We start from the raw sequence: 68,929 nt of genomic DNA on the forward strand, positions 1-68,929 counted from the left end.
GAGTTGAGGTCCTTGGATCGACATGTGTGCTTCTTATAATTAACTTATTTGTTGATGGCTTTTTAGTCATTTTAATGGAGTAGTTGATATTTTATTCCCACGTTAACTTTGTGGTTTGGTCAATTGCTTGGAGTGTCTCATACAGGACGGCATCTTAATATCAAGGGACCCACCATATTCTTGCACCCTAAACTATAATGAGCATGTTGTTGTTGATGCCCTGAACTATACCCGAAAAGTTGAGTTCACACTCAAACTAATCGGGTGACCTATTACCCTCTTAACCATCTAAAAAGTGAATTTAATAAATACCAACCTAAAAGCTGATGTGACCCTAAAAAAAGGTATGATTAAAAAATAGGCGAGTGAAGCAACAAAAATAACTTTTAAATTTTAATAAAATTGATTTTTTTCAACTCCTTCTCTATTTCACCACCACCGCCGCCGCCGCCACCTCCTCTCCTCCACCTTCACGCCACCTCCTCTCCTCCACCTTCACGCCACTGCCAAACCCTTCTTCTTCCTCTTCATTTCACCAGCACCATGCCCCCCCCCCCACCCCAAACCCCCATTCAAAACTTCTTCTCTTCTTCTTCTTCTTCTTCTTTCTTCTTCTTCTTCTTCTTCATTTAACCAGCACCACACCTCTTCTCCTCCACCCTCACGCCACCGAATGTTTTGGAAGTATGAATACATTTTGGAAGTATGAATGGTAAAATGAAGAAGAAGGAGGGTTGGGGCTGGAGGTGGGGGTAGGGGTGGCATGAGGGTCGAGGAGAAGAGGTGTGGTGCTGGTTAAAAGAAGAAGAAGAAGAAGAAGAAGAAGAAGAAGAAGAAGAAGAAGAAGAAGGAAGGGCTTGGGGGTAGCGTGAAGGTGGAGGAGAGGAGGGGGCGGTGGTGGTGAAATAGAAAGACGGAGTTGGAATAAAAATCAAATTTTATTAAAATTTAAAAGTTATTTTTATTGCTTCACTCACCTATTTTTTAATTATAATATTTTTTTGTGCCATAACAGCTTTCTAGGGTGGTATTAAATTCATTTTTTAGATGGTCGGAGGCAATAGATCGACTGATTAATTTGAGTGTGTAATCGACTTTTCAAGTATAGTTCGAAGGCGACAACAACAATATACACAGTATAGTTCGGGGGCATTTGATGTATTTTTTCAATAAATACAAAGTCATCTATAATGACTAATTTATTGTGCATGAAAATTGTGGGTCCCTTGATATTATGATGTTGTCCTGTATGAGACACTCCAAGCAATTGATCAAACCAAAAAGTTAACGTGGGAATAAAATATCAACTACTCCCTTAAAATGACTAAAATACAAATAACAAACAAGTTAATTATAAGAAGCACACATGCCGATCCAAGGACCTCAACTCACTCTTCTATAATAGTAAAAATAAAAATAATGAACAATAAAGGGTTATTTGTTTGGTGAGATTAAGGATAATAATCTCAAGATAAAATGTGGGATTAACTTATTCTGCGTTTGATATGGGTATCAGTTAGTCTTACAATTACTTTATCCCACCATTTGTGCTAAAATTGTGGAATATTTAGTTATTCCATATAGAAAATGAGATAGCTAATTCCATGAGATATCCTTATCTATCCCTATCCACCAACCAAAAGACCCCTCAAGGTCTGTTAGATTATAAATAGCTACCAAGAAAATTAAAAATACTCCTCCCGTCCCAACATAAGTGTCAGCTTAGCAAAAATAATTTTTCCCAGAAAAAGTGTCATCTTAGGAATTCAAGACAAATAATGACAAGTGTTTCCAACTGTGCTCTAAGAATTAAAGAGATAGTCCTCTTTAAGATTGTTCGATTCTCAAAAAAGACATCTAATAAATAGGGATGATTTAGTAAATTTCATATTGCATTTATTGATTTCTTAATGGACGTGATTTTTTCTAAATTGACACTTATAATGTTGGGACTGAGGGAGTAAAGAACAACAAAATAACTTTTATATCAGATAATGCAGCCTTTATCATTAAAAATTCTGTATTAACAGTGACTCAGCATTATGTTGACTCTATTGGTAATCTATGGTCAAATTGTCCTTTTGGATTTTACTTGAAAATGACCAAAAAACATTTATTAAAATAGAACTTTTTTAGATTCTGTTAGTCATGCTTCAGAAGATTACATTAATCTAATATTACGTGTAATAGTCAGTTTAAAATTTTTCTAGTATATAATATCTTCCTCATACTAGCAAAGGTGAGACATAGGTGTTCAGAAAACTTTAGCTCTCATACATCTAGTAAATCAAGTAAGTTCACCACTTAGTGCTTTCATGCTTTGTTAGCTAATTTCAATTAGAAATAAGTCTAATTTCAATTAGAAATAAGTTTGTTCTTTCATGTTGTGTAAATTAATTTTGTTGCTTAAGTGATGTTGTATTCACATTTATCCTGACATCTATGCCTATGAAATTAAATTGATGTATTTAGGCAATGTTGATGCATCAAAGAATTATTCGACAATCTTGGCTGATACTGTATTTGCTTATAAGTTATGACGGGGTTCAAGGAAAAACAATGCTATCTAAATTGGAGGACTTAGAGTTGGAGGAGCAACTTAAACTTCTCAACAAGCCATCAATCAAAACAATCAAGGTATATATTTTGGACAAAAAGTCATTATATTCATAAGTCTTGTGAGTGATTATGGCACTCATGTGCTAATATCACTTGTAATAGCAATAATTATCCTTGCATCCCATAATTTTTGTCCAAGAAGATCTTTAATAAATCTCACTATTTTTTTGTTAGTTGACTTTATCATTTTAAAAAAATTAATGTTGTAATTAAAAGTGATGAGCCTTCTCTCCATCTAGCACTTCTAATGTAATTAATGATATTTACCTTGAATAGTTAAGAAAAGCATAAGGATAAATTTGGTAAAAGTCTATATTTAATTTGACCTTTGAAACTTAAATTCCAATAAACTATGTAAAAGATTGGAATAGTGTTTAGTGACAATCTACATACTTTTCGTTTCCTTTTCCTTTTCGTAAACATTTTATGCATAACAAAAGTTACGTATTGGATAACCAGATAGTGTAACTAAGATTACTTATTTTATTAAGTTTTGATTTTCACATAAATCTCGAGATATATGCAATTTGGGAATTTAGAAAAGTGTTTTACAATCTACACACTTTTCGTTTTCTATTCCTTTTTTGTAGTCATTTTATGTATAACAAAAGTTACATATTGGATAACAAGATAGTGCAACCAAGATTACTTATTTCATATTGGTTCCCAGAGTAAATATGGAGATATATGCTTAAGAACTTATCTGTTAGATAATATTATGCATAGTCTCTAACCCTTTTTCTAATACTCGGAGATTAAAAATAAGATTAAAAATAAAACTATTGATTTAGTGACTTTTATTTATATTTTCATTACGTATAAATTCAAAAATCACCTTTAAGTTAGAACTGTCTCTCTTCTTCTTCTTTCAACAATATCTATTTTTCATTTAGCTAATAAAAATAATGCCAATAAATTGCATAGCAAGACACTTTATTTTTAACATTCACTCACAAAATAGACTTATAAATTTAAAAAGTTCAAACCGCGTCAATTTTTTTTATCATCCTCTTTGTCCAATAAAAATAATTTTGAAACATTCGTAATGAATTACAGTCTAACCTTTATTAATATAAATCTGATTTTAAGAATAATCTTTAGATATTTAAGAAAACATATTGTTTGTTGTAAACCATAGTATACATTTTTCGTTTTTATTAAGAAATTAGTGGGACAACCTCTTTAAAAAAACACCATAAAAAGATCTTGTAGCAAATTTTGAGGAAGTTAAGTCCTTTGTGGTTTTTTTCTACTGTATGCATATGCATAGGAAAATAATCACATATTTTTCATGTTGTCATTTGTTTGGGAAGCATGTAGAGATAATTATACTTTCTCAATTGTCGCTCTATCTTTTTTCTATTGCAAATGAAAAGATAACTTTGAATTTAGTACAATTAGCCCTAAAATTCAAATAGACATTTTAGGGTAACAAAAGGCAAAGTTACTAAATACGAATTAGCACTATACTTATTAAGTTTGGAACATGTGTAACAACACACATATATACCCCAACTTTTTTTTTTTTTCGAGCTCTTAAGGAGTGAATACCTTTCTCTCTGATGTTGTGTTATCAAAAACTCAAAATCATTTTAAAAGCAAACACAATAAAGAAAATGAAAGAGAATCTACAACAAGCTGCATCACGAAAACAAAATAAACTAATACATGAAAAAGCTCCTCAAAGTGGGTGTATATATATGCGTTGTTACTCTTTTCCTTTTTCTCGACGTGGGTGTTTTTTGCTGTACTCAATTTAATTTTCGACAATCGATCTTGTGGTGAGCTTTTTCATGTATTAGTTGATTTTGTTTTGAAAATACAAAAAATATGTACTCTTCTGAGGTGAACAAAAAATGATTTTAGGTGAACAAAAAATACGTAGGAGGGTAAATCATACGAGACAATGACATTTGGAACAAAAGAGTTAAATAGGAGTACGAAAAAGAAAATGACCGGCAAAAAAACACCCACGTTGAGAAAAAGGAAAAGAAAAGGATGGAACTTTCTGTGCAAAAATTTGGGAGGAGAAGCGGAATGCAAATGATAAATGAAAAGGAAGAGAAAAAATTGTGCAAATGAATTAGATATGTTTTGTATTTATAGTAGCCAATACAATTATAACTTATTACACTAATATTGAATGCATTATGATCGTGGTAATAAAATTAGTATATGGGGCACTAATTTTTGTACAAATAATCTAGGAAGAATGTTCCTTTTTTCAACGGAAATAATGGCTAATTAAAACAAAAATTAGAGAAAGTTTTTTAAAAAAAAGTAAAAAAAAGGAGAACTAACTGAAAAAGTAATATAATTAAGAAAAAAATAAGAAAAAAAGATCATTAACACTCCCAATGCAAGATGACTCTTTGCTAACACTCTTCATTGTCTTCCATTTATATTTTAATGGACATAACTTTTCATTTTCCTTCTCTATTACAACAATAATAACGAATAGAAGAGAAGAGAAGAGAATTAAGAGGTATAATTAAGAGAATTAAATAAGTAATGTTTTGCTAAAATAACATTAATTTTTAAATGAGAAAAAGATAAATGATTTTCGGGCCATCCTTGCATCCCATATATTTTTTATATTATATATAGATAGATATAGATTTCTTAATTGTTTATTTATGTGTCATCTCATTAATAACATAATTTTACTAAGTTAAATGTAATTAATTGTTGTTTGACTTTTAATAACCATCATTTTTTTTCAAAAAAATTAACTTGTTCCGTTCTATTTTTGTCCTTTTCTCACACTTAAAGTCCAGTGACATATAAACAGACGAGCCTTCTCTCTAACTCTAGCACTTCTAATGTAATTAGTGATATTTAATGTGGTACTGACGTGACACAAATTTGGAGGTGTCTAGATGATCATTTGGTAGTTAAATGTTTAAACAAAGTGGAGATAAATTGAGATAAATTTGGTAAAAGTCTATATGGCATGTTTAACTATTATGATTCCAAAAAAGAAAAATCTCTCTTTGTTCATTTGTAACTTCAATATTCTTCCTCCTAATTCTTTGGAGAATTCAAGTATGCTTTTTTTATTCATCAAGCAAAAGTTGGTAAACATAATATTTAAGTTTAACTTAAATAAGAAAATCTACAGAATACTTGATAGTATTTTTTTTGTTTTGTTTCCTTTTCCTATTTGCATTAGAATTATATTTTATGCGTAGGGCCTCATCAAGCGCTCCCCCTCGCTGAATTTTTCCATACCTGTTCTCTACAGGGTAACCAGATAGCCGCACCACATACTTTTGTTTGGTCGTTGATAATATTTCCTATCACTCTAAAATGAGAATTCACCCTTTTAATTTCTTTATATCTTCTTATTTAGTATCACCAATCGTTATTCTTCCCCATCTAAAGTTGTAGCACCAGAATCAAAGAACAAACATTAAATATAAAACGGTATAAAAATTTCGTTAAAAATGATAAAACATATAGAACGAAAACTAAAATCAGCAAGAAAAGCTTTTAAGGATAAAAAAGATTGAAATATAATAGTATATATATGAACAATTCAAAAAGGGTATTAATCAGTTTTCCGTTTACCTACTTCATTACACACTCATCATTCGAACAACTAAGTAGTGAAAATGGAAGGACAAAGGCCGAGTCTCTTCTTTCAATATAATATCGCATTAGAAACCAAAAGAAAGGGAAAATGGTCAAAACAGATTAAGAAGTAGATGAAATAGTTATACTTATATTTGCCGATGAGTAACTGATGCGGCTTTACGGTTTCGTAATTAACGTAGTTTGTGGCTGTTGAACTTTTAAGCACAGATTAGAATTGAAGTGAATGAAACATACGGGGTAAAAATGAAAAAAGAAACGACAAAAAACTGAAGCAGTAATCGTGATCCTAAAGTGATGCCATTTTAGCGCAATAAATTAATACGTCTGTTACATAATTTAATCAAACTCAATAAAGGCAGAATACAATTAATCCTTTAATTAGAAAATAAGAAAAAAATAGAGAAAAACTATAAAGGCAAATTGAGTGGATCAATTGTTTACAAACATATTATATATAGATTGTGTGGATTTCTACAAACAACCAACATTTGATCATCCCTTGTTAAAGAATCACAATTTTCATCCAAAGGCATGTGTCTACTTTCCCTCTCTACTTTACTTTCAACTTTGTAATAATTATATTATTTGTTAATACACAATTAAGTTTTTGATGGACAGATGAAACCTACTTTAGCTAGGCCAAAACAGAATTCAAGTACCTCTGAAACTAATTGGTCGTCGAGGATATGGTCCAAAGATGGTGGTTGTCCTTTTGGAACGGTTCCCATTAAAATAATTACTAAAGAAGATCTTGTTAGACAAAGAAATATGCCACCGCCAGAAGATGTTATAATTGACACTGAGTTGACGAATACTGTAAGATAATGCTACATTAATAGTCCACTTTGCCTTTAATAATATAATCATGATTTCATTTTGTAATATCTTATATGTTTAGCATCACTAAATATATAATTATAAAAAGAGGTCACATAAAAATTAATATTCATCCATCATTGCAACAAATCTCAAACATTTTATTGCTTCTACACAGATTAACAACAAAAGTGACTCGAAAGGAAGATACATATCTTCGCCAGCATACAAGGTATATAAATATAACAACTTTATCATCACTTTCATTTTCTAGTTTTGTATTATTATTTTTACTCAATGACCAAGCAAAAGGACCAGGGGTTCAAAAAAAGTAGTTTATAATTATTTTATGTTGTTTGAATAACGAATGCAAAATTTGTTATTCTTAAACCTAATAATGGACTTTTTAGGTATTGCATATCAAATTGTACTTCAATGTTCTCTACTTTTGCCTCTTTGCGCTTAGGTACATTATATAGAATTTGTTAAATAAATAGATATTGGAATTTGGAAGAAACTTTTTTGGCTGTTTATATCACTTCTCTTATACAATTATAAAATATGCAAGGATCAAATTCTATCTTGAGCTCTCCTTTTCCCACTATTTCTAATGTTCCTCTTTGTTGTTAATGAAAAAATGATAATTACTTTTTTAATAGGGTGTAAATAGGTTAATTTTGATATATCCAGTCACGATTTGACAAATATTTTTATTTTATATTCAGCTTGCAATAGTTCGAATTCTAGAAAATCGAAATAACAAGTTTGGGGGAGCTGGAATGGCTACTAGTTTATATAATCCTCATGTCAAAGGTCAGCAACATAGTGCATGTCGATTGAAAATTCAGAAAGGATCAGACATTTTACAAGTTGGTTGGAGAGTAAGTTATTACCTTGTTCAATGATAATTAAATTTATTTGAAGTTTAATTTTGAGATGGGTTAGAGAATTGAATATTACACCTCTAAGAAGCAAGTTATAATGAATATATATTGATGAAATTGTGATATACTATTAACCCTATTTATTTTGTTCATTACTAAAATGAATTGAATAGTTATTTCTTATTTCAGGTGGATCCAACTCTATATAGGGACAATAAGACTAGGCTTTTTATACATTTTCAAGTATGGTATCTTATTTACTCTATTGATTTTCATTTTGCTTTCATGAAATTAATATTTCTTTCAGTTAGTTATTTACGTCAATTGAGAAGAGTTCATGTTTACTTTACGTTTACTAGGCTGGCAATAAACATTGTTTCAACGTACTATGCCCGGGATTTGTACTAGTAAACAATGAGATACCTATTGATATGGCTTTCGATAAGATTTCACGCCGTGGAGAAAGGCGTACATGGGAGTTCAGAATGTTCATCGATCGGGTACATTTATTTCTTTATGTAAAATATTTTTCTAAAATTTTAAGTTATGAATACTAATGTGGACTTTTTTTGCTTCTGAATAAAAGGATCTAGTCAATGGAAACTGGTGGCTTTTACTTGCCAAAAGATATGTGAAAATTGGTTTTTGGCCCCAAAGGATCTTCACTAGCTTGGCAAGCTTTGCTAATAACATCGAGTGGGGAGGTGTTGCGTATAGCCCACCAGGTGTGCCTAAACCTCCAATGGGCTCAAGTTTTTTTCCTATTGCACAGAGCAATTATGATGCCTATTGTAGGGGGCTTAGCGTTTTAAATGATAAAGGTGCGACAATAAACGTCGATGAAACGACAATATATGTTGACGATCCTAAGTTGTATCAAGTATTGGATTACCCACATGCAGCACCTGGAAAGTTCCAACATTGGGTATTTTATGGGGGACCGGGAGAGAGTCATCAACTCTAAATGTGATGCTATTTACTTTCTATGTCAAAAATATATGAAGTATGTTTCAGAGCAAATATTACTTCTTATGATAAAGGGAGAAGTGTATAAATATTTGATTTTGGGTCAGTGTTTAAGTTGTAGTCGAAGTTAAAGTTCTTTTGCACATATACCACTTTGGAACAAATTCAGACATACGAGACTGAAATTATATAAAAAAAATAAAAAAAAACGTGTTTGAAGGCCAAACTTCGAACGTTTTTGTCTGAAGTTTGGTTTGACTTACCAAGGCCAACTTCAAATATTTTTTTGCTGAAGTTGTGACTTTGGCAAGGCCAAACTTCGAACATTTTTGCGTAAAGTTCAGAGATTGCGTAAAGTTCAGACATATATAAGGCTGAACTTCAGACATTTTGTCCATGAAGTTCAGGCACATATATGGGTGAACTTTAGACATTTCGGCATAAAGTTCATGTGAACAAATTTTGCTCATACAAAATACCTTGTTTTTTGAATTTCAACACTCAAATCTACTCCCAAATGAGTTCAAAGTGAATTTAATATCACCCTTTGAAACATAGTACCCTTTTTCTAGATACTAGATAACCTTCCTTATCATTCTGCAGAGTTTTCATTACATAAGAGGTCGACAAAACAAAAGATCTTGACAGTTATCATTTGCCTTTCTTGCTCCATGTTGAGCCAAAACATTAGCAACTTGATTTTCTTGCCTAAGACAGTGGCGGACCACTGGATTCCCCAGTCTCTTCAGCCAGAACCTGCAATTGTCAAGAATATTGTGAAATAAATGGGAAGGGGAGGTAGCATTATTAATGAGATTAATCACTTCTGTGCAGCCTGTTTCGATTTCCACATTGGTGTGACCATTTTCTGCATCTAGTTGTAAACCCCAAAGGAAAGCTTGAAGCTCCACATTTCAGTGTGGTTTATAGCTTTGACCTTCGCTGAGTATCCTATAATCCACTTGCCATGCGTATCGCGAAGAATACCACCTAATTCTTGATAATGTCCAAATCCACTCCTCAAAGAGAAAGTGTACACGGTCGTATGCAATATAATTAACTCAACTATGAATCGGGGTCGAATTCCACAGGGAACAATATACTAGACGATCAAGCAAGTAAAGAAATTATCACCAACTTAGCTAAGCCAAACACTTTTTCAATATTGGTTTTTTTGATTTAAAACTAACAAAGATAAAACTAACCTAGAAAGCAAGTAAAATGATCAATGGCCACAAGCATGGATACAAGAGAAATTACTCTCAAGCAACGATCCAATGTATTCTACGATTTTACAACTAAGAGCAAGTTTTTGTTAATAGGTAATGGTTTAAATCTCATTGAAAGTCTTCCAACCAAATCAATGAATTTCACTCTAAGCTCTTCCAAGCCCTAGAGTGTGTAGTTAAACACAATCAATTTAACCTCAAGTTAACTTTCCTAATCCTAACTCAAGTTATTAGATGGAGTTTAAAGCCCCAGATCCTTGTTAACTAATCTTTCCCAACCTCAATTTTCCTCTTCCGAGCTCAAATGGGTGAGTACTAGGGTTAGCTAATCTCTTAAGAAGCATTAAAGAACAAGATTAATTAAAGAAACAAAGACCCACTTCATTAGGAATAAAATTCATTCAATACATAAGCATAACAAGAGTTTATTCAATCCAAAACTTTAATAATGTATATTTCCATAAACAAGTTTCAAGCATTGGAATGAAATACTATACACTTAAATTGTCACACCCCGATCTCAAAGAAATGAGGCGCCCGACCCCGTAACAAAGTCGTGAACCGAGCGAACCCATCGACTCTTACAACACCCTAATTTTTTTTTAAGAATCTCTACGCTCCCAATAAGATTTTAAATAATCCTTTGTTGCTTTTAAATCAAGTAAAACATGTAATTGTCCATGTCTTGTATCATAGTTCAACAATTCTCCCGAAACCCACGATGACCAAAGTCTCTAACTTCGACTCGGACATCATAGCATAGCACGCTGACTCGGCGACACTCCGGAACAAATGGAGTTTGCCAGACTTCGCCGGAACATCTTCTATAGTGGCGTTTCGTCAATTGTACCGCGCGGCATGAAACGCGGTTTTCACTTGATTTCTTCAATGATCAGTATGTAAGGCATAAATGATAACATAATTAAATAGACGGGACATGGATAGCATATAATAAGAAGACACATGAAATAAGAGAAAATAATACAAAAATACAAGCCTCTCGAGGAGGAATTATGCACGCTCATTTTTACCTTAACACTTACATCCATGCCCTCAAACGTCACATAATATCATTAGCCCGCGTCCGGACAACATTAACCGATATGGGATTTGCCCAAAACATGCGGGATTTGCCTAAACAAAGCGGGATTTGCCTAAACCAATGCGGGATTTGCCTAAACCAAAATGCGGGATTTGCCTAAACCAATGTGGAATTTCATCTCATCATCGGGTTTGCCCCACCACCGGGTTTGCCCCACCATTGGGTTTGCCCCACCATTGGGTTGGCACCATTAATCCCTCACCTCGAAGGAACAATAATCATAAGGCGAGACTATCATCGGAAAATTAACATTAAAAGAAAACATAGACATTATAAACGAAAAGCACGGAGTAGGATCATAAGGCATTGTTTCATATACTTCTTCTCGTATCTAGCATTATATTTATCATCATAGAACCATAGTCGTTGTTTTAATCATTAGGACTTTCAAGATTGTAAAACTTGGTCTTTGAAGAAAAAGGGATTTTGTTTTTGAAAAACATTTGTAAACTTTTAGTAAGGGACATCATGCCTTGGGGTCAAGGGTTTAGTTAAAACAACTATTGTGTTATGGTTAATGATAACCAAGAACTTTCACTGACTATAGTACGGAAATAAGCCTAGTGGAACAATAGGAGGGAGTTCGGGAATAATGGGCCCACCTCGGGTCAAATGAGGTGGCGTACACAATTTACGTATAATACGTTTCATGACAATACTTATAGAGGTTTTAGGGTAATCGGGTCCTAATCATGCAAGTTCTAAGTGTTTGGACCTTTCTTTCAACCATTCATGAACATTTACTTCAATCTTTTGAATGAATAGTAACTAATTTCAATCTCGGATTCCTAGGAAAGGAATTATCCCAGGCCCGTGTTCAAGCCTACTACGTCTAAGACATGCCAAGGAAGAAAAGTGAAGTCTTACATACCTCTTTCCGCTCCTTCGCTATTCCAAATCCAAGTTGCAAATCCGAAAAATCTACAATTTGGTCATGTTTACCAAATGTTAACTTGAGCATCTAAAAGCAAGTTCTCGAAGTAACACTTGTCTACCAAATTTTTATTTTCCCCGTAAATGCGCCGTCCCGAGAATATAGCTCGGCCCAATTCATCCATTAACAACAATCCGATAATTCAACTCGGCACAATATCAACAACAAAACCAACAATAGCATGTCCAAACATATTCTAACATTAACAAGTCAACATATTTCGACAACCTTCCAATTATATACCTTCAAACTAACATCAATGCTCGCATATTGGGTATTAATCCGAGACCACTTAAACATGATTTAAGAACGTTTCAAGCAATCCTTATAATATTCAAAACATACCCAAACCATAGACTAACTTACCGAAATCCTTCAATACATTAGGACATCAACGATACATTTCTTTCTTTCAATTTCATAAACTATATTGATTGATTCCATACGTTAGCATTTCCATTTCCATCAACACAAGGAATCACAAATCACATAACGTTCCAAATATATATGAAACTACAACTTCCACTTGGATCATTAAACTTTTATTTTTCAACATAAAATCCACAACAAGCAACAACCAAAATATTAAGTAAATCTAATTCACCCCTTCCATACCAAGGCACCCCTCATTCGCCACCACACACATACACACAACTCCATGAATTTCATCCATTACAACATATTGCAACACGTCCAAACATGCATAAGACACAATCCATACATGCTAAATAAATTAATTCCTTACTTAATATAGCATCACACACACGGCCACACACAACACATGCATAACTTCATAGGTTTCATTCATTTCCATACTCCACCGCATCCACAAACCATGTATAACATATGAAAAAGAAGTTTGACCTTTTTTTTTCACTTCTCCCCTAGAGTTGGATTTTGCAAAACAAATGGTTTTCTTCTTCCAACAACTACTCCATATGATAGAGGACCTTCCATTTAGTAGGAAAACAAGAAGAAAATGATTCCCCATGATCAATTTTTCAAGAACCAATTGCCCATGCTTGGCCGAATTGGTCTCTCTCTCTTTTTTTTTTTTTTTTTTTTTTTCTTTCTTTTTTTTCTTTCTCTCCACTCCTCTAATTAAAAGATGACCAACTATATATATATATAATTCTCCCATCATCTTTCCATATTTATATCTTGGTCCCTCAAGTATGGGCTCATATTATTTTTCTCCTTCCTCTAGAATTTTCTTCTTTTTCGACTTTTCTCTCTTTTTCTTGAAAATTAATTAAGAAGACCAATTGTCTTCTTTACAAGCTTCACCCATGCACATGCACAATTACCCTTATTAATTAAAATGTGGCACACACCATACATATTACACGGCCACATGGCCTTTTCTTGAATTTTCTTGAACTTTGTGAAATTACCATTTTACCCTTAGTCCCCGCAATATTTTCCATGAACCCTCTTCCGAATTTCCTTTTACCCTTAACCTTTCTCATTATTTCCATACTACTAATGTCCATAAATAATACTCTCTACTTATGTGTTAAAATAATCTTGGAACATAGCCTCGTCCTTAACTTCTCACCATTATCTCGGACTATCCAAATGTGCAAAAATGCGAGGTGTAACATAAATATTCAATACAAAGCAAGGAATCAAAGAAATGAAATAAAGGTTCAAGAAATTGCTCAACCAAATCATCAAATCTTCAACACCCAAGTGTGGTGTAAGAACCCTAGCACCCAAAAGTCTTGTTAAAAATGGCCAAAGATAATAATATTTTCTCCCATGTCTTGTTTTATAGTTCAACAATTCTCCCCATCAAAATATGACCAAAACAGCCCCTATTTTCAGATTTTTCAGATTTGCAATTCTGATCACATTTTGCTCTTCTAGCCACTTTTGTCATTTTCTTCAATTTCACCTCTTTTGACTTGGTTTTCACTTGATTTCTTCACGATCACTTCTCAATCATATAAACCTATAAATTTGAAGTAAATCACAATAAATACACTATTTTTTAATCAAACATAACAAAAATACAAGCATAAGAAGAGATAAGTTGTTATTTTTTACCAACTTATCAAACGCCCAAACTTAAACCTTTGCTTGTCCTCAAGCAAATCAAAACATGCAATTTCTGTTAAAGGACTCAATTCAAAAGTGCACCAAAACCATATCAAGTCAAAAAGTGTACTTTAAGCACAAACATATGACTTTGATTGGTATCAACAATTAATCCAAAACCAATAGGTAGCGTTATAAGACAAACATTTGGGCACAAATTCTTGCCCAAATATCTTTTTCTTTCGTACTTCTTGGTTCACATAACTAGTTAGGCCCAACCACCAAAACCAATAGGTAGCTTTATTGTGTGCACATAGCATTCAAACTCTTATAAAAGAAAGATTATCACTGTCAGTAAAAATATTTTATTTATTTTGCCAGCACTATTCAAAGTGGATGTGTTTAAAAAAAAAAAAAAACTCCTTTTTCTCATTCTCTTTTTAGGTCAAGAAATTGGCAATACCCCTAAAATTTAAGAGGAAAGTCCAGCTCACGGCACAGTTAAAAGAGGTTAAGTAAATTTGTCCAAATTTTTCATAAAGAGCTATCCGTGGTCAAATATATATTCTTTTTGGATATTATCTAGATGTGAACAATCAATCTTCATTAATAGAAACTCTTTGTAGATTCAGTTAGTCCTGATGAAATTTATGAGCAGATTGTTATTTTGGAATTACTTAGAAATGAGTAATCATCATTTATTAAAGAAAATCTTTATAGATTCTATTAGTCAACCTTCCGAAGATTACATAATTTAATTTTGTATAATCGGAGGCGATCCAATTTAAAATTTAGGGGTTCAACCTTTTAACATTCTTACACCATTTATTTAAAAGTTAGGGGTTCATGTCTACTATTATTGCAATTTTGATAGACACATATAAATTTATACTCCGTGTCAAAAGTTTGGGGTTCAATTGAACCCCCACTCAATGTGCTACATACGCCTCTGTGTATAATAACCAAATTAGTGCTCTTCTACACCTCTATATAACATCTTCCTCATAGTAGCAAAGGTCTCGTCAGAAAATTTTTACTAAATATGTATGAATAGTTGAAAGCCAGAAAAAAAAAATGATAAAGAGAATAAAATGACACTGCTCATCATAAATTGTGGTGCAGCTCACTTGGTTAGGCGCCTCAATTTTTTTTTCTAAAGGTCTTGACTCTTGAGTTAGAAACTGCTTCATTTGGTTGGTTTAAAATTTTTTTTAAAAAAAATTCGCCTCATATATAAAAGGATACTTTTATTTTGGAGAGAATTTGAGATTCTGTACAAAATCGAAGTATTTGGGAGTTAAAATTCGTACTAATAAACATAATCTAATAGAAATCAATCCATTTTAATTCACCTTGACGATTGTGACGGAAGAGGTTTGGGGTGAAAACACCCCTATTGGAGTGGTGTCCTAGTTTTCAAAATGAGAAATGGCCCTGTACTGATGTTTATTAATATAAGTGTTATCTTTATGACCAAAAAAAAAAAAAAATGAAAAAGAGAAATTTGTAGACTCTTAACTTGGTCTGAAAAACTCCAAATGACAAATTTGGGGGGTTGGAACCTCAAGTGCTATACTTTTCATTTGGAGACTTTAGGCAAATTCCAGTACTACCACAAAAAGAACAAGAAAAATTAGCGACGGTCAACTTTTATTGCTAAACAATAAAATTCGTCGATTATCTAATTTAACGATGGATTAACAAGGAATTATTAAAAAAAAAGAAAAACTGTTAGCTGCGGTCTATTTAGCATAAAATTTATGACCCCACATGTTTTTTTATCTATGTAAAATATGAATAGGTTGGTTTTATAAAACTTCAGGACAGTGTTCTTTGTCTTGAGCCTGAGGCTCAGGTACCATGGAGAAGATTTAAACTTGTACGAAAATAGTAGGTGGAGGAATATGTTTTTCTCCAAGTTCTTTATGTGGCTGAAGTAGTGTATTTATACTTCTAGGTTGATCACAAGTTTTCCTTCTATATATATAATGGTTGGTCTAGTCAAAATACACTAACCTACAAGATTAGTGCAGCCGGATTTTCAGTCATATTCAATCCTGAAATCTCATTTGTCATACTTTATATACAAGGGATACAAAGTCTTGTTTTCTGTATCTATCTAGCTATTTAATTAGAACATCTGATATGAACTGGGACATGACATCCTGATGAATTTGATGAAGCGTCCTGTTCTGGTATCTGCCTCGTCTTCATTTAATGATGTCAGAAAGGAAGTTCTCCGTTTGTAAAGACTCTAACTCGAGCATATAAAGACATAATAGATGGTGATCTTTCTAATAGTTAGAGAAGGTGTTTCCTACTATCATGCTAGAAACTAGTATAAAATTGAGTAAGGCTGTGACTATCTAACGTGCCAGTTGCAGCAAGAGAAAAAAACACTTCCTGTGCTCGAAAAAAGAGTAGTAGACCATAACTTAGTCGTAACAGTTGACAGTGTAATTGCCTCGAGGGAAAGCAATACATTTTGGATGGTCAGATTGAATATTATGCGCAAGGGAAATTCAGTCCTCAACATGCCTGATTGTAAAAGGCATTATGTTATTCTGTACGTGCACCTTGTTGATTTCTGTGCCTCATCCTTATGCTTATCATTTTCAGAAACTTCTCTTTTTAGCATCTAGAAATACTTGTGATCTCGTGATGATATTCTAAAAGTGTCTTGTCATAACTAAGAGTTTTCTCGTGCATCTCTGTCGACTTATTTCTCTTTTGGCTAGTATGTTAGCATTTCATCTGGCCTTTATAGCAGAAGAGGGATATGCTTGATGGTGGGTCGTGTGGTTTCTCTGGGAATGTATTCCTCCTTTTGATGTCCGCTTCATAGGTCATTTATGTAAAAACAATTCAGAAGTTACCGAAAGTGGTTGCAATTTTTTGTTTGTATATATGTTAGAGCAGTGGCAGAGCCAGAATTTTCACTAAGGGGTGTCAAAATATAAAGAAGTAAATTCACGAAGAAGCCAAGGAGTGTTAATATGTAGTATATATACATAAAATAAAAAATTTACCCAGCTACACGGTGTAATTTTCCGACGAAGGGTTGACACCCCTCAACTATATGTGGCTCCGCCACTGTGTTAGAGCACATCCTTTGACCATTCCATTTCTCAAACAATTGTTGATCGATCTACTACTGTACCTAAAAAATTGTTAGCGACTATTTCAAAAATTTCCACTTTTTTTCTGCTGTTCTGTTCTAAAAGATCTTGAACATATGTGGTTGGCACAGACGAGGCAACAACGTGTGTAGGCTGTATTTTGTGTTTCACAGTAGTTTATACCGTTGATTATCACAGAACAATGGAGGGAAATCTTAGTGGTTCAAGTCCAACAATCTTAAGGGTGGAGGTACAAATCATCAATAAAGTGGGAAAGGACCGTCACTATTCGGCTCCTGGGTAGGGGAGTTTGCCATATCAGGAAAACATATAGGCTTTATCTTTATTATAGAGTCGTTACAGTTCAACATTCCAAGTTGCAATACCGCTTCTGAGCTACTAGATAAATCATGACACCAACTTGTGTGACTTTTCAGAAGTTGTGAGTACTTAATTCTTTTAAAGAAGCAAATTTTTTCATGTTCTTGCCATCTAATGGAAGTTGTTCTGTAGTTAAATCTCCTTTATATTACCTATCGTAAAGCGATCTCCAAAATGAGAACCACCTGAACTTCTTACTAACCGATATCAAGAATGGAAGAGTTTGACCTAATTTAGTTGCAAATATTTGCTTTCTTAGATGGAAACTGCCACTGGATCTACTGTCCCAGCAAACTTTGACGCAACAACAAGATGTCCCGACAAAGTTGTTAGGAGAATACGAGTCACTGCATCTTTTGAGGACCCTAGTTGGGATTGAAGATTATATGATACTCAGACTGACCAATTTGTGATTGCTCCATGCAATTGGTAAAACTGCTAGGGTTATATATGAAAACAAGGAAAATCAAATTTTATTACTTCCTATGTTCCATTTTAATTGGCCAGGTCCGAAGTACAAAGATCAAACTACTTAATTTTCGATGAGGATTCAAGCATAAAATCTTGAAATTTTTTAAATACACTTCACGTTATTAGAAGTTACATAAAAGTAGTATAAGTTCATTCAAAAATATATTTGGAAAATTGTAGTAAAAAATCCACTTTGACGTCCCACATACTATATAGTAGAGCCACATAAAGGGGAACAAAAGGAATACTAAATACTCCTATTCAACATGGTTAGGCGCTACCGATAGCTTAGTACGTATTAAATTACGATAAAATGGGATACAACAGGGGGTTGTTCTGAGCTCTTTTGTCATTTCTCAATTTTGAAGCCCCAGGACCCCGAGTAGCATCTTTTAGCCCACCTGTAGGTGTACCAATATTCGATCTGAGCTCCAGTACCATGGCACTGGCCTGCTTAGTTTGATCAAAAGGTTCCTTGGAGCTCAACATTTCTTTTTGTTAGTCTCCATTTCGTGCTCCTTCATAAAGAGCTTGACACCAGTAAGCCGACTTATCTGTTTTGAGTTCACACCATTCTTCCCTATGATGGTTCCAGCAAGAGATGCATCTATACTAACGGTGGTGGTTGCAGAGGATGCTCCAAAGTTTGTTGCAGATAGACCAGGTTGGGACACTTGGAGGGCCTTTGGCTTGGAAATCATCATAAGCCGGACACACTTAATTATCCATCTCCATCTCCCTATGAGCAAAGTTGCACTTATCACCAAACTGGCACCCTTCTGCTGCAGTGTTGAACTTGTTGCAAAACTTCGACTTCAAAGCTGGAGCAGGACCATCACTAAAAGAGGCAATGTTTCTTCCAACTGGAGGAACATAATGAAGAAAGTGACATCCCTCCCCAAATGAGCATCCAGGAGTGCTACACCACATCAAAATGATTGTTAGCATCGTATCAACTGAGCAAGAAAATGCAACCAAATGAAGCTGAGAACAGAGAACACACCGTTGTGAATATTAGCTCTGTCTTATTGTTTTGCAAGTTCATAACATTGTTCCAGCAAACACACCTACTACTACTACTTACATAGAGTGATTGCTATTAATATATCATGCCACTAAAAAGAAAATCTTAACATCAACTTACCAGCGATATTTTATTTAAAAATTAAAACTAATACATCAAGCACTACAGCCAAAAAAAAAAAAAAAAATTCTCTAAACAAAGACCATGAGAATACTAAATGAGCTAATTCCATAAATGTAAGGTGCGGCACACAAGAAACCAACACAAGAATCATTAATTTGTATACCGGGTAAAACTAGCTCATAGATCAACTGTTTTCTGAGTACTTGGAATTAGAAAAAGAAAGTACATGAGGACTTCAGTCTGAACTAAATTGATGAATTTACCAGGTTCGTTCATCCTTTACATGAAATTTGTGATGCTAAACAGCTCCATTTCAAAAAATAAATCTGATTTATTTACCAAACACTCGCAAAGGCGAGTTAAAATTACAACATTAAATGAAGAAGAGTCTAAAGTATAGCCTAAAATTAAAATGCTTCCAAGTTTGCATGATTGGCATATACATAACATTTAAGAAATGCTTGATGTTAGTTGTCATCTACCGGTACAACAGCAGCAGCAACAATGACGACGTCCAAAACATAACCCAAAGAAGTTAAAGGTCAGCTATATGAAACTTCTGTATTAATTCCATAGGAACAATTTTATTTCAATACTTAAGGTGAGCCTGCACGTACATTGTACTATTGTAGTTAAGGTGAGATTTTTCAATTGATTCTCATGGCTTATCTAACAAGTAAAACAAGACCCTACCTTGTCTTTTCTTATGAGCTTGCATCCCCAAGGGGACCGGTGCTCGACAAAACCTCTTGAAGAAGTGGTTCCGTGACTTGTGGGTAGATGTTTCCAACATACCCGTATTCAATCATGTCGAGAGCAAAAAGGTAATTAAAATTCAATAATATATCATTCCTCTTATAGGTATACAAAACAGCTTGCTTGAGAAATAAATTCATAGAAGATGAAAGAACAATTATTAACTTGTATAATTTGATAGGTTAAGTGGAAAAAGGCAAGTTATCTGCTTCTTTTTTGGGGGGATGATAAGTGGCAAGTAAATGTCACTCACTCTCTTGGTGTGTGCGCAGGGAAACCCTCATTCCCCCCCCCCCCCCCCGGCCATGTCTCTCCTTTACTTATTTTCTTTCTTCTAACAAGAGAAAACCTAGACTGGGAGCAGCTGATTGCCACCAAACAGCTTAAATACTCCTTTCAATTTGCTCCCCTCCCTTTAGCTGACCAGAGCCCTTATAGATGCTAGTTAGATGTTCCAAATCTGAACTGAAATTTTGTACTTAAGCAATAATGTTGATGATGTGTCATTGTTCAAACTATCACTCCTATAACTGCAAAAGAGTTGAAACCTGATATCATCTATAGGGCAACAAGCAACAATAGCAAAAGAAAAGTAAAACAAGATTGAGAACATGAGATGACCCCTAATATGATTAGCAACTTTTTGTTGGGTATCTCTTATTTGATAGCAGGTTCTGCCATTTTTGTTTTCTTGAAGTTTTTTTGCAAGGAAAAGGAAGGCTTAGCTAAACACTACAAACTTCAACAGAATATAAAGGGAAAAACAACGGATATGGGGTAAATGCGTAATTTAAGAAAAATAAACTTAAGGGGTTCGAATGTAAATAATGGAACTTGTGTGTGTTTTTCTGTATTTTAGTTTGGCCAAACTTCTAAAATCAATTTATTCTGAAAGTTTTTTTTTGTTTTTGTTTGCAAATTACTTTTGAGCCACAATTAACTAAGCCGACTAAACTTTTAAAAATATTTCTAAATTCTAATAGTGTGTCAGCCCAAGCTTTTGTGAGGCAAAAAATGCTTATTTGTTTCAAAAAATGCTTATTTTAAAAATTGAGGTGTTTAGCCAAGCTTAGCAGAAGCTGGTTTTTTTTTTTTTTTTTTTTTTTTTTTTGGAGAAGCTAAGGAAAAACATTTTCAAATAAAAAAAAATGAAAGCACTTTTAAAAAAATACACTTAAAAGCATATTTTAAAGGCTTAGTTAAACACTAATTGCTGCTTTAAAGTGTTTTTAAATTAATTGAATAAACACAAACTGTTTCTCAAAAAAATATTTTTCAGATAAACTGATTTTAGAAGGTATAAATATTTTAAATAAGCTTATAAATATTTTTTCAAATAAGCTATAAAAACCTAGTTACTCAAAATAACATTTAAGTTCAATATTTATCAAAGGTTGACTTGATTTTCTTTACAAAGGGTATACATTTGATCTCGAAATGAAAGCTTCTCACTCAATTTTCAAAGTTTAATCAGTTGATTTTGCCTTAAATACTTGGCAAAGTAATTATGAATGGCGGAAATGTGGGTATTGGAAAGATGATGTCGCATGGGAGCGGATAAAGGTTACGTAACCGAATTAGTATTTGAGGATAACGGCTTCCATTAAAAAAGCTAAAATGATGACTAATAGGTACTACTTTATGGAGTGTATAAATGAACGACATAATGTTGCTTGTCCACCAAAATGCAACTTCCATTTTTGTCTCAAAAAACGTTAATGGCTGGAAGATTCCTATTTAAAACCATAAGTTTACAATGGAAACTAAAGTTAAGAAAATATGGGGGTAAGAAAACGGGTTGAAATGGTAAAGAAATTGCAGTGCAGCAATTGGATTTCTTCTCCGCTAAGTGGGAGATGGTGGGATAAGAGTTGGATGAATAAAAGACAAAAAACCCATTTCTTCTCCTTCTCTTCTTCTTTGCTTATGGAGGTTGAAAGAGGGGCAGGGGAATTTTCTCAATTTTTGTATAATCGATTTGAACTTTTTTTTATTAAAAAAAAAAAAATTGTAGTTGTGAAATTAAAATAAGTAATCTTTTTAAGAAAAAATTATTTATTAAATTGATGGATTTAAATAGAACGGCACGTTGACTGAGTAATCATATATTTTTTCCTAATGTGTTTGGAATTGAAGTGTAATGTTTGAGTATATTCCAATTGAAATTATTTTCTTGAATTAAGTGGATTTTCTTAAAGGGCAAACGGTTTTGGGTATTTCCTCATTAATTTAGAGAGCACTTTTGTTTTGAACGAGGAAAAAACATTTGTCGCTAAATCTCTGGCAAACAAGGAAAAAACAATACTGTCGGTTTAAACATTTGTTTCGGAGTGGCGGATGTAGTTACATGAATCTTTTTTTCCAATTTCCCGTGTTTTTGTCTCACTTTAGGGAATTGATTTTTAGTTTTTGTTGTCTCATTTTCCATTGGATCAAAAGACTCTATTGTTCCTTTTCATGACACTATAGATTCTAATTTATATTGAGTAATCAGCTACAACGTGCAGCTTGGTACTCCCTCCGTTCCAATTTATATAAATGTTGACCACTTTAGAGAATCAAACAACTCTGTTTGTTACTACGATTTTCTCTAAGTCTTTGCATATATTGTGAATTATTAATTAAGCAGACTTATAATATTCTTTACTAATTTTCAAATGTATAAATTTTATTATAAAATACTCGAAGAATTTATATTTAAAACTGAGTTAAAGCTATTTGACTCTCCAAACCAATCAACCTTCGTATAAATTGTGACGGAGGAATTACGTAGAAAAAGGAAAGCAGAAGAAAAGGGAATTAAAAACAAGACGTCTATAAAACATGTTTCGTGTCCATCCATTAATTTGGTGGGATGTAACATAAGACAATCAATCAAGGACCAAAATAGCTATTCCCCTAAAAGAAAATTAAATATTCAATTTGACAAAGGAGGAAATCATAATTAAACGAAAAACTTACATTCTGATATTATAGACAAACTATTATTCCCAACTTATTACTTTAGACGTTTAAGCTATCAAGTACTTAAAGTGGAAGAGATGTGTTTTCTTGACAAATGACAGTTGCACTTAAATTAGTTATGATTATTGATTTTTTGCTTTTATTTATCCTAGTCCCCTCTATTGATGAACTGTTCCGGAAGTGAAAGTGATCTTCTTCTTCTTCTTCTTCTTTTTTTTTTTTTTGTAATTTAGTGTAGTGGAATTAGTTAGGGAACAAAATGAGGAAGGAATCCACTAGCTAGGTGCGATTGGTTTTTTTTTTTTTTTTTCATAAGCCGCACGTTTAGTTAGAAAACTCACAAAAAAATGATGCATTTTTTTTACCATTATCTCTAAAAAAAATCTTGAATTTTTCAATTAATTCCTTTAATTATTTACGTAGATTACCATTTTGGCACCATTTTTAAACAAAAAAAAAAAGAGTGTACACCACGCACCATCATATACTAGTCGAGACGTATTTCGATAAATAGTTGGTGATAATTCAGTAGGAAACACAAACACTTACAACAACAACAACAACAACAACAACAAGCCTCAAACATAATCCCACCACGGGTCCTGCAGTAGAGCCAGTACGCGGACCTAACCCCCACCTCGAAAGGTAGGGCGTCAGTTTCCGAAAGTTACCGCTCAAGAGAGTGAGAAGAGAGGAAGATAAGAGGAAAACAAGACAAAAAGGTCGATAGTGGCCAAGCATATCAAAAACAATATGATAACACGAATACCAAAAGCGAGAAAGTCTTATGAGATCACCGGAATAAAGGGCATTAACTACTATAAATAAAATAATCAAAGTACAACGGCCCAACAAATATAAGCAAGAATCGATGCATAAACCAAAGGTAATAAACAAATGAGCGAAACTACAACTACTATGGTGAAAGTGGTAAGCCACCTAGCCTTCTATCCTAATCCGAGTCCTCCACAACCTCCTATCTAAGTCATGTCCCCAAGGAAATGAAACCGTGCCATATCCCCGTCTAATCACCTCCCCCAATACTTCTTCGCCTCCCTTACCTCGCCCGAAACCATCCATAGCCAACCTCTCACACCTCCGCACCGAAAGATTCCCCCTCTCCTCTTCACATGCCCAAACCATCTCAAATTTCTCGCTTCCCGCATCTTGTCCTCCACCGATACCACTCCCATCTTGTCTTGATATCTTCATTCCTAATTCTATCTCTCCTAGTGTGTCCACACATCCACCGCAAAGCATTCGCATTTCTCGCGACTTTCATCTTCCGAACGTGGCATTTCTTAACCGGCCAACACCCGCTCCGTACAATAACGCTTCCGCCTAACCACCACTTTGTAGAACTTGCCTTTAAGTTTCGAGGCACTTTCATCACACAAAGACCGAGGCGAGTCTCCATTTCATCCACCTCGCACCAATACGATGTGAAACATCGTCGTCGATATCCCCATCTTCCCGTATAACAGACCCAAGGTACTTCGAAACTCTCTTCTTTTGAAACGGCTCGGGTACCAAGCCTCACTTCCTCATCCTCCCCGCGCGTACGCCACCGAACCCGCACTCAAGTATTCTCGTCTCGTCCTACTCAATTTAAATCCTTTAGACTCCAACGCCCGTTCCCTCCAAACTTATCGTTAACTCGTCATGCGAGTCTCGTCAATCGGGGACTATGTCATCGCGAACAACATACACCAAGGCACCTCGCCTTGTATTTGTCGCGTCAATTCATTCATCACCAAGGCGATGATAGAAACGGCAAGAGAGTCGATCCCCGACGCAACCCCATCGCAATGGTGGAAGTGCTCCGAGTCTCCTCCTACCGTCCTTACCTCGGTTTTAGCTCCATCATACATGTCCTTTATCGCTCTAATGTACACCACAGTACACCTTTAGCCTCCAAGCATCTCCATGATCTCTCGGAACCTTGTCGTAGCCTTTTGTGTCAATGAATACCATGTGCAAGTCCCTCTTCCGCTCCCTATACTCGCTCCACCAATCTCCTTACAATATGGATGGCTTCGTAGTCGAGCGCCCGGCATGAAACCAACCGGTTCTCTCGAAATAGACACACCTCTCCTCACCCTCATTTCCACCACCCTTTCCCACACTTTCATAGTGTGACTTAGCACCTGATACCTCTATAGTTGTCTCGCAGCTTTGAATGTCTCCCTTGTTCTTGTACACGGAATCATTGACCATCTCCATTCTTCCGCATCTTCGCCGCCTTGAAAATGACATTAAACAATCTAGTCGCCCACTCCAAGCCTACCCTCGCCGCATTCTTCCAAAATTCTCCAGAATCTCGCCTCGGTCCGATCGCTCTTCCCCCTCGCGCATCCTACGAATGTACCTCCCTTAACCTCCTCAACCTTTATACTCCTACAATAACCAAAGTCGCGATAACTTATGCATCTTTTTTATCATTTTCTCTAATTATCTAAACTACGTTTTCTAGGCTAGTCCTGTGTCGTAAGGACTCTTAATTAACTATTAATACTCCATAAATATCGTTATTGCCAAAAAGAAAAACATCTGAATTGGATGTCCCCGAAGGGACGTAACCTATATAACCATTATAGAGAAGAATATTGAGTGTTCATATACATCACTAAAAATGGTGCTTCAACAAAAGGAGTGCTCTTTAGTCTGTGCATGCACTGATGGCAAAGTACGTAAAGCACATGCATGGAGAAATAATACACATATGTACTCCCTCGGTTCACTTTTATTCGGTTCACTTTTACTTGTCTACTATGGACTTTGCACACCCCTTAAGAATTAATAATAAATGAAGTGTATATTTTATCGTAATACCCGTATTAATTGGTGTATGTAATGGATTTGAAAAATGATTTAAAATGAGTAATTAATGCTAAGGGTGAACACAGGAAAAATAAATTGTTTTTCCCTTGATTTTTTCCTCCAATTTAATCCCTTTTGATCGTCGCCATTGAGTTAATAAAGGGTCGTTTAGTAGCTGGTTTAGAGGTGAGTTATGCATGTATTAAATTCCGCATAAGTAATACCACGTTTGGTAATTGTTTATGAGGTAAATTATTCATGTATAAAATTAATACGGTGTTTGGTTCGCAATTAAAAATCCCCGTAAATAATGTATGAATAAGTTATGAGGAAATCTATATATTATTTTATACAGGATCGAAGATGGAATAACTAATACATAAATAACTAAATCCTGCATAACTAATCCTAGCTTAAAATAATACAAAATCTAACCAGCTACCAAATGACCCTCAGTGTCTAAAACCTCTCTATAAATGCAGATGTTCACTCACTTTTAGTTACTCGTTTTAAATATCAACCAATTTGCTTTCTTCATTTCCACCATAAAACTTCTCCCCTTTGAAGTAATCTTTTGAGTCTATCATCAATGGCTTCCTTGGAAATCTCGAAAGAGGTAGTAATTTGGGGCATTTAATTATTAGTCACTCTTTAGTTTTTTATTTTAGTATAGGTGACTCAAGTTTTAATTATTAGGTAGAGGTGATAATTTTCTATTAGTGATTAAGGGGTTTTGAAGTTGCCCAAAAGTTTCTATTTTGACACTTTAACCTCAACTTTATTTTTAACACTTTGCACTCAAGTTTTATTTTTAACACTTTGACCCACCCTCGCCTGCACCCCGCCCCCTACCCCATGCCCCCACCCCCTCCCCCCGCCCCCCGCCCCGCCCCCCGCCCCCACCCCACCCCACCCCGGCCCAATTTTTTTTTTTTATTTTCTTTATTTTTTTTCACGCCCCCCTCCCTCCCAACCCCCACCCCCCCCCCCCCCCCCCAAAAAAAAATTAAATTTTTTTTTTTATTTGTTTTTTCACCCCCCCTCCTCCTCCTCGCAACCCTCCCCCCCACCCCTCACCCCTCCCTCGCCCCCCCCCCCCCACCCCACCCCGCCCAATTTGTTTTTTATTTTCTTTATTTTTGTTTCGCCCCCCCCCTCCTCCCAACGGCCTAACCCCCACCCCGCCCCCCCCCCCCCCCCCAAAAAAATTAATTTTTTTTATTTTCTTTATTTATTTTTTCACCCCCCTCCTCCTCCTCCTCGCAACTCTCCCCCCACCCCCCACCACCCCCCAAAAAAAATTTAAAAAAAAGTTTTAATTTTTTTCTTACTCGCCCACCTCTTCCCATCCCTCCCCCCCCCCCCGCCCACCCCCCCCCCCCAAAACTATTAAAAAAATTTGATATTTTTTTTATTTTTTTCACCAAATTTCCCCCCCTCCTCCTACCACCCCTCACTACCCCCCCCCCCCCCCCAAATTGATTTTTTAAAAAAAGTTTTGAAAAGTTTTTTTTTTTTTTTTTTTGCACCACCCCCTCCCCCACTCAAAAAGAATATTGAAAATAAGTTTTGATTTTTTTTTTTGGGTTTAGAAAAAGTTTGGATAAAATTCAGGTTGTTGTTGTAGTGTGTTTGTAGTGAAATAGATGGTTTTTCTGTTATTGTCCTGGTATGGTTCAGGTTTAGAAAAGATATCCAATAGATGTTTTTTCTCTGTTTATTCCGGTATTTATCCGGTTATGTTTATGAATATATCCAACGTATTTATAGTTGTTAACAAGTTCTACACTTGTGGTAACAAGTAGATAATCCGTTGCAACAACTACAAATCTTGATATAGCTTTAGTTATTTGGTTCCGTTTGTAGAAAATATCCGCAGATTTGTAGTTGTTGTCCAAGCCGAAATGCTCCATAGTTGTTAATTGCACCGTGTTATAATAACGCTATTATTTGTTGGAACTTTATGACATTTTAATGTTATTCTTTTAGAATGTTAATTTACGTTTCTGGTGCTGTGAACTTGGTTTATATGATATGTTGATCGTGTTCAAATCACAAATGTGTGTTGTTAATAAATTGCTGAACAGTTTTCGGCAAGCTAATGAATTTAATCATTGCAGCCTCGAACTTGTTGGGTTTTATCCAACAAGTAACGGGGACTTGTTGCAACAACTAGTAACTTGTGTTTTATCCAATCGCTAAAAGATTTCAAGAACAGCAATGCATTGCAACAATATGAGCAGTCTTTGCCTTGTCAAGATTCACTAAGTTACATGTCAGTTTTTCGACAAGTGGAGCGGGGACTTGTTAGTTGAAGTAACTTGTTGTGTTTTATCCAACAAGAGTAAGGACTTGTTCAACAACTATGTCTTTTTCTTTACTACAAATTGTTGCAATGCAGATTTATTCTATCTATGGTAACAGAATGTCTGATTGTGCAGCGGATACTACACCCGATTACCCATATTTAGCGATCAACAAAGGGAATCAATGACATTTAGTGATAAACAAACAAAATCAATGATAAGTAGTAATCAATATATAATACTTAATCAATTTGATGTAGGGCATAAATATAAAATCGAAAATCAATCAACCGAGCTAACTTCAACAAATCGAACTCAACCAACTAGTTTGGTTCGTGTTTGGTGCCCATCGTCAAAACCAAACCGAAATAGCAACCGGAAGCTTTGATAAACCAACCAAAATCGAACGCGCACCGAAATTTAATACATTACCCAAAAAAATTAAAATAGTCCAAGCCATTGTTTAAAGCAAAAAAAAAACCCAATTGTAATAAGTCCTCTTTTTTGCATTTGTATCCCTAATTTTTCACTTCAATTGAAAAAATTAAATATCCTTAACAAAGAAAGGTAACTAGATGTCTCTTTAGGATTAATGTATGTCCTTTATGTGTTTCTTAATTATTCTTACTTTATGTATATAACACCTAGTAATCCTATGTCATGATTATAGTTTTCTCTGTTCTTGTATATCTCGTTTGTTTGATTTTGATTTCAATTTATCAGTTTTATGTTTTATTGCTTTTGAGAATATGAATTAGTGTCAATGGAATCGCTTAATATTATATTAAAAAAACCGAAAAAAATCGAAACCGAACCGAACCGAACTTTAAAAAATCGAAACCGAAAAAAAAAACCGAACCGGAACTAGTTGGGTTCGGTGTTTACGGGTGTCCACCTTCAAAAACCGAACCCGAAATAGCCAAACCGAAGTTTGATAAAACCGAACCGAAAAACCGAACGCCGCCCCTAATTTGATGGTAATTTTAGTCAGGAATATGCACTAAATCCAATGATCATTAGAGTGAATTGATGTGAACTACTTGATTCACCCATATTTAGTGATAAGCAAATGAAATCAACGATATTTAGTGATCAATATATAATACTTAATCAATTTGATAGTATTTTGAGTAAGGAAAGATGATCTACTAAGTCAGTATGCACTAAATCGAGTGATTATTATAGTGAATTGATGTGAACTACTTGATTCACTCATATTTAGTGATAAACAAATGAAATCAACGATATTTAGTAATCAATATATAATACTTAATCAATTTGATAGTATTTTGCGTCGTGAAAGATGATCTACTAAGTCGATGCACTAAAAGCAGTGATTATTAGAGTGAATTGATGTAATCGCTTGATTCACCCATATCTAGTGTTAAACAAATGAAGTCAACGATATTTAGTGATGAATATATATATATATATATCTACTAAAATCAATATATATATCTACTAAAATCATTAGTAATTTGTTGCAACTTCTTCCACAACCGTATGATCCGTCCGTTGCATTAGTAACTTGTTTAAACAGATTAGTTACTTGTTGGAACGGATTAGTAACTTGTTGAAACAGATATTAGTAATTTGTTGCAACTTCTTCCACAATCGTACTATCTGTTGCAACAGATTAATAACTTGTTTAAAAGTTAGTTACTTGTTGGAACGATTAGTAACTTGTTGAAGCAGTTAGTAATTTGTTGCAACTTCTTCAACAATTGTATGATCCGTCGTGATCATTTAGGCAATTTGTCTAAAGAGATTAGTAACTTATTTAAACAAAATTAGCAATATCGTGAATATGTTGCAATAATGGAGGAGTTGTTGCAACATATGAGATACCCGCCGCAACATATGAGTAAGTTGTTTGCAACATATGAGATACCTAACGCCGCAACATATGAGTAAGTTGTTGCAACATACGAGATACCCGCCGCAACATATGAGTAAGTTGTTGCAACATATGAGATACTGTTATGCAACATATGAGTAAGTTGTTGCAATAATTCAAACAAGGTGATTAATCATTTGCAACAATTAGTCAACTTGCTTAAACAATCGATCCATCCGTTGAAACAGTTAGTAACTTGTTGCAACTTCTTCAACAAGCGTATGATCTCGTTGCAACAATTAACTCATCTCATTGCGACATATTTTTTAGTTTTTTACAATAATTTAAGCAATTTTTTGATTTTTTTTTTCCAACAAGGTGAGTAATTTGTTGTAACAACTAAGCAACTAAGCAACCAAGCAATTCTACTATATGCATCTATTGCAACAATTAGTAAGCAAAATAAATAAGTTCATAAACAAGAATTGTTCAATGTGACCACCTTGGCTCCAAATACCACAACTAATCAAAATAAATAAGTTCATAAACATCATTCACAAATAACATAAAGGACAAAATATTTATAATTATTTATGAAAAACTACTATTATACATATAAATAATTATAAAATTTATGTATATAATTTATTGGTTTGGTCCGTTATTTATTCGGTTATTTTAATAGAACCATAACCAAACTAAAATATTATCGGTTTTAAAATTTAAAACCAAACCAAACCAAATGTCTGTTTTTTTATTTGGTTTAGTTAAATTTTCATTATTTTTTGGTTTAACTAAAACCGTGAACAACCCTAGTTGCAACAACTAAAAATACAAGTTGGATATTTTCTACAAATGTAACCAAATAATCAAGTTATGTCCAACAGATTTGTAGTTGTTGCAATGATTGTCTACTTGTTGCAACAAGTGTATAACTTGTTGCAACAACTACAAATCATTGGATATCTTCTACAAACAGAACCAAATAATCAAGCTATGTCCAACAGATTGTTGCAACTAAATAGATTGTCTACTTGTTGCAACAAGTGTAGAGTTTGTTGCAAACAACTACAAATCATTGGATATCTTCTACAAGCAGAAACAAATAAGCTCAAGCTATGTCCAAAGTTAGTAGTTGTTGCAACAGCATTGTCTACTTGTTACAACAAGTGTAGAACTTATTGCAACAACTAAAAATGTTGGATATTTTCTACAACAGAACCAAATAATCAAGTTATGTCAATGATTTGTAGTTGTTGCAACAGATTGTCTACTTGTTGCCACAAGTGTAGAACTTGTTGCAACAACTACAAATCATTGGATATCTTCATAGACAAAACCGTATAAATACCGTGACAAGAACAAAAAAAACCATATGTTGGATATCTTTTCCTAAACCCCGAACCATACTCAGACAACAACGGGAAAAACTTTCTATTTCACTACAAACACACAACAACAACAACTGAATTTTATCCAAATTTTTCCTAAACCCAAAACAAAAAAAAAAAATTCATAACTTCCTTTCAAGATTTTTTTTTGGGGGGGGGGGGGGGGGGGGGCGGATTTTTTTTTTTTAAAAAAAACAAAATTAATTTTTCGGATGGGTGGGGGAAGTAAGAAACCAAAAAAAAAAAAAATTCAAAACTTCTTTTCAAGAAAAATCATTTATTTTTAGGGAGGGGAGGGGGGAGGGTGGTGCAAAAAAAAAAATTTTTTGAAAAACTTCCTTTTTTGGAAGGGTGGGGGGTGCAAAAAAACAAAAAGAAAAACTTTTTAAAATTTTTTTTTTGGGCGGGGGGGGGGGGGGGGGGGGGGCGGGGAGGAGAAAGGGGGTGAAAAAATAAATAAAGAAAATCAAAAAACAAAATTTAAAAATTTGGTGGGGAGGGTGGAAATTTGGTAAAAAAAAATCAAATTTGTTTTTTAATTTTTTTTGAAGGGGGGGGGGTGAAAAAACAAATAAAGAAAATTAAAATTAAAAAAAAAATTGGGGGGGTGGGGGGTGAAAAAGCAAATAAAAAAATTAAAACTTTTTAAAAAAAAAAATTTTTTTGGGGGGGAAGGAGGGCGGGCGAGGGGGGCTGTGAAAAAGCAAATAAAAAAAAATAAAACTTTAAAAAAAAAAAATTGGGGGGAGGGGGGCTAGTGAAAAAGCAAATAAAAAATATCAAAACTTTTTTTAAAAAAAAAAAATTAGGGGGGTGGGGTGTGGGGTGGGGGAGGGGTGGGAGGAGGAGGGGGACTGGTGACAAAACAAATAAAAAATATCAAAACTTTTTTTAAAAAAAAAATTGGGGGGGGGGGGGGTGGGGGGAGTGGGAGGAGGGGTGGGAGGATGAGAAGGGGGGCTAGTGAATTTTTTGGATGAAATTGGGATCTTTTTGTATTTTATAAAAGATTAAGAAGTTTTAAAAAATACACTTTAAACCTCAATTATCTTAATCCCATATTTAAATGGGTTTTGAGATGAAATGGTCCCCACAAGTCACCTATACTAATTTCATAACTAAAAAGTCACCTTTAGTTAATTCTTCCTAGTAATTTGTACTCTCCATCTACTCCCCTTCTTTCTTGTGATCATCAAGAGAGTTAATTAGTTATAAAAATCAAGAATCAGCATTAATTAATTAGCTCTCTTCCTCATTCCTAGTGCCAACCATTCACCTATATTTGGTTCTAGAGAAGATCACAAATTAAATTAGCAAGAAATTGTTTTTCTTTATATATAATTGAGAGTTACAAAAATTAAGTAGATTTCAAAAAGATTATCAAGATAGAAATTATTTTTTTATATATAATTGAGAGTTACAAAAATTAAGAGACCATTGTTTCCACTACTTCAACTTCATTAAGTGGAGTTTTTTCATCTACAAGATGTATGTCAGTAGAAATTTTGAGTTGTCAAGAAGCAGAATCGCTATATTATGCTACATCTATAGAAAATCTAAGGTTTTGTCCATCACATTGGAAGAAAATATCTTTTAGAAGTAATTCATGCATTATTTAGTGGAATAGTTACAAAATAGAGCAGTCATAATTATTTTCTTTTCTTCTTTTTTTCCCACAGATTTTGTTACTTATTCTATGCTGCTGCACTGGCTATATTGGCGCAAAAGATGAAGACTATCTTGGTATAATCTTTAAACCAAGTAGAAAATCTTATGTTATGGGGGGCTTGGTTGTAGTTATAGTTTTTTTTTTTAATTATAATATATTTGGAGGCACGTCATAGGATTAGACAGTATGCCTCCATGAAACCAATTAGGCGCGTAGTGAATTCATTCCCTCGGGTACAATACTCGGTACAAGAGGGAATCAACTTTACGGACGGTACTTGCCACATCTGTTTGAGTGAATTCAAACGGAACGCGTACGTACGAGTCCTCTCGTGTAGCCATGTGTATCACCAAGGCTGTCTAGTCAAATGGATGACTAGGAACGTGACGTGCCCAGAATACCGTCGTGATTATAGTCATCACTTAGATCAAGCTTAAGAAGTATGTGTATTGAATACTGTAATGGATAAATATTTGTTAATAAAAATTTAAGTTCAGCATTATGTTAATAAATTTGCTTTAGCTGCCATTATAGAGAGGTTTGACTGTATTAGGAAAATTGAGTATCAAGAGGCAAAGATATAAATTGTAAACATATTTATCCGCAATTAATCGTAGTGAATACTCTAATTTACTGTTCATTATTTATTTTATATTATTTAGAAGCCAACAGGGCTGTACGAACATAGCATCTATTAATTGTACTAAAAGTAGTAGGATTGTACGTTAATCTGGCCTTCTTTTGCTGGTAAATGGACACGTGTACTGCAGACTTCTCTTTTATCAAGAAGCCACGTACTCTTTTAAAAGTAGTAGGAATTGTACAGTAAATCTGGCCTCCAATTCTCTCTCCTTCGGTGCTCTCTACAATCCTTCAGCTTTCTTGGGGAAAATTATAGACCAACAATTTGAGCGACAAAAATTAAATTGAAGGTAATCCGCACAAAAGAATGAAGCTGAATCGAAATTACTTCTGTTTTCGAAAATTGGGTTCAGACAGTTTGGGCCTATCATATTGGGCCTTCTTGTACTGAAAAAATGACTCGTTGTATCAACAATCCGACATTAGAACATTTAAAACACAAGTCAGCTTTTTAGGTATTCCTAATGATTACCCCACTATTTTATGATCAATCCTTTCAAAATAATGTTAAGAAACTCAAAACTTTTATGTGCATGCATAAACTGCACCATCGGTCATTACAATAAACCATATTTAAATGATGAAAAGCTAAATGACAAAGTAGACACATAAATCAATGGATCTGAAATCCAATATGTTTGTAGCCCAAAACATCCTTTTTTTAAAATTTGATTTTTTCGGTGCCGAAAACTGAATTATCGAAACCAAAAATCAAATTTATAAAAAATGTAAACCGTGAACCAACTGATTAACCAAATTGAAAAATCAAAAAATTTGATTTGATCGATTTTTTTCTTCCGAATTCATACCCACTCTTAACTTATAGAGAGTTAATTTCTCGTATAGTCGTTAAGTTGTAGATAAGAAAGTTATTTTATAAACATTGAGGGAGAGAATTGAAATTTTTAGTTTGTTTTACTTTTTAGGAGATATGGAAATAGTTTGGTCACTTTTTTGTCACAAAAACTTTACAGTGACTTTATTTAAGTTATTTTTACAACTTAAGTTACCACTTGAGGAAATAACTCACATATAAACCGAAAGATTGAGAAATGTTACTCAATAGAGATCCAAGGTATTAACAATAGTGGAGCAAAGTTGGGAATAAGAGTTTTTCTATAATGTCAAAACGTAAGTTTTGCCATTTTATTTATGATTTCCTCTTTTGTCAAATTGGACTTTTTAATTTTCTTTTTAAAATGTCTATCTTCATAAAAATTAATGAAAATATTAATAATATACTCATGTATTTCATAATTAAACAATTACTTGCACTTTTCTGCGCCTCTTGTTTTAAATATTACTAAGAAAAGCAAAAGTTTACACATGGACCCTCCACATCCCCTCTCCCTCAATTATCTTAAACATTCGTCGGTTTCAATATTTATTTAATTGCTTTCGTCAAAAGATTTTTCTTTTTGTTTTGAACGTTATAAAATAAATTCTACTTAAAGTAAAGTAGTTTCCTTTAGTGATTGTTATAATCAAGAAATTATCACAGCATTCATCACCTTTCCAATAATTGTTTCTAGCAAAAGAGGAAAAAAAAATAGAAAAAGGAGAACTAGTACTTGGTTGTTAATTGTAGGCTTCGTAACTATTTGTATTTGCACTTTGGTCTTCATTTATTCATAGTTTCATACAGCTCATGAGGAAATTAAAGAAATGTTGAGGTAATGACACCTAAAGGTTTGACCTAATACTAGTCAATTAAATGGGAGGAAAACCATGGAATATCAGGTTCAAATTTCATTGGAGACAAAAAATAGGTGATTTCTTTCCATCCACCTAAGTTTAATTTGATAGGCAGAGTTCCCAATACTCGTGTCAGTAGATTTAGCAAATATTATGAAATAGTCGAGGTCCACATAAATTGGCTTGATATATGCGACCACAATAAAAAGGAAGATGAGGTAATAGGCAATTATGATCATAATAACGTGATGTTGTCTGTTTAAAAGTAGAGACTAATTGTCTTGCAAGTAATTTTTACATAATATGTGTAAAATAAAAACCAATGCCATAGAAAGTAAAACAAATTGCATAACACAAGCTCCGCCTTCCACTTTCATTTTGGTTAGGCATGAGAAAAATATGGAAAGAATTGCTAGGAATACTTAAAAGTCATACTTAAACAGCTATTAGAATTACTAATTTCAACCACGTCTTTAAATTAGGTATGGCTGACTTGCTACTTTAACCCCTCAAGTATATAGGGTGTGGTAAATTTGCCACTTGAAGATAATGAAACCCCCCGTCTACAAAAAGAGAAAAAAGTTACGTACCTCTTCATTTATTTGGCCAATTAATGAACTTTTCATTTGAAAAAAAAAATTAAAAATCGAAAAGACCATTTTATCTCTAATTTGTTATTTGCAAAGAAAAAAAAAATTGTACACACCCGAAAAAAAGGCTGTTCCCACTGGAGGGAAATATATTGGTGTTAGGGTTGCTTGAATGCCTAAAATCACAATAAATTGTATACCTAGATCCAGTTTACAACTACTTGAAAAGAACTAACAGAGCTTAAAGATTAATATAATTTTTCAATACTCTACTTATCCTTATTTTAATTTATTTTTTTCATAAACGACAATTTTTATTGGCATTTCATACTTATTTTATTTTATCAACTTATGCTTTCAGTATTAGTTGGTTTTTTAATCGTTTATACTTCTTTGGAAAAACAACTTCATTTTTTATTCCACTTATAAATGCCACCCACCCCCCAAAAAGACAAATATTTTTTAGGCGGCTCTCCATTGCATTATTTTACTGTCCATCCTAAACATCTGCGGCTGTATATTATTTTTCGTGGGAACAATAAATATTCACTCATGATGACATAATCCAAATACAATTTTTTCAAAGTCATAAAAAGGGCCCAACACGTGCACTTAATTTTCTAATGAAGAGAGAATCCACCAATTGAAATCGCTTTCATTTATTTAACGATATTGTCAATTAATTTGACCTTTATCTTCATTTTAGCTTAAACATACTTAGGTTTCTAGAAATGCAGTTATTTTTAGTCTAAGAATGAACGCTAGTCGAATACTTATGACATCAAATCAATTTACTATTATTAAGAGAAGAAGAAGAAGAAAAAAAAAAAGAATTTTATTTACAACCAAGACAATTACACGTGCAATTTGTTAGGAGTCATGGTGTAGGTTTATGGACTGAAACTAGCAATTGGAGTTAATAAGATCGTGTTATTACCTTCTGTAATATAAAAATGTGAATTGAGATGTGGTGGTCGAAAATTTTGTTTTAACATTTATCAGATTATGATCCTTAATCAAAGTGATTTCCTGTGATTATACTTTTAATGATAGCCATAAATAAAATCAAAGTCGAAGAAATTTTACAAGGCTTATAATTTAATGGTATTTTGAGAAGTTTCCTGCACAATAAGTGTGGGTTCATTTCACATAATCCTCCTACGAATAAAAAGATTCGAGGAATTATTTTTTCAAGATAAAAATGAGAAAATTTATGTTGGGAAATAATGATAAAGTTTGTTTTAAAATAATCTTAAATGCTGATGTTAAAATAAAACTAATTAAAGGCCATTTGTATTACTAAAAGAAAAAAAGAATAAACATGGGCTTGAAAAAGATAAAAAACCAACAACATTATTGACCTTAAAATTCGTTTTAGGACTATATACTTAAAATATATTTTGTATTTACACTTAATACGCGTTCCTTTAGCACAAAATTCATCTACCTTATGTCATATGTCAAAGTCAAATAAAATCAAAGACTGATATTCAAACTCATAAAACTTGTATAGACTTTCTTTTAATTTTTCTTTTATATGCAAGACTTCAAGATACGTACCAAAAAGTAAATGCAAGCATTTTTATAGTTACATTTCGTCACAAATATCTTCAAAGATTTTATAGGAGAAATATTTTAATATTGGATAGTAATAAAACCAGGATATTATATGAGAGATAAATCAAATTGTATGATGAAAACAAAAATTCCCACTTTTTTTTTTTTTTTGAGTAATTCCGCTAACACGTATAGAGGATGTCATTGTCACAATTGATGATTTGATTTCTCACCAACCTACAAGCCACAGTTTGATTATCATTATTTCTTTGATGATGATAAACTTAAGTTGAGAACGGCATTCCACTAATTAATGTCTTCTAGTCGTAAGCTGTAGCAAGATATATTATCATTATTCTTTAATGATGATATAAACTTGCAATCAATATTAATTGTTTATACTTTGATTGTCATTATCATTTATCTATATAGGTTGGTAACATGAGGAAGAGAGTTATCAATTCATACATCATTAATGTAATCTAAAGTTACTTCCAAAAAATCGGGTTTTTTTTTTTTAAAAAATAATTATGAAACTAGAATTGCTAAGGTGGCGAAATAAACAATATTCACTAAAAAATGTTTATCTTCAATAGTTTTCAATTTCTCTAACTGCCAAATTGACATTTTAACAATTGTGTGATAAATGATAAAGTTGTTACCTCGTGTTTCATAGGTGCACAATTCAATTCACACCAATTTTTTCTCCTTTCTCCATTTCCCTAACCCCAAAATTGATCACATTTGCTGACATGTGCAATGTGGCTGTATTTTCGGTTTCATTTGGCAAGGATACAAAAACAGACAATTTTTGTTTTGAATAAAGTTAGAAAATAAAAGGAGAAAAGAAAAAAGAAAACAATGAACAATAGGACAATTCCATTGCTCCCCATTCCAATTCAAGTGATCGTACTTGATTATGCACAAGTTTAAGAATGAAAAAGATTGAAACTTATGATCCAGAATAAATCATAGATATTAGTGTAGCTATAAATCATCTCATTAAGGATAAAATAACAAAAATGAAATTATTGCTAAAAACAAAAGGGAATTTTATTTTTTAGACGGACTAAAAAAGAGAGAGTTTCACATAGATTGAGACAGAGGAAGTAATTGGCTTTTCTTATTAGCCATTTATCCATCATAAATTTGTAATTGTCTGGAAATGGAATTGCTTATTTAAGTAAGGATCTTGTAGCTCAGTTGGTTGACTAACTGAACTTTCACCTTGTTGGTGAGGTCAAATCCCCACATTATAATCTCCTCCCCCATTTCCCCTTCCCCTACCCCTATATAATTAAAAAAAAAAAGAAAAAAAAAGAAAGAAAAGCAATTGCTTCTTTAACTCCTTTCATTTGTTTGTTTTTTCTAAATACTTTTTGTGGTCATTATTTTTTCTAAATATCTTGATGTGTAGTCAATTGCAGTCTGAAAAGGGACAAACAGAGTCTTTTGATTCAATGGAAAAATGTGACGAACCAAAAGCATAATATCAATGACTCAAAATGAGACAAAAACAAAGGAAATTGGAAAAAACACCATCTAGAAACTCTTGACTTTCTTTTATCTGTTTCAATTTTTTATTTCCATTTTCACGGTACATAATGCGTCATTGCATCCGATCCCAAATATTTTGCCCAATATATTTTGAAAACAATTGACGTTTTAAAAAAAGGAATTTATTATTATTATTATTATTATTATTTTCTAATCTATTCTTAAATTAGTAAACTATTAATTAAGTTAGACATTAGAGGAAAGATAAACTTTAAATTAGACAATTATTTTTTAAATTAAAGCTTTTAAATGTTTTTCTAAAGATGTGAGCAGAAACCCTTAAAGAGTATATTTGTTATGATGAAAAATATTTTTCGTGGTTTTCTTACTTACTTTCTTGTATTTGATAAACGAGAAAATATTATCTAAAAATATTTTTATATAATCTAGTCGAATAGTAGGGTAGGGCCGAAGAGAATGAGGTCGGTGCATTGGAGAGTGGAGAAGAGACAATCAATACAGAATGCTACTTATAAGACTTGTTTCCCTTCCAACAAGAAAGTCATTTTCTCATTTAAGAAATTTAATTTCCCAAAATATTTTACAAAATGTTTAACAAATCAAACATGATTTTTTTTAGAAAAAGTATATTTTTCTCCATATCAAACGCACGACTGATAATAAATATAGAAAAAAATAAGATTTATATTTGGATTCGCAAAGATTCTATATAAAACTTAATTATTTGTCCTTTTTCTTTTCCTATATGTGCCTAACATACAAAAAGCAAGGCACAATATTAAAAACAACATTGTCATTATTGAAAAGCAAGTTAGTAACGGACCCAAAACAAATAAATACATTTATGACAATGTCACCAACCCTTCCCCTCTTCTTCATAGACGCATCACACCACAAAAAATTTCCTCATTCTCCTATCTTTACCATAACCCCCCGCCCCCCAACCCCACCCTAAAATATCCTCTTGCTTAATCTAACAACCATGTTTGATTCAAGAAACCAAAAACCCAATGATCATATACCAATTCTTGATCCAGTTACAACCTCAGATTACACTTATAACACTTACCAACTTCCTAATTTAGCCACCAAACATAGGCCTAAACATGATGTTGAAAGTGTCCAATTTAGAGTTCAAGAAAATTCACAACATGTTGATTATGGTGATGAATCTGGTGTTTCTTCACCACCTTTATGGAAAAATAGTCCACCAAGAAGCCATGCTCATCCCCTCCAAAATTCGACGAATTATCGGTCAATTTCATCTACCTCTAGAGCTCTGGCAATAGCTAAAGGTCAATGGGAACTCATGGAAATGGTCAAGAACATGCCTGAATCTTGCTATGAGTTGTCCCTTAAGGATCTTGTTGAAAAAAATGAAGTCTTGGAATCTGATCAAGAAAAATGTTTGATCAATAAAGAGGAGGAAAATATTACTAGTACTACTAATGATCAAGAACCACAAGTTGTGCAGCAAAGAGTGAAAAGCATAAAAAGACAAGAGAGTACTAGTAATAGTAGTAGTAAAAATAAGAGGGGGAAAATGATTAGAAGTGAGAGTTTTGAAGATAGGAGGCTATTTTTAAAGATGTTTTGCCCAATTTCTTTGGAATCAAAGAAGAAACAGATGAAGAATTCACCAAAAACAACTAGAAAAGTTTCACCTAAGCCAGTAGAAAGTACAAATAAATCTTCAAAAAGTGTGGAGAAAGAGTGGTGGAAGAGGAAATTTTCTTGTTCAAGTGAGAGTGATAGTAGCAAAACAGGTAGCAGTAATAGTGAAAGCACTGGCAGAAGTGGTAGCAGTGGTAGCAATGATAGCAAGAATACTGATAGCAGAAGAAATACTAACAGGTATCTTCAAATTCTTGATTTCTCAGCTCAATAAATTATTGATCTTGTTACTTTGAGCATTCTAAAAAGGAGTTTTGGAGCAACGTGTAAAGTTGTTTCCATGTGACAGGTTTGAGCCGTGGAATCAGCCACTGATGCTTGCATTGGGTTAGGCTGATTACATTACACTCCCTTGGGTTGCGACCCTTCCCGGTACCTTGTGCGGAATACTTTGTGCACCGAGCCATTTTTTTTTTTTTAAATAATTGCAATTTTTTATGAGCAAACACAATTGAGGGTACTTTAAAAATGAGATCTTTACACAACTAGCTGGACGGATTTACTTTGTACTTTTCCTACCCGCTATACATAGATTGTACATTGATTATATGCATATTATACATAGATGATATATATATTTTATACACGTGCCGGCTATTTTTCATTGAAGGGGTTGGTTGGACGGTTATTTATGTTAATTCTTCTTTAAAGTTTGATTTTGGAATCTATCTATGAATGATGAAAGCAAAGATTGATTTAGATTGGTTAAGTATGAATCCTTTTATCTTCTCTTTGTTGTTTTATACTTTGTGTATTCAAGTTTGCAAAAAATTGAACTAGACTTTTGACTAGTGTGATTTTGGCAAATGTGTTTTCATATTAGGACAAACAGAACAGAACAAAGAATAGATTTTTCTGTTTTTTTTGGGATTCAACGGAAAGCCATTGAATAGGGTTAATGTTTTTACTTATGTTTAGATGTCATTAGACCTATGTAGGAAGCCTTATAAAGTTACAGAATGCAGTTATGGAAAAATAACTTAATTAGAGAGATATTACTTTGTCAGATTCTGATTTTATGCATTTCAAGTTTATTTGGAAATCAAAGAATATATAAACCCTTGAATTAGAACAATAAAGTGGAGATTTACGTATAATTTTCTTGGTTAAAAACTTTGATAAGTACTCATAAGATTGATATTGCAAATTTCCGTTCTGCTTCCTATGCATATTTAACTCTTCAAAGTACATAAAATTTAGCATATTATATGTTTTCTCCAAGCTAAAAATTGTATTCTGTTCTTCTTTAATGCAGGAAAAAGAAAGGATTTTTATCCAAAGTCTGGTCAAGATCATGCTTTAGTAAAAGCAAATCAGCAGAGTGAAGACAACTAAATATGCCTCTCAGCCTCTCTTGTTTGGTTATGAGACCTGTAAATCATTTATACTTACAAGACTTACAGATGTGAAAAATCCTGTAAAGATCCTTGATAAATAATCTTGTTTTTTTTTTTTTTTTTTTTTTTTTTTTGTATTAGTAGATTCACTGCAGAAGAGTTTTGCAATGTATCATTGTATAATTCTTGGTTCTGGCTGCAACAAGAATAGGACATTCCAAAATATTTCTTTTCTGAAAGAATTCGAATTAATTGTCTCGTAGATTAAAGTAATGTAGAATTCTTCGAATATGAGTGCCACGTAGGATTAGATGTCCACGTAGAATTCTTCGATATGAGTGCCACGTAGGGTTAGATGTCCACGTAGAATTCTTCGATATGAGGCCATGTAGGGTTAGATGTCGATTGGACAACCTTGAGATAGATATTTGAACCAATAGTATAACGGCAGGGGTATATTTGAACCCAAAGTATAACGAAGGGTATATTTGGCCCTTTTTCGATGGTACAGGGGTATATTTGGCCCTTTTCCGTATAATATATCAACGTCCGAGGTGATTCTCGAGTTCAGTTGCTTTTGGTTTCATATGGTATCAATAGCGCTCATCATTCTTTTAGTTTGTTGAAGTTGTTGCGTCCAGTATGTCTCCCCATATTCCCGGAACACTATGGTATCCAGACGTTGGTCGTATTACAGCGTAACAACAGCCCTGTTCGAATCTGATCTATATACTCAGCAATTCATCTGCACACTGTTTTTTCGTTTTTTTTCTTTTTCTTGTTTGGCAATTTATACATATGGATGCATTTGTTAGAAGAATGTTGAAGTTTGAAATTGTGTACATTGCAGTACTTCAGATATTGCTGGAAGAACATATGTCAAAACAGGCAATCTATTTTGACAACATACTTGGTGATATATAACACAATATATGGTGTAGCATAAAGCCAGGGCAATCATAGAAGTCAGTCGATCAATTATCTTTTTTTTCTACTTCTCTTGAAGGGATAATTGTCAAAGTCCTGAGATGACTCCTACAAAAGATACGCCATAATCTTCACGATTAGTATGGCGAAACTGAGAATGTGGTGAGATCATTGAAATTCCTATACTTTTAATCAGAGATCTCAGCTTGGCCCAATAGACTCTGAATATCTGATGGTTTAACCATAACAAGAAAGAGTTCCACTCAAATGAGAGCTTATTCCAACTCCAGGAGACCATTTACTCTATAGATGTAATTTTCATGGTAAATCATTTATGATATCATTAATAAAGGCAACTGGTCTAAATCCTTAACAAAAGGCAAATCAAATACTTAACATGAGAGGGTGAAAATCTGCCTTGATTGGTTAGAATACATGGAAAAGAAGTTTACATTGACTGGCCAAAATTGTTAAAAGTTGCAACTTTACGCGGCGACAGAATATTAACCGTGAAAACTGTTCATCTTTGCAGCACCCTTCACTCTGCTTTCTATAAATTAAAACTTCTAAAACCTAAGAACTTCAACATCCTTTCTACACAACTTAAACCTCAAAACAAAACTTTCTTTTACATTACAGCTGACAGATTACCTATACTTCTTTGCCTTGGCCAACTTTTTCTTCTTCTTCTTGACAGCTTTTGGTACTTTATGTTTCCTTGCCTCCCTTCTCTCTTCTTTAACTTTCTTCTTGTTCTCTTTCCTAGCTGCTTTCTTATCAGCACTTGTTGGTTTCTCACCATCAGATGAATAGCCCTCACTACAATCACTTTCATCATCGTCATCATCTGAATCGGTCTCTGATTCACCATCAGATGGTTTGTCGATTTCAGCTGCAGCAGTAGCCTCTCGTCCCCGTTCACCATTTTGTTGGTGCTGCTGATTTTCTACAGAATTCAGACCTGTAATAGTTTTATAGTACATGTCTCCTGTGTCCTCGCCACTAATAATTCGTTGAACATCTGCTTCAGCATCTTTCACATGATCAAGAGTCTTGGGAATAAATGACTGCAATACGAAGCAATAATGAGAGGATTACCCAGACTAATAGCATGTTTGACCAAACTTCCAAACTCTGCTTATATTGGAAAGTGCTTTTTGGAAAATTACTTTTCGGGAGTAGCAGTTCGTGCATGGTTAATCAATTTGAAAAACACTTTTTTTCCTTTTTGAGGTGGTAACATCATCGGAAACAGCCTCTCTACCCCATAAAGGTAGAGGTAAGGTCTACGTACATCTTATCCTGTTGAGATGGTAACATCAATTTGAAAAACACTTTTGCCAATATTAAGAGTAACTTGTGCTTGGTTAAGGTTCATAAGTGCTTTCGGGAAAAACTGTTTTTTTAGCTTCAGAAACAGCTTCTGCTGCTACTCAAAAGCACTTATTTTTTTCTCTAAAAGCTTGACCAAACATTTCAACTTTTTAAAATAAGCACTTTTGGCTTCCTAAAAGCTTTGCCAAACAGGCTATAAGACATCCTAGGGAAACGGGTCTCTTTAGAGACACAAAGATGAAAGAAAATCGAGGTAATTAAAACAATTTATCAAAACATGCCACATCCACAGACGAATTTGTGCAAACACACTGTCACCAATATGACAGCAGTTCCTGAAGAATGACCAATTTTTCCCCACTTTATTTGGAAATGAGAAAACACGACACTGTTTTTTTCAACATTCCTATCCGTACATCCCTTCCTGTTTTAGGGACTCGATAAAAATTGCAAGCACAAATCTGACCACGTGTCGGAATGTTTGCCTTAAATTGCTATGACGGAAACAAAGAATAAGTTCAAATAATTAGCAGAAATCATACCTGAATAAATACAGAGTCAGCAATTTCTTCTTCTGCAGTCATCTCACCTCTAGCCAAAATTCTCTCTTGAACCTAATATATTGTGAGGAACATCAATATTAGCAATCTCAAGTGATTTTGAACGTAAAAGAATTTTGAATCGTCATTTTGGAATGCATTCAACCATCCGATGCATGTGTGAGCCTTACCTTCTCCAAATAGCTATCTACTGAATCATCATTAATAGACGGATCAACTATAAAATCAAACAACTCTCGAATTGTCATAACAGCCACCCCATGCTTTTTGAAGAAGTCCTGTATGCCATCACCACCAGCCCTAATTAAAATACTCGAATAGCTATTGTGTTGAGCTGTAAATTAGTTTTAATCTGAAATTGACATACAAGCTTTAAAATGAGAACTCACAGAAACATGTACACAATCCTCTCGGAGGAAATCAAGTGCGTGAGGATGGTCAAGATCAACTGATTGTGAAACATCAATAACATACAAGTGACCCTGTTAAGTGTGAAACAATTACAAGTTAGTGCCTACAGCTATAAGTATAAATATAAATATAGGGACAAAGGCTTACCTCGAAATATAGGATATTATACTCGCTTAAGTCACCATGCACTAGCTTGCATTTCTGATATAGAGTTCTCATTGCCATAATGATCTGGCATATAGAAAGTAGATAATTTATCAAAGTTAGGTAGAATCACATCGAACAGTGCCCATTCTAAGAGCTTTGCCGCATGTTAAAATGCATCTAACATCATTAAACAGTTGCATTTGCAGTATGTATAAAGTTCCTTAATCATGCCAACATGAATACAATATGGTCCATAACTCATATCTAAAAATAGAAGTCCAAATCATACAAGTACTTTTGGCTCAGTCTATCTTTTCTTCTCCCTCCAATATTTTTTACAAATGGACCACCACATCAAAAGAAACTACTTCGAACTCCATCGTCTAAACAAACCACTAATAACTCAACATTGTAAAATTTTCTACAAGGTGATCAATATAATATGTTGAAGATCGCTCTCGTGAAACTGATCAAGTGATCTTAGCAAGATTACAAGATGTCTGGGCCCATGTTCTATCTACTTACATGTAGAATTATTAGTGGCTGTCGTATGTTTCTAAGGTATAAAAGTTCTACCTTGAGCACCCACCAAAAACTCAGGATCGATGGTAAGGCTGGGATGGGATCCAATGGGGAGGAATATAATCAATAACTAATGGCCAGAATACAGCACAATTTAGTACAACGGGCAGCGCGGTGCACTAAGCTCCCGCTATCACAAGGGTCTATAGTACGCAGCAAAAGAATTTTAATTTAATAACAATCATCTAAACACCACTTTACACCATGAGCACAAAGATGTAGGGGGCAGTAAAGGGATAATTGAAAAGGCTGAATAATTAATGAATAAATGTGCCTACTGACACTTGGTCAATGCTACCCACCAAATAGCAATCAGCCAAAGATCTCAACCTCGATAACATCTTAGGAAGCGCAACTATTTATAGACTTAGCCTATTCAATTATTATTTCTCAATAGATCAAAGAAGTTGCCAGTCCCAAGTTTCATGTTAAAGCTAATAATCTTAATATTAAGAGAAGAAAACAAACCTCCACATAACATTCACGTAACTTGTCAAGAGATAAAGCAGCATCCTTTAGTCGAGGTGCTGCCCAGCCTCCTTTCCCTATCAAACAAAAACTTGACCACTTTAACAGAGAGTAATGAATGGAAAATGGAAGCACAAAGCAAGAAAAAGTTCAGTAACACAATTTTTATTTGTTTAACTCATAAGTGACTCAAGATATATATTGTCCCACTGTGAGGATACAATTTAGGGCTTCAACGCTTATGGAAAGGAAATCTTAATGACTTTTGTTATTTAGTCTGACTACTTTCTATGGATTGTACACAGAATATGCAACAGCACAAATAACTAACTAGAATCATGTTCTCTTGGTACTTGGTAGCATAATTGTAAGAACTCAAAAGCATCTTATATTTCTTAAATCCTGAGGAAAGTTGGTCGCTAGAGCGGCTGCTGCTGCTCACTCTCCAAGAATGCACTTTCTTTTTTTAAACAAAAATATATACAGATAGGCAGCAAGTTCAACTACGGAATTACAGTGATATTTACTATTTCGCTGATAAAATTTCACATATCAGAAACAACAGGAATCTTTCCCCTGAAACTGCTTTGTGCATTATAGTGGGACACAGCAACAAATTCCCAGTTGACTCTTTTGCAGACACAGAAGGAACCTTTATGTCACTCATGCTATGGTTTCAGCAAATTAAACTTGATTTTCCTCACTAAATGCCATGGATTCCAGCCAGGGCCTAGACCTAATACTCAATTGCTTTGAACTTGTTGGGAGGCACTGCCCGGGCTATTTGTAGCAGGTCTACCAAAACAAAAGGCCTTTGGATGGCAATTCTACAAGAGGTACTTTGTTCCTTTACTTGATGCATTCTGGGCATAAGGACACCATCCATCTGTGACTAATAACAAAGCAATCCTCCAGGAACATGTTGACACTTCGACATTAAACCTTTTTTGTTAGAATTTTATGTTTGTGACCCATCGAATAATACATCGACAAGTTGAAGAGCATATACAGTAAGGGCTCGTTTGGTTGGAAACAACTTATCCCGGGATAACTAATCCCGGGATAAGTTATCCCGGGATTAGTTATTCCACCCTCAAGGTGGGATAAAAAAACACTCTAATCCCGGGATAACTAATCCCGGGATTAGTTATCCCGAGTTTTTTTTTCCAACCAAACGTGGGATAAGGCGGTACTAATTTTTATCCCAGGACTATTTTTCTCTATCCATCATACCAAACGAGCCCTAAGTACTTATTTTATCTTTATATTACTAAGAATATACAGTACTTCTCAAAAAAAAAATGTCAAGAAACACATGTCGTGCACATTACCTACGAATTCCATAACAAGAACATGAAGCCTCAAGAGAATTGGAGCTGGACACCTGATTCCAGCTGCTCTCAGCCTGCAGTTCCAGAACCACTTTAGAATATGAATAACGAAATAAACATACGTTGCTCAGCTCAAATGATGTTTTGCTGTACAACCCCAGTTTTCACACATGATATAAACTAGAAGGCCAATCGCAACTGGAAATGAAAACTTTCTGTATTAGTGCTCTCCTGAACAAACATAAGCATGCAACTTCGAAAGTTAACGCATGTTTAGACACAAAGACAAGCATCGAGCCGAATTCGACGAGAAATTGCACTCCTTTTTTGTAAAAGGATGAATTGCACAAAGAAACTGCTAATGAAGCTACTTTAGCAGGTAAAGATAGCTGCTTCACATCTTGGGGAGCAAGTGGCAGACATTACACTATAGAACTTCTACTTTTAAAATGTGTCCACCTTTAAAGTACAGTTCTCATTTGGTCTTGCTCTTCCACCACGCCAGAAAAACAGAAACAACAGAAGTTAATGGAAAAGGAGGAGACACAAGAGCAGGAGACGAAAGATAAAGAGAAAGACAGAACCCCTGTAAGGGCCAAAGGCTACAAGATCAAAGATTTGAGATTGAGAATTGACATACCTCATTAGATTCCTCATTTCTTTCTCAGCCCATGTTTTAACCATTTTCCTAGGATTGTGCTTGCAGTATCCATATCTGAAGCGATAGTCACCCTGTACATAGCGATCTCTATCCCTGAAGTTGTGAGGAATAGGTGCAGAGGTTAGCCAAGACGATTAAACAAATGATGAAGCCCAGTTAAGTTGAAACACAGAAGACGCAAAATTGTAATGCAAGAAGCAAGAAATAAAACATGAAGACATAAATATTGCAGCTAACAAATGAACTAAGAATCTGCGACATTATTGGAACTAACTTAAGTATTTAGCAATTTTGTGGATTAGTACAATATGGATCTTAAAAAGTTGCATGATATTTATCTTTCTTGTTCTACCTTTTCACCTCAAATTGCTTGTACAAACAGAAAGTTTAATTAGAAAAGAAAAGGCTACAGGGCATACTTGAATACAAGGACTGAAGTTTTGTATACTTTGATTGCCAGTTCCGGACCATCAGCTTTTGTTGCATGATAAACATTGGCCTGTTAGACAGTAGGAATAAGAAAGTTCAACTGCAGCATTATTAGTGAAAGACAGAAAACAAACAAACCTCCCAAGAGAAAGAGGTAGCGAAGTTTTACCTCTTTCCCGGTTGAAATACAGCCATTGATATCATGAAACACACCGCGGTTTAGCATTTTAAACAAAACCATTCGTGTTCTTGGATCAATTGCCTGGAGAAAAAAAGATAGAACTTTCCAAGAATTAATAGTGCGAGGTCCTTCTATAAGCATTTAGCAGTTGAATGCATCGGCATGTGATTTGGCAAACACAAAAAACAACCAGAGAGAACAAGTGCAGAAGAATCAAGTCGCACTCAAAGTTATTGGCTTTAGAAGTTTTATGAGGGGCAAAATTCAGCTTCGAGACTCAACATTCGAAGTTTCCGGAGGAAAAGGAGAGGGGCAGCACCCAGAGGATGAGAAATATGTAGGTGGGTACACAGAAGGGAAGTTATTGAGTACTTCAACTGACAAACAAGAGGAACTGGCTGGATTCAGTGATGTCTTTCATAAGCTACATTCAGCAACTCAACAGTTGAGACAAAATTATTTAGACAGAAAACTACAAGACTGCATGATCATAAGATGAAAAGAGGATGTTGATGGCAAAATATACTAAACCAATACAGATTTGATACATTTTGTCAAGAATGTTTGGCCCCTTAACAAAGGGAAATGTAAGCTCACAAAATATTGATAGCTCCCACAGAGAATGATAGCTCACTTTTGAATGCCAATCAGTAGGCTGATGAAACAAGAAATTGCCACCAGTGCATTTCAGATAAAATTAACGGTTGTGTAATTATCACTTTCAAAACCAAATTGATCAGCAGAAAATAGTTAACTCTAATCAATTTTCCTTTCATAGAAACAAACAAAAAGGAGCTTTAACCTTCAGATATTGCCAAAGAGTTGCCAGTTATAGGCCATACCTGTTCAACAGTGGCACGGTCTGCTTTCTCAGTAGTTTTAGTTTTACCAATAGCCATATCCCGAACACTTCCACGAATTGCAGTAGTCACAGAGTTTGACATGCCACTGATCCTCCCTTCCCATTCCTGCAAAACGTCAATTCACTCTAAGTTCCCTTTTCGACATCATTATTTGAAGAAATTTCGATCATCTTTTTTAAAAAAAAAAAAAAATATTGAATCATCAACGATTTCAATGATTTAAAATAGAGAAATACACCAAACAACAAATCCAATTTTTTTATGAGATGGATAAAAAAGGATTAAAAGCTATAAGAAAATAACACAAGCCTGCTCATACTTAATGGGAATTTTTCCTTTCCCAACTGCTCCACTAGGCAATAAAAATCTAAGATAATCTTAAACTAACTCAGTCTCACTTCACAAGACACGCTTTCCTTAAGGAAACTATATTCCTTAAACTTCCACTTTTACATTGAAACTATCATATTCGTGTCCGACCAATTAACATATCCCAACAAAAGTCAAAAAAGAAATTGAATTCAAAGGTGGAAACGCTGAATTCCTCTTTCATTAACTTAAAGGACATTACTTATCATTTAAGAACATTTGTTGATAAAAACAGGCAATTTTAGTAGGTTGTGTTTGACTTTTTAGATTATGTGTTAAAGTCTTCCTTGACATTTAATTCAAGAAAAATAAAAAAATAAAAAACGATAAAGTTCCAAGATTTTCTTTGTTGAACAAACCAACGTGAAACTTTGATATGATTAAAACAACAGTCAATTCGAACATGAACATATTCCATTCTTTTCTTATTTGACTAGGTTTTAGATTATCCCAAATGATTAAGCTCTGACATTTGAATTCAAGAAAAATAAAAAATAAAATAAACGATAAAGATTCATACTTTTCTTGTTTAGCTAAGCTATAAAATTACCTCCAAAGGTCTGTTATAATCCCTTACAATATCACATTGGAATTCAGCAAAAAAACATAAAAAGATTCAAACTTTAAAAAGAAAAAGACTCAAACTATTCTTGTTTAAGTAAAGTTTCAAGAATACCTCTAAGGGTTGAGCTCTAATATGATTAGCAACTTTCTGAGTACGATTAGAGAGTGGTTGTAAAGCAGAAGAATTGGGTCTTGAATGAAGTCCACCATGAGCATTTGGCCGTCTTGTTTGGAGACTAAATGCACCATTTATTGTTTCACTATTATCTTTTGTGTCTAAATAATCTAATGCTTCACCAATATCTGAATCTGATGACCATAATAACTCTTCTTCTTCTTCATCTTCTTCTAACAATTCTTCAGTTTTGTGGGGTTCCTCTAATTTCACAGCAGCTTCTGCCATTTTTGTTTTCTTCAAGATTTTCACAAGGAAAAGAAGGTAAGCTCAACTACAACTAGGTTTAACTAAAATTGATGTCTTTAGGAAGAGACCAAATTTTTTCTTCTAAGGTTTAATGGGTCGGAATTTGGGCCGGGTTTACTTTAAGTTTTGGAAGGAAAAAGGGACCTTATTTTGGGGGTGGTCTTCAATTTTTGTCCATTCAATTGGTGGTCTTTAATTTTGCAAAAGTTTTGAAGGCAGAATTTTGAAGGCAAGTGAAGGATAAAAATTAAAGATTATCAATTTGAGGTGCAAAATTAAAGACCACTCCAAAAGAAGGATAATCCACGCAAAAGAATGTTTAACACATTTGGCCGCTCGGCTCAAACTAATTACATTGCTCTGGCTAAATATACGAATATTATATATTACTCTCCATTACGTTTTTTGCCCAAATTAACCCATTTCTGATTTAGCTAGTTGAATGACACTTTTTAGCCAATAATGTAACGGCGAGAGCATATCTATTTCAAATAGCTGAGGAGTAACTATGGCCTTTTTCCTTATACATTATTATGTACAAACTATATACATATTATATATCAATATATAATATAAAATTGTATATTAATATTCTTCAAGGTTTAATGGACCTGAATTGGTGTCTTTAGGATGTTAACAATTTGGGTAAGTTTGGGAAGGGTTAAAGGCGCTTTTAACACATTTGACCGCGTAGTCAAAAATAATGGGAAAAAGACATTAAGAGACCACTAGCAAAAAAAGGCTTAAAAAGGCCCCATTTTGGAGTTAATACCTAAACAGCCATTCGGCCAAAGTATTATTCAACTACTTGTACCATTCATTAAAAAAAAAATAGACTTTTTGTGGTGACTAGTCGCCACAAAAGATCGAAAAGTTATCATTAAAAGATTCGCTACAAAAAGAACAGGCCTATTTGTGGGGACTAAAGATCCCTTTTTTGGGCAGATTGGCCTTCATTTGGGGTGGTCTTTAATTTTTACCCTTCAAATTGGTGGTCTTTGAGTTTTGTCCTTCACCTAATACCCCAAGGTTCTGGGTTCGAACCCCAGCTCAGGAAAAAAAAAAATCGCAAGGCAGAAGTTGCAAATCTATCCATGCACCCAGATTTTGGGCCTTAAGGCAGAATTTGCATGGGCAGAAATTTACAAATTCTACCTGAAGGGAAAAAGTTAAAGACCACCATTTGAGGGGCAAAAATTAAAGACCCCCCAGCGAAGGACAATCCTGCAAATTGCCCACTACAGATCAATGAAAAAAAAATTCATAGTGCACTTTCAAAAAATATCGCAAAACATGTATAATATGCGTATAATTAGTAAGTACATTTTAATTGAGCCTTCTAGAAATATCCCAAAACATGTATATATGTGAATAATTATTAAGTATACATAATTATACATTTATTAAACATGAATTATACGGATAATACATTTATTATACAATAATAGTATATTTCTATATATATACTCTTTAGAAATACATTCTATACGCTAATGATACATTTTTTCTGTCCATATACAGTAGTGATACATATTCTATACAAAAATAATACAGTTTCTATACGTATGATACATTTTCTATACATATACAGTAGTGATACATATACAACAATGATACAATTTATATACATAAATTAATTAATTAGTTGAAAAATGATTTCAAAATGAAATTATTTTGAAAAATTAAAAAATAACTTTTAAGATTCTTGGGCAAATTTTAAAAGTCAATAGTTTCACCCGGTTGGCCATTTGTGTCCTTATCCAAAAAATGATTAGGTCATTTTACACTTTTGTCTTTATTTTGTGCTGGTCTTTATTTTTTGTCCCTCGTAACAAAAAAATAATAATTGTATTTTCACATCATATTATTCCACAAATCATGTCCTGCGCCTTAAAGAACTTATACCCTATTAGGCATAAGTTCGAATGCTAAATCACAAAAATTAAAGACCAGCCCAATTTAAGGGGACACCGTGCAATTTCTTATCCGAATTGGCGTAAGTGGTGTTTGAGACGGTGCTTGGCAGTGGAGAAAGAAAGTGATTGGTGACTGGACGGTGGTGGACCTTTTATACCCAATAGGTGTTCGATAAAATGTGTAGATTACCAAATCATGAATATTCTTACTAATATTGGTCCCATTTAACTATTTTCTTGTAAATTGAAATCATATAGGGCAAAATTAAGGTATGTCTCTTTAAAATCATAAGGTACTTACTTTATAAATTCGTAACCCACTAATTAACAATCTCTTTAAAATCACGGTGGAATTTTCTTAGGGCTGCTTGGAAAGCCACCCGAGTAATTGGAATTGAGTGTACCATTGCGGTTTTGCTTTGTTGACCCTGGTAATTACACGCAGTTAGGTAGGAATTGGGTGTAATTGAGAGGGTGTAATTCACTCTCGGATTCTCAAGGGGGGCGAGAATTGGGTGTAATTACATTTTGTAATTACAGTTACTTTTTAATTTTATTTTAATTTCTTTTCTTTTTTAATTTATTTTTTATTTCTAATATTTAATTTCTTTTAATTTATTTTAATTTCTTTCTTTTTCTAATTTATTTTTTATTTCTATTATTTAATTTCTTTTTTTTTTTTTTACTTTTTAATTATTTGTATTTTTAAAATATATTTTCTTTTTTATAGAATTTATATTTCATTTCCTTTCTCCTCATTCCGGACTTTTTACTTGTGGTTATCCATGTAATTTGCTTTAATTTTTTTTAGTTTTTTATTTTATTCATTTAGCATAACCGTGTTAATATTCTAATTTTTGAAACTACATCTCTTAATATTAGAAAGAATGAGTCATTAACAAACTTGGCATATAATAAGTGACGTTATTAGAGTAGAATTTCGTTGTGAATGAGGTTATAGACTTATATTTAGCCTTTCTTTTGAATTATAGGAGTATTTACTTATGTTACGTTGAAACATACTTACGTAACGTTGGAATTTGACATAAGAGTATTATGTTAAAAAAAATTCTTTTGGATTTTGAATTTAGGTTATATTTTCGATTTTAAAAATATTTGCTTTAGTACTATTGATTTGTTATTTCACTTTGCATGTTGTTTATTTTTCACTTACAGTTGATAGAATTATTGTCAAACATTTGAATAGTGTTATGGCATTATATTTATAAATATTCTTTTTTTTTTTTTGTCAAAGATCCAATCTCGTGATGTTCTCGCAAAAAAGGTATGCTTTTAAGTTTTATAATCAATTAAAATTTAAATATTATTAATTTGAAATTATAAATCAATTATTTTTTACAATATTAGTTACAAATGTATGATTACTAATTAACATATTTTCAAGAAGCAATGTATTATTAGATAACTAATTTAATATCATTTATAAAGGCGCATATTTTTTAAATATTAATTTTAAATTTTTTATAATTAAATTTTAATTTTAAATTAAACCAACTGTGTAATTACACTTGTGCAACCAAACAAAGACACTTGTAATTACACTGTAATTACATTATGTCAAACAAACGGTATTGTAATTACAATGCGTAATTACTAGGCTGTGTAATTACTAGGGTAGTAATTACACCAATTCCAATTACCAGGTGGCTTTCCAAACAGGCTCTTACTGTCGATAGCCTTAGATAGGGATTACCTGGTAGGCACGGTGGTAGAGGTGTTAAAGAGTGTTTGTTACGGCTACGTTAACTTCGTTTCTCCTCAAGACGATATATACTCTACTTTTTTGTATCGCTTTTATACTGTTAATTTTTCTGTTCGGTTCATTTAGTGCAAATCCAGTTTTGACATTTATTAACTTCATGCCTCCTCAAGACGGTATGTACTTCACTGTTTCAACCTATTCCCTTCCCCCACCCCCCACCCCCCCCCTTTTTTTGGTATCGCTTGTGCTGATAATTGTTTTGTTCGGTTATCTTTGTTCAAAATTCAGTTTGATATTATTTGCATGGCAAATTCAGATGAGAATTTCGTGCTTTGATTTGCGTACGCTGTTGCAGCTCTTTCTTTTTCTTTTTTGTATCGCTTGTACTGTTAATTGTGTTGTTCATTTACTTCCTTCGTATTTCTTGCGATTCATACATTTATTTGCATGGCGAATTCTGATAAGAATTTCGTGCTTTGATTTCTTATATGACTGATCGTTCGAGATTGAATAGTAGTAGTATTTTGTTCGAACTACACTGTTTCTCTGTATTTCCTTTTTTTTGTTTGTATCGATCGTATTGTAATTTGTGTTGTTTGGTTTACTTCATTCGAATTTCGTGCGAAATGCAGTCTTGACATTTATTTGCATTATTAGTATACACTGCACTGTTTCTCACTATGATGGTGATAAAGAGAAGATGAAGGAACTAGAATTTTATTATTTTTTTTTTAAAAAAAATTGAGTTGTTTCACGCTTTCAAAAACAGTCCAATACACATGCTATGCAGGGGCGTATGTAGCCTTAAAGATGGGGTTCAAATTGAACCCCTAACTTTTGACGCGGAGCATAAACTTATGTGTAAAAATTTATTAAAATTGTAATAAATAGTAGATATGAACTCATAACTTTTAAAATACAATGGGTTCAACTAAGAATCTTAAAAGGTTGAACCCCTAAAATTTAAATCCTGAATTCGCCTCTGATGCTATGCCAAATCAGCAGAACGTGTCCAATAGACGCATTTTTTACCAACTTCAAGTGTTCAATATAATTTGAAACTAGTTCTATTTTGCAAAGCTCATGTGAATGGAATTATAAACTTTGAAGTGTGTATAGTTAAACTTGAAAAAAAAAAGTAGGCTGTTGCTTGTGTTAGTATACATGAGTATGTTCTTATTGCTAGCTAGGTCATATTGCCTAACTAGACAACGTATGCCCGTGCTGCGCACGGGCCCAACACTTTGAATTATAGTGTATCTATATGTATGTAACTGTGTTTGGCTGTGATAATATATATAGGGAAAATAACATAGACTACCAACTTAAGACTCTTTATCACAAAATATAATGATACTTTTCCTTATTTACGGAACGTAACGACAATTTACGAAATATGACGGATTTGGGCTTTAGTACTGTACCACGTTTTGGGCTTTAGTACCGCACCACGATTTTGGGCTTTGGCAGTTCACTTAGCCCAACTGTGAATGCAATCTTCCTCCTCTGCAATATTCCCTCTCTACTCTTAACCCACCATCTCATACAAATTTTCTCTCTCTCTCTCTCTACTGTGTTTGCAATGTTGATGTAAATGTGTGTGATTCTCCATTCCATTTTCCTCTGTTTCGTTCCATTTCACCATTAGTAAAGGTAATCTAGGGTTTACAATTCCTTTAGTTTTGATCATATATTGTTGTGATAGTTTCAATCATATAGTTTCAATCATCTATTGTTGTGTTAGTTTTGAATATTTATTGATGTGTTTCTATCTTCATTTCAATCAATTTCATCTTGTTCAGTCAATTTGGACGGTTTATTTAGGGTTTCTACTTTGTATTTCCAGTTTTTTTGTGTGCGCATGTGTGTGATTATCCATTCTATTTTCCTCTGTTTCGTTCCATTTCATGATTAGTAAAGGTAATCTAGGGTTTACAATTCCGTTAGTTTCGATCATATATTGTTGTGTTAGTTTCAATCATATAGTTTCAATCATCTATTGTTGTGTTAGTTTCGAATTTGTATGGAATTTGGTTTTTTCTTTTATGTCATCTAAGACAGTGGACAGACATATGTATGGAATGTGTATGAAATCTGGTATCCTAAAATCTGATTCATAGTTTAATTGACATGTTTTCAGCAAGTTGATGTGATTATGTATTACCTGAGGAAAAAGGCCAAGTATGGGCCAAATAATCCAGTCAGATACGTAACGACTGATGTTTTTTTCAAGTCGTGGGTTGAGTTGATTTACAATCGGTTCAAGGATAACCATAATGATCCTAGTCTGATCACTCCAGAACATGATGTCGCGCAAGTTATCCGTGGGTATAAGTTGCTTGCAAATATCGCTTGGGATAAAGTCGACTATGTGCTCATACCGATTAATGTAGGCCAGAAACATCATTGGGTGCTGGCTGTTTTATCTATACAAAGCAGGTGTCTTTATGTCTATGATTCACTCCGGAGGTGCGGCGCACACTCGTGCGGTTAGAGAAATTGTTCAAAAAAAAAAAAAAACCGGCAAAAATGATACCACTCTTCTTTAACGATCTGGATTTTATGGCAAAAGGGATGATGTAGACCGAAGAATAACATAGAATACATTGAGAAGGGTGTTTCTGATCCTTTGGATTATGTCTTCGTGGAGAATTTGCCAGAACAAGATCCGGAATCAAAGTACGTATATTTATTCTATGAAATATGGTCTTTTGCAATTTTTAACATGTGTTGATAGTTTTCATACATAAAAAATTCTTTTCTCATACATTCCATCATCATTTTCTTTTCAGTGATTGTGGAGTCTATGTATGTGCATTTGCTGAATATATCAGCCAAGGCATCTTGGAAATCCCAAAGGACGAGTTCGATCATCATCTTCACCGTAGTAGGTATGGTGCCCTACTGTGGGATTATGCAAGGCAAAAGCAGGATCTTTGGAGCTATTAGTGAGTGTGAAGCCATTGGATTGGTTACCGGTAAATTAGGTGGGCCAAGAATTCGCAAGGAACTGTCCCCCGTGGGGGAAAAATTACCGAGACCTAAACGAAAAGTGAAAAATTAGTTTTTAGAGTTACTAGTTTGTAGTGTTTGATGTAAAAACATAGTTTGTTGGTATTTGGGTATGATACATTTTGTCGGGATCTATCTTAAGTTTTTGCTTGTTTTGTTATGCAAATATTGTAACTCATCTTGCTATGAATCTTTGAGTGGTTATGATACATTTTGTTGGGATCTATCTTAAGTTTTTGCTGTTTTGTTATGCAAATATTGTAACTCATCTTGCTATGAATCTTTGAGTTTATTAATCATATTTGATACGTCTTTCATACAATTTGGTTTGAGAGGCGTTTTGAATCGTGTAGCTGCTCTTGCTTCAGGTTCTGCATATTGTAAGAAATGCCAAATTGAAAATAATGTAATGTGAGCTCTGACATATTTACCACAATACATTAGCCTGTTAAATACATTATTCATACAGTAACCATACATATTGCAGACAAACTATAAGATTTTATTATAGCCAACCAAACCAAACACGTAATGTTGATAACCAAACATTTTTTTGCACGGATTGCCCTTCTTTTGGGGTGGTCTTTAAATTTTGCCCCTCATATTTGTGTTCTTTAAGTTTTGCCCTTCGCTAAATACCCATAGGTTCCGGGTTCGAACCCCGCGCATAAAATAAAAAAATAATTTCGCAAACGAGTTAAAGGTATGCCGATCCAATACAATCCTTAAGGAAAAACCAAAGTTATGCGGAGGGGCGGACTTTGCCTTGAGACATTTTTTTTTTTTTTTAACTTTTCAAGGCACACTTTTAGTTAAGGCATACTTTTAGTTATGCCTTAATTAAAAGTATGCCCCATAAGGCATAGTTCCTTGAAAAAATTTTGCCCCATAAGGCAAAACTAAATTATGCCTTAAAAGTTATGCCTCGAGGAAAAGTTAACTTAGTTTTTCCTTATGGAAGTTATGTTTTATGGGACACACTTTGCCTTGAGACATTTTTTTTTTTTTTTTTTTTATATATACTTTTCAAGGCACACTTTTAGTTAAGGCATACTTTTAGTTATACCTTAATTAAAAGTCTATTGATAAGGCATAATTCCTTAAGGAAAAGTTTTGCCCTTTTAAATTATTGTTAGGAAAAGTAAGGCATAACTTTAGTTTTTCCTTAAGGAAGTACATGCCTTAGGGGGCATACTTTTAGACTTTTTTTTTTTTTTTAACTTTTCAAGGCACACTTTTGTTAAGGCATTTTTCAATTATACCTTATTAAAAGTTTCCCTAATGGCATAAAGTTTGAAAAGTTTTCCCATTAAAACTAAATTATATATATATAACTTTAGTTTTTCCTTAAGGAAACTTATGCGAGGGGGCAGACTTTGCATTGAGACATTTTTTTTTTTTTAAACTTTTCAAGGCACACTTTTAGTTAAGGCATACTTTTGGTTATGTTAATTAAAGGCATTAAAGGAAAAGTTTTGCTCCAAATAACTAAATATATGTCTTAAGAAAAAGTTATGACCCCTCCGGTATAACTTTAGTTTTTCCTTAAGGAAAAATTATGCCGTTTTGCCTTGCGAAATTATTTCTTTATTTTATGCTTGAGTGGGGGTTCGAACCCAAAACTCGGGTATCCAAGCTAAGGGCAAAACTTAAAGACACAATATGAGGGGCAAAATTTAAAGACTATATGAGGGGCAAAATTTTTATTATAGCCAACCAAACCAAACACGTAATGTTGATAACCAAATTCATATCAACTTTTCAACATTATTATTATTAAAATTGTACTCAGTTTCTACTCTTACTAAAAAAAAAAAAAAAAAAAAAACGAGTTTATCTTTGTCATTAAAAAAATATCACCGCCATAACATTGTCGACTATTTAATTTCCCTTTGGAATATTGCTACAAGTCTTCTTATTGTGGCCTTCTGTACCACATCTGCTGCATGTCACTGTTGATTTCTTAAATTTCCCCTCGTGGAATGGTTTCATTCGTTTGGTAGCGGCCTTCCCGGTGGTCTTTTACCATCCGGTGGCAACACAATCTCTTCTTTTACATGCCTCGGTATATCCCATGTACTTTCACATGGAAGAGGCACAACTGGTATTGCATATGTATCGAGGAAATTCTTATTCTTTGTAGTAGGCGAGTATATTCCGCTCCATGTTGGTGCCTATACACTATAGCACCATAGCATGCCCGCAAGGTATCTCATCCGGTTGAAATCTTCCACAAGTACACGTCCTAGCTCGAAGACACACCGTGAACCTCTTAACACCATCAATCACCGTATGTAGAAATTCGGTGGAAGCTCGTACCGCAATCAAAATTACATTTGTACAAGTAATTCGTAAATTATACACTAAACATACAACATATATACACATATTATAGAGTTTTCATACATATGACAAGTAAAAAAGAAGGATACAAGTTAACGAAGGATTATCTTACAGTCATACGGTGTGATAATACCCCATTCTTGTTGATAATTTCTTGATACTTTTTAGTAAGATCTGTGAATGTATTCTTTGCTTCTTCATTGTGCGTCGCATTCCATCTTTCAACCAATTCCCTCATGAAATCCAATAATTTTGCCACCGGCAATTCCTAGCATTCACTGTAGCATTGTTTATAGATTCGGCTATGTTTGAAGTCCGTGTCCATGTTCTTTTACTGTTGCATGTATCCGTGTCCATTTATGATAACCAATCTCAAACAAGTATCTCCTCAGCTTCCTATCTATTTTGGTCACCCTTCCCATGCATTCATTAAACTCTTGGAGGGTGTATGCCTTAGCCATTGCATAGTATAATTTCCTCATCTGCTCTTTGTTTCTGTGGCATTGCTTAATTAAATTGTTCCACAAATGCCAAATACAGGCATAATGAGGCAGCCCAGGGTACAACTGCTTTGCACTCGCATTCCATATACTTTCATGCCTGTCCGACACAAAGCACATGTTCTCCCTCTCACCAAAAGCTTCCCTGAACCGCTCAAAGAACCATGTCCAAGATGAATCATTTTCGGAATCAACTATACCATATGCAAGCGGCAGTATACTACCTGTTTCCATACACAAATAATACAATCAGTTATAAACTTTTTTTTTTTTTTTAAAAAAAGAAGATAAAAAACAAACCTCCTGGATCCAATGTACAAGCAATTAGCATAGTCCCCTTGTAAGTTGATTTAAGATGGGTTCCGTCAACCACCACTATAGGTCTGCAATACTCCCATCCTCTAATACAAGCTTCCAGTGCTACAAAGGTATACAAGAAACGGTCTTCCTCTGTTTTTTCCAATCTTACAACCGATCCCGGATATGTCTTCTGTAAAATGTATAAGTAGGCTGGAAGTTTACTGTACGAGTCGGTCGGATCCCCTCGCAACATAATCATTGCCTTTTGCTTCGCTCTATAAGCTTGCATGTAGGTCAATGTTACACCATGTTGTTTCCTCATGTCCCTAGATATATCCTTGGGTGTGTATATTGTTTTTGGATCTTCATACTTATCCATTATAATAATGCTGACGACATTGGAAGTTGCTTGACGTTGTTCATAAATTCTATCCTTTAACAAGCATGTGTGCACATCACAGAAATTCCTAATCTTGAAAAGCCTTGACTCATTTAGACTTGAGGCCTTTAAACACCATGAACAATTGTCACCGGGCATACGAGATGATAGCTATTGATGAAGAAGTACACATCAGAAACATTGAAAATATACCTTTTTATACATACATCATACATTTTTATACATACACCCACCTATATTCTATATGTGATTTACATACATACATGCTTCATACATTTTTAATTTATCTACAATAAACAATAATATTTGTTCGTACCTTTTTGGACCAGACCTTTTCACCCAAAATTGAAATTCGCTTCATAAAGGCATATTGCCTCATAACTTATTGAGTGTTTCTTTATCCTTGTAAATCTGTTTTTCCGCAACAAATTCATGTCGAGGGTCGCTTATTATTTCAGTTTCACAACTATCCAACAACTCAACATGTTCACTTGAAGCCATATCAATCTGTTCAATAATATTTCCCATGTATGAAGATTGAATCTCTCGACCCCTATTTATTGAACTGGAACTGCTTTCACCATCATGATGGAATTCAATTCCCTCCATTTCACTATCCTCCAATGTGATACATAAAGGAAACCTACTGAAGAAATCTTTGTACTCTTTTTTTTTATCTAAATATACCCAAACACCCATGTCGTTGTGTATGATCATTGGTGGGCATCGGTCACTAGCAATGTATTTAATCATCATGGTTTGGACTGTGGTATCTATCCCCAGTTGAGCAGCAATTGTAGAAATCAATCCATTATAGTTCGAATTTGAATCGTCTTGGATTCCTTCAATTTTGAATTCTACATATCGACTTTTTACACGAAGTTGAGCTATACTTTAAACCAAAATTCATACATACTAAAATAGACAAAATTTGTCTGAACCAAATTAGTTCCACACTACAGACTCTACCTAGTATACAGAGTTCATACAACTTTCAACCAAAATCCATACACACTCCAATAGACAATTTTTTCCTGAACAAAATCAGTTCCACATACAGAATCTACCTAGTATACGGAGTTCATACAACTTTCAACCAAAATCCATACATACTCCAATAGACAAATTTTTCCGAACAAAATCAGTTCCACACTACAGAATCTACCTATTATATGAAGTTCATACAACTCAACCAAAATTCATACATACTTCAATAGACAAATTTTTCCAGAACAAAATCAATTCCACACTACAGAATCTACTTATTATATGAAGTTCATACAACTTTTCATACAAATTCTTTCATGCACGAGATTACATGCTTTTAATTGACTTCAAAACAATTAAAGTATTTGGAGTTCAAATATATTCACACGATGCGTCCCATCTTCCACCGTGTTGTATCATTATTGATTTGCATTGTGCTATCCGCCATTGTTACACTAATAAAGCTTTGATCCGTATGATTTTGATTATGACTTCGAAATTTCAATCGCGTATAATTGATAATTTGTTTAGGTAATTGATGCATCAATCGCCTTCTATTAAATCAGATTGTATTCTTCCACAAAATATCAACAACAAAAAAAGGAAAATACCTGCTCCTTTTTTTTTTTTTGGAACTCGAATATGTATTGCTTCTGATACTTCAATGGTTTTTGATTGAGGAATTGATTGTTTATCAACGTTGCAATTGTTTCTTCAACCACATTCGAATCCTCAATGAAAACCGAAGAGATAGGGCGAAAACATTGAGCGAAATTGGGGGGAGAAAAATCGCAGGGAAATATTATGGGAAGAGTAGGAACCAACGGTATTTGCGTGATTCCATGGGTTTTGGCCGTCTAATTGGGTTTTGTATAGGTTTGTAAGTATTCTACTGTTATATCTTGTAAACTGAAAACGCTGCTATCGTCGCGTTTTGTAAATATTTACTCTAAAGATGTATATATATGTATTTTTTTTTTTTTTCCTGAATTTCTCTTCTTTAAATTTTCTCTAAACGTACCTTTACTATTTTCTGAACTTATTAAAAGATTATTTAAATGCCCTATTTTTTTTCTTCTTCACGGGGATCTCACCTTTATTTTTTTTTTTTTTTTTTTTTTTACAATTATATCCCAATTCTTCACGTGGATCGCACCTTACTTTTTTTTATCTGTAATATTATGGAAGAGTGGACCCCACCTTAAATTTGTTTTATTTATTTATACTATTAGAGAAAAGTGGGCCCCAACTTAATTTTTTTTTTTAATTTACTATTATAGAAGACCGTTTATATTTCGCCTTCTTGATGTTATTCGTCATTATTGGTGTTAGACGTATGGTATAAGTTTTAAATCTTTTAATTTTATGACTTTTTTAGCAGTTTTTGTGTTCAATTTAAATCATTATTTATTTTTTCCCGAACTTCTCATCTTTACATTTTCTGTAAGCGTACCTTTACCATTTTTTGAACTTATTATCATTATTGAAATATCATATTTTTTTCTGTTGCAATTGTCTCCTACTTCTTCACATGGACCTCACCTTAATTTTTTTTGCAACTGTCTCCTAATGTTCCACGCGGACCCCACCTTAATTTTTTTAATCTCTACTATTATGGAAGAGTGGACCCCACCTTAAATATTTTTTTCCTAGCAATTGTCTTCTACTTCTTCACGTGGACCCCATCTTAGTTTTTTTTTTTTTTTTTTTTTTGCAATTGTCTCCTAATTCTCCACGCGAACCCCACTTTAATTTTTTTAATCTCTAACCTTACATTTTTTTTCATTCCTACTATTATAGAAGATTGGGCCCCACCTTAATTTTTTTTTTTTTAATAATTTTTCTACCATTAGAGAAGATTGGGCCCCACTTTTTTTTATTAAAATTTTTTCTACTATTAAAGAAGATTTGGGCCCACTCTTTTTTTTAATTATTTTTTAAATAGAGCCTGACGACGAAACATGGAAACCCATGCTTCTATATAGTTAATTAAGTGCAACGAAAAAGAAACAAGCAAAGAATACCAATTAACAACTAGACCTCATCAATAATAAGACAGTAGAAGTCTAGAACATGCATTCATCCTTAGAAAACTGTGTTTTTTTTCTTCAACTATGGGATGTTTAAATGAGCGCTTTTTATTTTTTAAGTCGAAAAGCACTAGTTGAGTGATTTTATTATCCCAATGAAAAAGTATAAAGTTGGATATAGACAAGATGATGTGACACTTCTTTATTATCAGCATTTACATTTTTTCTTTATCTCCTTTTTTGGCATTTTTTCAATTTATTTTACATTCTTCGGTTCATTTCTGCTACAGTACTAAATAATGAATGAAGCGTCATATATGTAAGCCCTAGTAAATGTAGCAATCAAATGCAATTAAATGTTTAAGTCTAAATCCCACGTAGCAACCCATTTTCAGGTTTTAACCTTTTGAAGTGCAATAACTTTCCCAGGGGCTGTTTAGACATGATTTCATCTGATGAGATGAAATTATGAGATGAAATTATGTTTGGACATGCAATTTATTGCAGTTTTTTTTTTTTTTATAAACATAAAAATTCCACAAGTTGTGAAAATCATTAAAATTTTCTCAATTCTTATACAATCTTACGAAATGAGTAAATCATAATTCATAATAAAATTGATACGCTACCAGAAGACCTTTCTAGAAAATACAACATCAATTGATCAAGCTTTAGTTCAATAAAAAGAAAAATTTAACATGAATGGTAATGTAACTGCTCTTTAATATAATCCTCCCACTTGGTACGAACAATATATCTACCAACTTATGGTTGGTAAACATGATTGGTAAATATATCTACCAACTTATGGTTGGTAAACATGATTGGTAAATATATCTACCAACTTATGGGTCTTTTTTAACAAAATATAAATGTATGAGTCAAGTTTTACATTTATATTTTTTGAATCATGATTTCAAATCTCAAATCATGCCTTTTTGGATGATTTGGGATTTCATCTCATGAGATGAAATCGAGATGAAATTTTATGTCCAAACGCTGATTTCATCTCATGAGATGAAATCGCATGTCCAGACACTTACCTAATTAAAATATTTCTAATAAAGAATGCCCCCCCTTTATTTTAATTGTATCAAGTAATTTGAATTTGGGGTTAGGAATTACTCCCTCCGTTCTAAACTAATAGTCGTCTTAACTCAAAATAATTATCACTTTAGGAATCAAGACTAAAATGTGCAATTGTTTCCAACCATAACCTTAATATTTAAAACGTACTAGATTTTTAAATACTACTCAATTCTCAAAAAGCTTTTAATTTAATAAATAAAAGTAACTTATTAAAATACACATTGTATTTAATATTTTTCTATTAAGCATGAAAAGCTAACTCTACCCGTCGTTTGTTTCCCACTACAAATGTGAGGAAAACACTTACTTCTCTGCATCAATAATGATGTATTTATAGGCTTGGCTGTTAAGTGAAAGGTGAATTAATGGGTTAATGGGCTAAATAACGCCCCTGAGTCAGAAACTTTAACTGGGGTATCTACGTGGCATAACTAACTACTAGTACATATTTATATTTAATAGCTATTATTTAGATTAATTACATCATATAGCTAAGAGCAGTATGTTAAATACAATTAATAGCTACACATATATTTAAAGAAGAATACTTTATTTTTATAATTTATAAAAAAAATTCTTAACTCGCTTTTTTCGTCAAACACGTGAGTCGGCCGCCAACGCCGCCGCCACAACCACGCCGAAAATCGTCAGATCTGATCGAAAACATCTGCTCCTCTTGTGCATCTTTATTCTTCTTTTTCTTCTTGTCCTTCTTCTTGCTGCTTTTACTTCATTCGTCACCACTTCCAACAGCAGCATCACCATTCTCTGATTTTTTATCTTTCTTCTTCTTCTTTTTCTTGGACTTCTCCTCATCCGACGATGCAGCATCATTACTCTCTTTGTCCTTCTTTTTCTTTTCCTTTTTCACCGACTCTACATCAGGGGTTGCAGCTTCATTGTGTCGAGTTGTATTGTATTCTATAATAGGGATGAGAAAGACAATATTTCCGGCAGATTTGGCGGGAAATCGTTGGCAGATTTGGCCCGAACTAGTGCTTGGTGTTGTTATATTCACGAATACGGCGATTGTATTCAATTTTTTGAGCTTTTTTGTTAAATTTTTATATTGTATTCATTTTTTTAGGGCGTATTTGTTAATTTTTGATGTATATGTTGTTATATATTCCGTTTTACTCATTGTATGCATGAATACAACGAGCCCATTTATGAATACAGCGAAAAAAATTGTATATAGTGAAAAAAAAACTAATACAAGAAAAAAAAAGTAGCTACTCCATGTAAATATTGAAAATGTAACTATGCTCAATTTTAAACCTCTAATTTGAAGTCATTTATGTAAAATCCCCTTTTAACAATTGTCCTTTTTGTTGTAACTATTTAGTAAAATAATCTTTTTTGTTTTAAAAAAAAAATAAAAAATCTTACAGTGTACGGGCCTTTTATATCACATTCTAAATATCTCTTTTGAACAAACAGGGAACCTTACAAAGTTTTTTAGACTACGGTTTAAAATTTTATTTATTGCAAATGTTAAGACAGTATAATCTTTTGTCCGTAAAATTGAAAAACATATATATGAGCATACATTTGACCGAATCTAATTTTTTCCGGAAGAGTAGTTTTTTAAGGTTTATTTTACGCAACTTTAAGAATGGAGCAAAATTAAAAGGGCAAAGGAATGCCCTTATTTTGGAGTGAATGCCCTTATTTTTTATCAATATGTTTGGTGCGATTATGAAATCTCTGATTTTTTTATCAAGTGAATAGCACTCTGTCTATCACATTTTAGAGTTGGTTCATGTTGAACTCTACTCAATTCCGACACCAAAACTTTCAACCATATAGCCTCCTTTACTGCTTCTGCTGCCGCCGTATATTCAGCTTATGTTGTGTACAAAGTAACTATAGATTAGAGAGTTGCCTTCCAACTTATGGCACTACCTGCAAGAGTAAAGATATAGCCCGTTGTTGATATCCTTCTATCAAGATCACCTACAAAATCAAAATCCACATAACCAAGGACCGAGAAGCCTTCATTTCTCATCCTACAAAAATTAAACCAACAATCGAAGAATCTTTAAGATATCTCAATATCCACTTAATTGCTTCATAATGCGTCTTACTCGAACTAGACATGAACCAACTTACTATACTCACTGCTTGAGCAATATCAGGCCGAGTGCAAACCATAGCATACATAATGCTACCAACTGCACTAGAATAAGGAACTTTTGACATGTACTCCGCCTCTTCCTTTGATTACTGTGCCATCAAAGAAGAAAGTCCGAAATGTTGTGCTAGCGGTAAACTAACGGGTTTACATTTATTCATTCCAAATCTCTGAACTACATTATCAATATACTTTTTCTGTGAGAGATGTACCTCACCGTTCTTCATGTGAATCTCCATTCCAAGGATTTTCTTAGCTTCACCTAAATCTTTCATGTCAAACTCCTTACTTAGCAGTTTATTCGAATCATTTATCTCTGTCATACTATGAGCAGCAATAAGCATATCATCAACATATAACAGTAAGTAAATATTTGAATTACCAGACACCGTCATGTGATACACGCAGCTATCAAATGCACTTCACGAGAAACCTTTAGTAATCATAAAAGCATCAAATCTCTTGTACCACTGTCGTGGGGACTATTTCAAACCATACAAAGATATTTTCAATTGATAAATCTAGTCTTCTTTTCCTTCAATAAGGAAACCCTCGAGCTGATTCATGATGATCACCTCTTTAAGTTCACCATGTAAGAATGTAGTCTTGACATCGAGCTGATGAAGCTTTAAGTCATAATGGGCAACCAAAGCTAATAACAAACGAATTGAGCTATGCTTCACGACTAGTGAGAAAATGTCATTGTAGTCGATTCTCTCCTTCTAACAAAATCCCTTAGTAACCAATATCGCTTTGTATCTAGCATCTTCTACACTCGACATGCCATTCTTTTTTTTTCTGAAGACCCATTTGCAACCAACAGCTTCTCTTCCCTTTGGTAGACTCATCAAATGCCATGTTCGGTTCTTATGCAGACTCCATCTCTTCTGGCCATAGTTAAACGCCATTGATCGCCTTCACCACACATAGTAGCTTCTGTATAGCTTGAGGGTTCCAGATCCTTTATTTCCTCCTCGGCAGTAGCTAATGCATATGCCACAAGATTAGCTTGCGAAGGCTGAGGATAATATTTTGGATTAGGCTTTGGAGTTCATTTGTCCCTTCTAGTAGCTATACTGTATGGTTCACCTTCAGGTACTACTGTGTGAGCTTTTTCATTATCTAACTCTACCTGAGTCACTTGATCCTCCTGCTCGGTGAGTTTCATATTTTTCTTCACCA

General features: G+C 33.7%; 4 protein-coding genes, 1 long non-coding RNA gene and 1 pseudogene across 5 annotated transcripts; 3 read left to right on the top strand and 3 right to left on the bottom strand.

Moving 5' to 3' along the window:
- Positions 1-2,204: 2,204 nt before the first annotated feature.
- Positions 2,205-3,308, top strand: LOC132030505 (uncharacterized). Its single transcript, XR_009408059.1, has 3 exons — positions 2,205-2,291; positions 2,473-2,637; positions 3,290-3,308. It is a non-coding gene; the product is annotated as an uncharacterized LOC132030505 (long non-coding RNA).
- A 3,526-nt stretch (positions 3,309-6,834) lies between these two features.
- LOC132031858 (protein neprosin-like) lies at positions 6,835-8,889 on the top strand. The gene is made up of 6 exons (XM_059421743.1): positions 6,835-7,032; positions 7,211-7,264; positions 7,758-7,913; positions 8,106-8,159; positions 8,276-8,416; positions 8,503-8,889. Exons 1-6 carry the CDS (start codon positions 6,835-6,837, stop codon positions 8,878-8,880), a joined length of 981 nt encoding a protein of 326 aa, XP_059277726.1. The 3' UTR covers positions 8,881-8,889.
- A 9,301-nt stretch (positions 8,890-18,190) lies between these two features.
- On the bottom strand, positions 18,191-19,106 carry LOC132031859 (zinc finger CCCH domain-containing protein 14-like; annotated as a pseudogene).
- A 20,843-nt stretch (positions 19,107-39,949) lies between these two features.
- LOC132030506 (uncharacterized) lies at positions 39,950-42,284 on the top strand. Its single transcript, XM_059420158.1, has 2 exons — positions 39,950-40,904; positions 41,980-42,284. The coding sequence occupies exons 1-2, from the start codon at positions 40,033-40,035 to the stop codon at positions 42,047-42,049; spliced, it is 942 nt and encodes a 313-aa protein (XP_059276141.1). The 5' UTR covers positions 39,950-40,032; the 3' UTR covers positions 42,050-42,284.
- A 1,102-nt stretch (positions 42,285-43,386) lies between these two features.
- On the bottom strand, positions 43,387-51,307 carry LOC132030507 (uncharacterized). The gene is made up of 12 exons (XM_059420159.1): positions 51,002-51,307; positions 49,936-50,061; positions 49,082-49,174; positions 48,903-48,982; positions 48,463-48,576; positions 47,823-47,896; positions 46,492-46,568; positions 45,442-45,525; positions 45,273-45,365; positions 45,054-45,161; positions 44,866-44,937; positions 43,387-44,055 (listed from the first exon to the last, which is right to left on the bottom strand). Exons 1-12 carry the CDS (start codon positions 51,290-51,292, stop codon positions 43,636-43,638), a joined length of 1,632 nt encoding a protein of 543 aa, XP_059276142.1. The 5' UTR covers positions 51,293-51,307; the 3' UTR covers positions 43,387-43,635.
- Positions 51,308-60,609: 9,302 nt separating this feature from the next.
- Positions 60,610-62,116, bottom strand: LOC132031860 (uncharacterized). Its single transcript, XM_059421744.1, has 3 exons — positions 61,991-62,116; positions 61,108-61,657; positions 60,610-61,031 (listed from the first exon to the last, which is right to left on the bottom strand). Exons 1-3 carry the CDS (start codon positions 62,114-62,116, stop codon positions 60,610-60,612), a joined length of 1,098 nt encoding a protein of 365 aa, XP_059277727.1.
- Between the last annotated feature and the right edge of the window lie 6,813 nt (positions 62,117-68,929).

The sequence above is a fragment of the Lycium ferocissimum genome, chromosome 9 (assembly GCF_029784015.1).
Source record: "Lycium ferocissimum isolate CSIRO_LF1 chromosome 9, AGI_CSIRO_Lferr_CH_V1, whole genome shotgun sequence".
In the NCBI taxonomy this organism is placed as follows: Eukaryota; Viridiplantae; Streptophyta; class Magnoliopsida; order Solanales; family Solanaceae; genus Lycium; species Lycium ferocissimum.

Bases quoted from the DNA above. Each gene is read 5' to 3' on its own strand.
- LOC132031858 (XM_059421743.1), top strand. From the start codon at position 6,835: ATGAAACCTACTTTAGCTAGGCCAAAACAGAATTCAAGTACCTCTGAA. The intron at 7,265-7,757 runs GTATATAAATAT...TTTTATATTCAG, and splicing joins TATCTTCGCCAGCATACAAG to CTTGCAATAGTTCGAATTCT. The intron at 8,417-8,502 runs GTACATTTATTT...TCTGAATAAAAG, and splicing joins TCAGAATGTTCATCGATCGG to GATCTAGTCAATGGAAACTG.
- LOC132030506 (XM_059420158.1), top strand. From the start codon at position 40,033: ATGTTTGATTCAAGAAACCAAAAACCCAATGATCATATACCAATTCTT. The intron at 40,905-41,979 runs GTATCTTCAAAT...TCTTTAATGCAG, and splicing joins AGCAGAAGAAATACTAACAG to GAAAAAGAAAGGATTTTTAT.
- LOC132030507 (XM_059420159.1), bottom strand. From the start codon at position 51,292: ATGGCAGAAGCTGCTGTGAAATTAGAGGAACCCCACAAAACTGAAGAA. The intron at 48,577-48,902 runs GTATGCCCTGTA...TCACAACTTCAG, and splicing joins ACTTCAGTCCTTGTATTCAA to GGATAGAGATCGCTATGTAC. The intron at 45,526-46,491 runs GTTTGTTTTCTT...TCTATATGCCAG, and splicing joins TACGTGAATGTTATGTGGAG to ATCATTATGGCAATGAGAAC.
- LOC132031860 (XM_059421744.1), bottom strand. From the start codon at position 62,116: ATGGAGGGAATTGAATTCCATCATGATGGTGAAAGCAGTTCCAGTTCA. The intron at 61,658-61,990 runs GTTGAGTTGTTG...CTTCATCAATAG, and splicing joins ATATGGCTTCAAGTGAACAT to CTATCATCTCGTATGCCCGG. The intron at 61,032-61,107 runs GTTTGTTTTTTA...GTATGGAAACAG, and splicing joins TTGTACATTGGATCCAGGAG to GTAGTATACTGCCGCTTGCA.